The sequence below is a fragment of the Trachypithecus francoisi genome, unplaced genomic scaffold (genome assembly GCF_009764315.1).
Source record: "Trachypithecus francoisi isolate TF-2019V2 unplaced genomic scaffold, Tfra_2.0 Lachesis_group5, whole genome shotgun sequence".
Lineage (NCBI taxonomy): Eukaryota > Metazoa > Chordata > Mammalia > Primates > Cercopithecidae > Trachypithecus > Trachypithecus francoisi.
This window is the reverse complement of record NW_022681470.1, coordinates 64,093,184-64,165,272: the sequence shown is the minus strand read 5'-3', so window position 1 is coordinate 64,165,272 and position 72,089 is coordinate 64,093,184. Positions and strand designations below refer to the sequence as shown.

Sequence of the window (72,089 nt, the reverse complement as noted above, 5' to 3'; positions counted from 1 at the left end):
GGGAAGATTAGGAAACAATTCCCTGGGTGTGGGCAAACCCATCTCCGATCTGGTTGACCACTTGCTCTTTCCTATCTCCTTGGTATCTGGTGACTCCTAGAGGGAAGATTTCCTGTTAGGACTGAATCTAAGTTAAAGCTGTTTCCAACTTGTTTGCTGAAAAGCAAATTAAAACTGCTGACTCCTTTCTCATAGATTCCATCCTCACCAAGTACTACTCCACCATGTGTGCACTGTTCTCGGGCACTCTCACCTGTTCAGTGTTCTCCTATGTGCATTCTTACTTCTGTGACTTTTCTTCTGCCATTTGCTCTACTACAATGCTCTCTACCTTTCCCCACGTGCAGTCCTGGCACACGGTGATCATTCCTGCCTGTGGTTGCCTATGGCTCTCAATAGGAATGATATTTTGAGTTCTTAGCCACTTGCATTTTATATATGTTTATCATATATTTATTCTACAGAAAAGGAAACGCAACCTTAGAGAGGTCAGTTATTCTGCATAAGATCACAGCTACTAAGTGCCAGTACATGAATCAGACTCAGGGATTAAACTCAGGCTTCTATCAGTTCAAAACCCATTGCTCCTTCTTAGAATACTACTATTTTTCTGCTCTCTATAGCAAGCATTGAGTAAGTACTTTATGTGGCAGCTTGGGAGGTTTAAAAGGCTGTAAAATGGAAGTTTTGGCTGAAAAACAATATTCGTGTTATTTGCAAAGTCAAGTAACCCTCTCTCACCAACGAAGTAGGTGACCCAGAACTGGTTAGAAAGCTCTTATCTCCCTCACCTAAATCAAAAACATTGAAATGATAGGAACAGAAGATATTTTAAGGATAATATTTGGGAAGGAATTTTTTTTTGTAGTGAAGCTTTTGTTATCCTGTGAGCCCCGTTCCATCGCTTCCATGAGGAAAATGTGTGGGTGCACTTTTCCTTCACATTAAGAGAGGGACTCTAAGAAGCCCACTGAAAAAGCCTAATATGGCTCCTCTCAGTTTGGACAGGGGGACACAGTGGATTAGTGTTGGACTCCTGCCAGGGAAATCTAAAATGCACAAGATGGGCTGTCCAGTGGCTCTGAGAGTGGGAACAAATGAAAGATCTCTGCTGCTTTGAGATTGACCTATACTCCTGATGTTATTCAGAAAAATGGATGGGTTGAGTACTTCCAGGGAATTAGAAATCAGATGCATGAGAAAGTCATTCATGGTGGAGTTGTCTTCAGGCCTGTCTAAAAGAGCCACGAGGGTGGGCGGAAGACCTCAGTAAAAACAAAATAAAACAAAAACAAAACCTCTAGGAGTCACCAGATATCAAGGAGATAGGAAAGAGCAAGTGGTCAACAAGATCAGAGATGGGTTTGACCACACCCAGGGAATTGTTAACAGATTAGCAGTGACGGCAGAGGACCCCATCCCCACCCCTCCACACACACAAAATACAAGAGAAAGAGCAAGTCTGAAGCACCCAGGAGGCCAAGGATTAGCTCAAGTCAAACATTGTTTCTCTCACCTCTTCTCCCAAAGTTTCAACTCAGGGGAGCTCAGAAAGCATAGCAACAGTCAGTCCAAAGGAAATGTTTGTTTTTGTAGCGAGGAATAGAAATTCACCTGTATATAAGTCCACAGCTTCCCCACAGCCTTTCCTAACCCTCAGATTAAACACCTCCATAGAAATAGAAAACATAGCTTTTAATTTTTATAAATAAATAAATACATATGTAGAGCTCTTTGCTAGGCTTTTTGGGTAATATTAAGGGACATACTTGCAACGTATTTGAAAAGTTAAACCATAGCCATGTAAATAGTCATACCATAGAACCAGTCACCCAAGTGCCAGAAGATTAGGACAGAAAAGGAGTTCTATAGGAGAAGGTGGTGACAGAACAAAGGACTGGATTATCAAGGGAAGACTTCACAGAATAAGGGGAGATACATCCTCAAGGGTGGGTAAAGTTGGGTCACTGAAAAAATGAGAGAGGCAGAATATACTGAGGCAATAGGCAAGTCTGGCATCAGATTGCTGTTGCAAGAGAAGTGGGAGGTAGGATCAGAAAGGGAGGCTCAAGTTGACAAGACATTAAACACCCTTTCAGGGGGTTGGGATCAGAAGTAATGGGAAGATTTGGGGGACCAGAAGAGAAAAGAAAAAATAAGGAGGAACGTGGAGAAATAATTCAAAGACTTGTTGACAGATTGGAGAAAGTCTTCCTCCATTACCTCAGAGTATAAGAAGGGAAATCAGAGGTGGAGTTGGCCTCTTTATCCTGTACTGACACTGTTACCTTAATTAACACCATCCCTCAATAGTTTTCATGCTTCTGATGTGAAGAATTGTCTTCCAAATACAGTTGCTTCCTTAATAAATCATGCTTTCCTCCTCAATGATCAAAAAAGCATGGCTTCCACCCTTTATACAATCTACTAGCTCTCAGAAGAGCACCCAGCTATTATTTTGGGGTCAAGATTTTCCCCCTAAACCATCCAAATCCTCCATTTTTGATGCCATGATAGCTGTTTCAGGGAATATGTTTATAAATACTTTAACATGTTATAAAAATTAGTTCTCTCAAGATAAAAAACAACGTTGGCTAGTGACAGAGAAAACTACAACTTTGCTAAAAGGACATTCTATTTAAATAATATAACAATCATTAATTTCCGTAACAACAGCTCTTCAACCAGTTCTGGCAAGTTCTCGCAATCTCATACATTTCTCATTCATTTGTAAAAACTTCCCTATATTTGAATAACAATGTGTTACCGTTGCGGTAAACTGAGGAACGGAGAGACTTTTAGATGCTGCTTGACTTTGGAGAGTTCCCTATTCCCGCCACAACTCTGAGCTGTAGCGCAGCTCCTATTAGCCGTACGCAGATTGACACTAGTTTTAGTTGGCCCCACACTTTCTTGGAGCACACAGTCCACGCTAAGAGATCTGTGACTCCCCACTTCCAAACTGTTGAGGCTAATTAGGCCCCTCTATTCACACACTTTCAGTTCCCATGTTTGTAATTGCGTGGTGAGCCACTCTCGCTACCTCCAGTTTCCTAGTTGGGGTGGTGAGCCACTCTCGCCACATCCAGTTTCCTAGCCGACTTAGCGAGCCACGCTCTTGTCCTGTGTTGGCAGGGTGTGAGTTTCATCTGAATTGACGAGCCACTCCCATCGCTCCCAGCCCCTCTGGGTCAGACTATTCGGCACAACCCGGGAGGTGATCACGCTCCCCTTCCACCCAAAGGAAAGGTCCTACCTTGGGCCCCCAAAACCTTACCACGGTTCCTGAAGCGTGCTGTTTCAGAAATCGTCCTGTAGCTCCTTTTAGGTTCCGTTGCACTGCTGGGTAGGGGGCGCCAGGTCACCGGAGAGTTGATCTCCCCTCTAGGCTGCAGTTCTCCCAGCGGAGCCTGGGGTCACAGGTTTCCCAAGTCCCAGGCTCCACCCCCAAGAGGCAAAGGAGACAGTAAGCTTGCCGTCTCCAGTCCCTTTGTGGTTGCCAAAAACATTGTGGTAAAGTGAGAAACGGAGAGACCAATACGGAGTACAGGAGGATTTGTTTATTTTTAGGTACGCACCGGCTCAGAGGATTTATATGCAAAAAGCTGAGCATTGAACAAAGATAGAGCGGTGTTTTTATAAGCGGCCTTACCAAAGCAAAACAGAAGCAGTTAATTATGCAGTGACAGGTCACGTAATTTATAGCATAACATAACTTGTGACCTTGCATAGCTGGTGACCTTGTAGCCGCATTGAAAGAAAAATAAAAACTGTCTAAATACAGACATTTGCAAAACATAATGATGCTTAAGAAGCCTGGGAAAAGAGTAACGGTTAAAGAATTTGTCTTTTTTTTTTCCTTTAACCTTGTTCTAAAATGGAGGGGGAGTGTTTGGAGCCTATTCTTTTGGCCTCGGCTATTCAGACAGCATTATCTTATAACTATCCTTAAAATAAGCTGCTAGGCAAAGGAAAACTTTTTTTTTTTAATCCTTGCCTTGCCATATTTTGGGCCTTAGCTTTTACTTTTTTTAAAGTAAATAAATGCAGTACTTATTATTATTGTTATTTAAATTTCTGCCTCATTACATTTGTATAAGGCTTTACAGCTTACAAAGTGCTCTATATTTTACTTCAGCAAATTCACTCAGAATTTGTGATAACAGGCAATATATTGTGCTTTGTGGATGGAAATTTTTTCTGATCAATTAGTAACTGAGATTGTAGATGGTATAACTAACTTAATTGGAAAATAATTGTGTCTTAAGCATTTAGGAACATTTATTTAAATATAAGAAATTGATTTAGGCCAGGCGCAGTGGCTCACGCCTGTAATCCCAGCACTTTGGGAGGCCGAGGCGGGTGGATCACAAGGTCAGGAGATCGAGACCATCCTGGCTAACTCGGTGAAACCCTGTCTCTACTAAAAATACAAAAAATTAGCCAGGCGTGGTGGCGGGCTCCTGTAGTCCCAGCTACTCAGGAGACCGAGGCAGCAGAATGGTGTGAACCCACGTGGCGGAGCTTGCAGTGAGCCAAGATCGCACCACTGCACTCCAGCCTGGGAGACAGAGCGAGACTTCGTCTCAAAAAAAAAAAAAAGAAATTGATTTAGAAATTAAAGGTTATTCCTTTCTAAAGCAGCTCTGCAAAGATTTCTGCATATGAACACTTGTTTTAGACCTAATAACAGCCTCTATCTAAATTAGAACAATTTCCTTGACATTTTGAGATTCTTCATTTTTATTAATAACATAGTCACTTTATTCTCTCAAAAATCTTGTGAACTCCCACCATTTGACGATATTTGATTAATTGTTCATTAGGAATTTTTCTCATACCTTGGAGAAACTGTCCTCTTTTACCCATAACCACTGTACTCACCACACAAGCCAGAAGGGCACCACAGTAGAGTCAAGACCCCAAAGAGGCCTAGTGCTGGGAAAATGCTCTGCAACTTGAGGGACATGGCACAGAGTCTCAGAGGGGCCACAATGGGGCTCGGTCTTCTCTGATACCTTGAATCAAGATGAAGAAAAGTTCTCTAAGTAACAGTTGAAATATGCCTATGCCAAGAAGTTCAGCCTTGGCAAAGTCCCAACAATGGGTCCCTGAAAGGGAGGGGCAAGGAATGTGACTGGTAGACAGGATGCTGAGCACAGTTCTGACAGAGGGGAACTGATATGGCCCTTTCTTGGGGAGAAGATTCTGGGGCACCCTCTGAGATTCTATATGTATCTCCCTAAGACTTTATCACTGTTCAGGCAGAGATAGTGATGAGTCTCTTTCTGGGTATATGCATAATTCTTCTCTGAGGGAACAAGAGGAAAAGGCAAAAGGACTGCAGCTCCTGTCACACAGGGTAGGTGGTGGCTGTCCAGGAAGGAGAGGTCGCAGCATGAGAGAAAGGCCAGGCTGAGAAGCAGTCCTGTCCAGGAAGTGATATCCTCACTGAGGCAGATAAACTGGCCATAGAAGAATGAACATTTTTTTTAAAGTTTGCAAAGTTAAACTTTTCTAAACAGCCCAGCCAGAACAAGTAAAACAAGTCTCTACATTTAAAAATACTCAAGGATCTAGTTCAAAACAATAATTAGTCTTACAAGAAATATATGTGAGTGGGAACTTCTTTTTCCTACTTCCTGGAATTTCTGATGTACCTATGACACCAAAGATTCACTCTGTGAAACTATCTTACTCTGAAAACTATTCTAGTTTGTGTTTGCAGCACAGGAAAAGCTTGCCCTGAAATTTAAATGCTTGAGGATGATAAATTGGGAAGAAAGGAAGATTTATTGTGACTTACAGAATATCTGAATGGTGCTTGTTCAGAGTGAAACCCAGCATTTTGCTGTAAGCAACAAAAGATATGTTTTTGAAGGTCACATTTGTTATTCTTCATGGGAAGATAACCACAGGACAAAATTTCTCTTAGCTATCTGGCATTGCCTAGCTATTCACCCAGACCATTTCCTAAATTTAGTCTCCTAAAGTGAGACAGACAAAACCACCAATGTGAGTTGTATCTTTTGCCCACCAGCTGTGGGTTTCTGTTCCTGTAAGAGACAAAGATTATTGTCTGAACAAGAGAGTAAACTCTGGAATTTGTCCTAAAGTGATCTTCATTACCCGGTTAAGCGGGAATGACTACTACATACCAATAGTAGCCAAACTGCTTCTCTCTCAAAAATAAATACAAAGAATTACCAAATGTAACTGAGTAAATGTCTTTGGAATATTGATGAAAGCACAGTTAAATCTCAACTTTCTAGAGAGAAAAGAAAACAAATCCATTAAGTGGTTGCTTCCTTTAGAAAGAGGAACACAATAAAGTAGTTTAGCTGGGTGCAGTGGCACACACCTGTATCCCAACACTTTGGGAGGCTGAGGCAGGCAGATCACTTGAGGCTAGGAGTTTGACACCAGCCTAGCCAACATGGAAAAACCCAGTCTATACTAAAAATACAAAAATTAGCTCGGCGTGGTGATGAAAGTCTGTAATTCCAGCTACGTGGGAGCCTGCGACATAAGAATTGCTTGAACCTAGGAGGAAGAGGTTACAGTGAGCTGAGATCACACCACTGCACTCCAGCCTGGGCAACATAGCGAAATTCTGTCTCAAAAAAAAAAAAAAAAAAGTAATGTAAATGTTTAACCAGAAGGTTTGTTAACCTGGCTTTAATTTTTGAGCATGAGATGTACCAGAACTTTACATAAATTATCATAATTGATCTCAAACAGCCCTGTGACACGGCTCTAATCTTCCTCATTGCATAGATGAGGAGACAGATTCAGCTAGATTACATAAACTGCCCTAAGACTCTCAGATATTTTAGTGACTAAGCCAAATTCTGCCTAAGAATGATTCCAAAATCCAAGATTTTTCATTATACCAAAATAATTTTCACTCATTGGCCAAAATGACTACCTATGAGTTTACTGACTGGGCCACTTGGGAGTAAATGAACACAGTTGGGTTTTACGCAGTGATATGCTCACCCTCCAGTTGCTGCTCGTGCTGCAGTTAATGGGTTATACCTGTGACATTCTGCAGAGAATGCCTTGCTATAATAGGAGCCATGTAATCCTGAAGTACCAAGGAAGTTATGCCCCACCCCCAAGAAGCAACCAATGTCGTACTGGTATTGGGGTTCAAGAGCCCTGATCCCTTGACTCAAGTCTGGATGACCCTGTGGTGCAATTTGTACTGAAGCCCCTGTTGATTTGGTGTAGGCTATGTGTTTCCTGTGAACATGTTCTTGCTCGGTTCTTTCCCCTCCCTATTTGGCTGCTTCATTTCTTTACAATTTTTTTTTCTTCCTGAAGGGCACAGTCTTAAAAATTCACATGCACCTGAAACTAGGAAACAGACTCTAAGGATGGGATTCTTGAATTGTATCACCCACCAGCCAACTGGCAATCAAGACCCCATCACTTGTAAAAGGTAGAGTACTGATAGCCCCATTTGCTGTAGCAGGGCAACTATTCACATTTTCACCTGGTGAGCTGTCATGGAACACAGATGGGGAAGATGCACTGGCTCGTGCCATGTCTCTGGCATTTGAGAGGTAGGATGGAAATAGCAATAATAGGGATTGTGAAATTGGGTGGCTGAGAAGCACCCCTTAACTGAAAATGAAGGCACAAGGCAACCAATCACAATGCAAATACAAGAGTGAAAGCCAGAAGTCCTCCCTGTTACTATCTAAAGAAACTCTTATCTCAGGTAGCTGAGGGTTAATTATGCTGAGGACCAGGCTCGGGACCTTACCTAAAAAGAACAGCAGGACTTCAACAAAGGATGAATTCTTAGCCCTTCTAAGTCTCCTACTGAAACTCAGGGCCCTTATACACACTACATTATTATTTACTATATTCACCACACTGTGCAATATATTTCAAATGAAAACCTTATTCCTACTATCTAATTGATGGATAATTGGCCCATTTTCCCTTGTTATAAGATAGTGTCCCTTCCCCATGCTTATACACTATGCAGAGGATCAAATTAAGCAGGTGCCATATAAGGCCATAATTGCCCTCCTCATGATCTGTCCCCCACCTCATCACCAGTCACCAGGCCAATAGCTGGGGTCAAATCTCAGTGTGAACTGACTGAGAAAGTGCTGGCCCTGCTAAAAGAAGAGAGAAATTAAACCCAGAAGCCATGGGATCTAGCTAGCATGTGTTGCCAGGAATTGGGAGATTATCCCTGGGCATGGATCCTGAGGAACTGGGAGAGTATGCCTAGGAGTGGATCCTAAAGCTAGATAAGGCAGAGTTTATCAGCATAGGGACAACCTCCCATAACACAGGATTTAACACCTTGGCAAGTGCCCTGGGAGTCAGTTCTAATATGATGCTTAAGAAAAATGATAGTCAATATTAAATGGGATAGAGATGCCAGAACTGCCATGGCAAACTAAGTCAGAAGAAATGACAGGGTCAGAGAAGTAGATATGTTACAACTATCTATTTTATTAAGGCCACAGATCCACCAGCTATTTTCTTCATGAGAACCCTGAGGATGTACCATTTAACAAGCCAACAAGGAATGCACCCGTGACAGGGACCAACATCACTGCAAAACTCAATAGTGACTGGCCCTCTGTAGGCTGCGTCTTATGGTAGAATGGGCTATTATCAAATTTGGCTGCCCAATAGCAATGAGGATAACAGATTCCAGAGTAGCAGGGCTTATAGCAGTTAATCTTCAGAAGCAAAAGGTGGGTGAAAAATCCTGTTTTGGACAGCAGAGTCAGGACTGACATGATTCAAGAAATGTGCCTAGGATGCAAAACTTAAGGAGGCACTTGCTCTCAAGGTTGTGCAAGTACTGACTCTGCACTTGTATGACACTGTGAGTGCCTCCTTAAGAGTGAAGCATTTAGGGCAGCAAGGTGGGATTGCAGCCTGGGAAGGTGAGGATGTCGTGACCTGTAGGAGTCTTTGAAGAAGGCTACAGAATACAGTGTTCCTAAGGGCAAGGGCCAGCCAGCCTGGTGATTGCTTAATGTAAAAAGAGATCAAGAATGAACAATCCAAAGACTGAGGCTGGCCACTCCAGGCTCATGATCTCTTAGAAGAGAAGATTCTAATATCTCTTAGAATACAAAATCACGATCTCTTGTCTTTTACCTTGCTGATTGCCCTTTTTTTCTGACAATTTCCTCAGCAGTAAGTGAGAACAGGTCCATATGAGGAAGCACTGTGCAACTCCACAGTAGGTATATATAGTAGTGATTCTCTAGTCCTTCCACAACGGGACCTTCAGTAATTGATTTAAGTAATTGGTCACTGTGCTTTTTAGAAACTTGTTGGATTTGAGCTACCTGTGGTACCTGGGAACAGAAAGTATGATAGTTAAAGTAGGAGCTACAGGGGCCAGGCAAAAAAGGATTCATAGTTCATGTCCATCTCACAGTGATCCACTGTGTCTAGGGCCCACCTGGTGGTCATTTCCATGGTTCCCAAAAAGTAGAGCAGTTGGTAGGACACTCGCATTAATTCCCTGACCTTTAGAAAAAGAACTATTGAGGTAGGAAACCCCATGCAGAAAATCTACAAATAATATCACTTTATGCTGAAACACAGAATGTTTAAGATTAGGTACAAGGCAAGGATCTCTACTCTTATCATTCTTATTCAGAAATACATTTCTTGGAATATATAGCCCATGCAGTAAAGCAGGAAAATAAATAAAAGACATGCAGTTTGGGAAAGTAGAAACAAAACCTTTTATTTGCAAACAACATGATCATTTATGTAGTAAATCCCAAAGAATTTATAGAAAACCTAATAGTACTTATGAGAAAATTTAATAAGGCCACAGATACATGATCGATATACAAACATCAATTATATTCCTATACACTTGCGATGAACAATTGGAACTTGACATTTAAAAAGCACTACCATCTTAAGGGCAATATGCTGGGTGAAAATAACATTTCAAAAGGTCACATGCTGTGTGATTTCATTTGTAAAACATTGTCAAAGGGACAAAATGATAGAGAGGGAGAAGAGATTACGAATTGCCAGAGTTAGGAATCGTGGGCCAGGGGAGAGGGCCAGATGTGATTTTAAAGTAGTAGCTCAAGGGGGAATCTCTGTGGTGAAGGAATAATTCTGTGCTTTGATTGTTGTGGTGGTTACCTGAGTCTACGCATGCAATAAAATAGCATAGACCCATAGGCACATATTAAACCAATGTCAGTTTTCTAGTTTTGGTATCATATTATAGTTTCATAACATATAACCAAAGTGAGGAAACTGGGTGAAGGGTACATGGGATTTATCTGTATATATATATATGAATGATTTCTCTATATTATTTTTATAACTTTCTATGAATCTATAATTATTTCAAAATAAGAAGCTTTTAAAAGGACATATATTAAAGCTTTATATGGTGCATGGCAGATGAAAACTCCAAAACATTCATGAAAAAAAATCAAAGAAAACAGAGTAATATGCCATGTTCATGGATTGATATACAATATTATTAAGAAGTCACTTCTCCCCAAATTGATCTACAGGTCAAAGCATTCTAATCCAAATCCCAGTAGATATTTATATAGAAACTGACAAGCTATTTCTAAAATGTACATGGATATGCCAAAGACCTAGAAAACCAAAACATTTTGCAAAAAAACAAAAACAAAAACAAAAAAAAACTGAAGAACTCACACTTCTGACTTGAAGGCTTATTATAAAGCCACGATGGTCAAGACATTTTGAAATTGGCATAGGAATGGACATATAGATCAATGGAAAAAATAGACTAGAGAAATACACCAATACATAAAAGGTTACTTGGTTACAGACAAATTGCAATGCTAAGTCCATAAAAAAGGGTAGTCTTTTCAACAAATGATGCCAGAACACTTGGATGTCTATATGAGGGGGAAAAAATAATCCTGACTTACTTTTCACCACATACAAAAATTAATTCAAAATGGCTCATGGACATAAATGTAAAACTAGACAATTCTGGGACCTCTAGTTTAAGTGAGATACTATTCATTCATTGTTCTGTGTATTCCAGGGTCTATCTTAGATATCCATTATACACATGCCTGGATCTCAACAGCTGAATGTTTTGCAAAAATATAAATGCTGACAGATGCTTTACTATATCATCTCAGTTTTATAGGGGATTGATATATTTAGCTTTTTGAAGAACTTATCAACCAAAGTTAAAGGCATTATGAATCATGTTATTCATTGTCCCTTGTAAAATAACTCATGCAAGAAAATTGCTTTCTATTTTCATAACAAGAAAAAATGTTTCTACTGTAAGTTGAAGTGATATGTTTATTTTTGCCAAACAAAGTGAATATGTGATACATTATATTTCCCACTTTAATTTGACTCAAAATAAACTCAATTATGATTACTGTATAAATTTAAATTTAGGGAAATTCATCTCTCTTACATAGACTTTGATTTTCCATTTTTATTTTAGCATATTTAGTTTATACATATTGTTACAAACTAATATATTCTAACCTTTTTGAAATTATTAAGCTTCTACTGGGTACTGAGGTAGACATAAAAAATAGAAAAATAAAATTTGGAAAATTTTTTTCAGTATAAATATCCATTATTGGTTATGTATTAATATTCACAATGAGGAACAATTTATCATATCTTTTAACTTAAAATTATCAGTGTCTAGAAAATTGATAATTTGGTAAAAGTCATGTGAACACAGGACTGGTAGCTATTCACAGGGCTATTTCTGGATTGGAAAGCTTTATCCTTTTTCTGAACCTTAATTTCCCATGTTACAAAATGGCAGTTCAACCCATAGTCACCATTCACATATAATTTTTCATCTGAAAGTCTCTAGTTAAGCAGCTTCCTTTTTCCTAGGCTCTTTTTTTAAGCCTGGAGAGAGACTGAATCACATACTTATAGTTTGTTTCCCTATAGTCAGAGAAGAATATTTGGCAGCAGAAATTTGTAATTGACTTTCTGCTGGACTGTATTGGTACCAAGTTAGTATTTCATATAATTTCATGTACTGTTTGCCCATGATATAATTATTGAGCACATCCTGTATACACGCCTCTGAAGCAAATACAAAGATAAACTAGTCATAATAGAAGGAAAAACAGGTCACCCAAAACCAACTGATGAATGCAATGACTCTGCCTTCTAGAAATAGGAACAATTGTTTCAAGAAAGAATGTAAATACTTTCAAGATGACAATATAAAAGTAATGTTGTAGCAGAAACAGCATGATAGGTGGAGGAAGAAGCAGAGTTCCACAAGAAAATAGAAGCAGTAATCTTTGTTGCACGGTAGAAATTCAAGTTAATAAATAAGCAGGCAGGAGACTGGAGAATCATTCTCTAGAGAAACTGGACAGCAACAGAAGAGATACGAGTAAACACTGATATTTGGGTATCCCTCTGAATTTGTTAGGGCACAGGCTAAGCTGCTATAACAAACACACCTCAAACACAATGGCTAACCAGGCAGAAGTTTATCTCCTTTTCATACGACAGTCCAGAAAAGGAAATGCATTCAGAACAGTCACAAGCTCTGACCCAGGTTGAGAAGGTCATCCAAGGGACAAATGCTTTCCTTTTCGTTACTCTAGCATCCCCAGGAACTGTCTTCAGAATGGCAGAGGCTGACTCACCATCACTTTTGGCAGCACTTCAGCCCACAGCAGGGGGAAGGAGGAAGTGCAAAGCAAGTGACTTCTTTCCTAAGAAAATGACTAGGAAATTGTGCACATTGGGAGGTTACTCCAAGGAAGCATCTAACAGCAGCAGGTGCCCTGCTGATATTTAAAGGGGTGAGGGTAGTTGTATTACCTAAACAAGTAGGAAAAATGGATACTGGGAAACAATCAGCAGTGTCTGCTACAACTGCCAATAAGAAAAAAATAGTTCACTGCCCAATCTCACAATATACATAGAACTTAAATAATCAGTGATATGGGTCTCACTCTTTAAAACGAATACATAACCTAGAACCATCATCAACAGAAATTTGCAGAGAGCAGAATAGAACTTCCATAGGAACTATTATGAATATCCTCTGAGAAATATAGGTAGGCACTGTATCCATAAAAAACAGAATGAAGGGAATGCTTTTGAAAATGGTTAAAATACAAAATTAAGAAAAGATCCCCAAAGAATGTGGGGAGGGGATGAGACAGAGATGATGTATGGGAAAAAGAGAGAAAATTTAAGAAAATTACTAGATTGACAAAAAGGATCAATATCTGACCAGTAAGGTTTATCTAAAAATAAGAGAAAAATATAAAGAAGACAAAAAAAAAAATACCAACAACATTTCTCAGAATAAAATATGTTTCCTTACAGAAAAACAAGGATAAAAACATCCTATATGATCAAGAATTAAAATGGTTTCTGGCTTTTCAACTATAATATTGGAAACTGTAATACAAAAATGATACTGTTTAAAAGTTCTAAAAGAAAATTGTTTTTAACCCAATTTTCTACACTCAGCCAAATTATCAATCAAGTGTGAGAATAAAGACAGCTCCAAATATGTTGGAGCTCAAAATTTTACTTCCTGTGCATCATTTCTTAGGTGGCTCCTAGAGGGTGTGTTCCAGTGCAATGAATGAATAAGTCAAGAAAAAGGAGAACTTGAATGCAAGAAGCAAAGACAGGGCAAGGAGGTGAGCCTACAGACTTGGGAACATCCATTGTATATTACAGGGTGTAGCAGACCCTGTAAGTGTCCTGTTAATATCATTAGGGCCCTGCCACTTCAGCACACTCTAGACAACTTCCAAATTCCCCAAATCTGCTGCATTTAGACCAGGCTCTTATCAGAACCATTGACAGTTACTCTGCCTTCTTACAGAGAAGGCCAGAAATGCTAAGATATTAACACCTCCCAGAAGCAGACCTCAAATTCTGAGTGATGAAAGCTATTATATCGATTCATTTTTACAATTGTATTGGGTCAATGAAAAACATGTTTCAGGGATCTAGCAAAGGGAAGTGAGAGATATGAGTAGGGAGAGAGTGGAAGACTAGAACAACCTGTCAACAGATAGGACCACACAGAAAAGGCAACTGTAGAAGAGACTATCTTTTCCCTGCCTTTGTGCCTTTGGCCTACTCTGGAGGTTGCTATAGACAGCCCATTAGGAGCCACTGGCTACCCGTGTCTCTCTACCTAACCATGATCCCGTCCTCTGAGCGTGCTCAACCAACCAACAGTGTGGATCCCTCATGTCTGGGAGCCACTGCTACTAGAGCAAGACTTCACCAGTGAGGGAATAGAATAGGTAGATATACAGCCAGGTCTTCATCCTGAGGAGAACAACTCAGATTGAGTGTGCCACCGGCTCTCAGCAGACTCTCAGCATGCTTGAGCCCCTCTTAGCAGTACAAGAACCTCCTCAACAATGTCTTCTCTTTTGCTTTCCTTCCTTTCCCATCTTACTGCCCATCAGTACTTTCTGAGACCCCCTTCCAAGGAAACCAGTTGCTCACAAATCCTTGTCTCAGGAGAACCCAAAATAAATGTCAACAAAAAAAATTCCTAGCAGATGGAGCAGGCAATAGCTTTTAAGACAATAAACAGATAGCTTCAATGTTAAGTGGGCTGCTCTAACAGTTCAAGCCCCTCTGTTATAGCTAAGGTTCAATGAAAGCCTGCCATACGCCATTGCCTCCGTAGAGTGTGTTTGCAGAAATTAAGTCAAAGAGGCCAGTACTCCCCATAGAGTTCTATGTACAGAGAAGGGAGAGACAGCCAGAGAAGCTGAGATAAGAATGAGAAAGGGACTTCACAGGAAGCAAGAGTCAGAAAAAGTGATGACTTGAAGGAATAGCCACCAGAGTACCCAGAGACATGAGGACTGATATAGGGTTTCTCCTCATGTGTATGACAGTTGCTCAAGCCATTTTAATATTAAGGAAAACAGTGAGTAAATCAGACGTAAGGATGGGAATATGCTCAGGACTGACATGTGGGCTTCATCTTTGTGGAGTCCTGAGAAGATAGGTTAGCAACAATGAGGAGGGGGCCCTAGGGTGGGGAAGAACAATTGTTCTGAGAAATTCTAGCCGCAAACAACCCTCTGGCACAACATCCTATTCCCAAATACCTCATTCCACACATAGCCCCTCCAGCACGACCCTATAAAACTTCTCTCCAGCCCCTGTCTCTTGGCAGACAGCCTTCTCTCAGCTGCACTGCCCGTTGTTTTCTCTCTCTTTTTTTTTTCACATATATATTATTTATATCCAGTGGTGTGCTACAGTCAGCATATACCAGCTCACAGAAAGCCAATTTTCAAATGTTTAGGAATCCTGCAAACTTACTGACATCACATACATTAAACTCAGCCATTCTCTAGTATAGATACAAAACAATTTGCTTATCCATTCACCTGTTGATGCATATTTAGTTTTTTGTTTTTGCTTATTATTATTATTATACTTTAAGTTCTAGGGTACATGTGCACAATGTGCAGGTTTGATACATAGGTATACATGTGCCATAAAAAAGGATGTGTTCATGTCCTTTGCAGGGACATGGATGAAACTGGAAACCATCATTCTGAGCAAACTGTCACAAGGACAGAAAACCAAACACTGCATGTTCTCACTCATAGGTGGGAATGAACAATGAGATCACTTGGACACAGGGTGGGGAACATCACACACCAGGGCCTATTGGGGGGTGGGAGGCTAGGGGAAGGATAGCATTAGAAGAAATACCTAATGTAATTGATAAGTTGATGGGTGCAGTGAACCAACATGGCACATGCTCAGAGCCTGTTATTGGTCTATTCAGAGATTCAGCTTCTTCCTGATTTAGTCTTGGGAGGGTGTATGTGTCCAGAAATTTATCCATTTCTTCTAGATTTTCTAGTTTATTTGCGTAGAAGTGTTTATATTATTCTCTGATGGTAGTTTGTATTTCTGTGGGATTGGTGGTGGTATCCCCTTTATCATTTTTTATTGTGTCTATTTGATTCTTCTCTCCTTTCTTCTTTATTAGTCTTGCTAGCAGCATATCAATTTTGTTGATCGTTTCAAAAAACCAACTCATAGATTCATTGATTTTTTTGAAGGGTTTTTGTTTCTCTATCTCCTTCAGTTCTGCTCTGATCTTAGTTATTTCTTGCCTTCTGCTACCTTCTGAATGTGTTTGCTCTTGTGTCTCCAGTTCTTTTAACTATGATGTTAGGGTGTCAATTTTAGATCTTTCCTGCTTTCTCTTGTGGGCATTTAGTGCTATAAATTTCCCTCTACACACTGCTTTAAATGTGTCCCAGAGATTCTGGTATGTTGTGTCTTTGTTCTCATTGGTTTCAAAGAACATCTTTATTTCTGCCTTCATTTTGTTATTCACCCAATAGTCATTCAGGAGCAGGTTGTTCAGTTTCCATGTAGTTGTGAGGTTTTGAGTGAGTTTCTTAATCCTGAGTTCTAGTTTGATTACACTGTGGTCTGAGAGACAGTTTGTTGTGATTTATGTTCTTTTACATTTGCTGAGGAGTGCTTTATTTCCAATTATGTGGTGAATTTTAGAATAAGTGTGATGTGGTGCTGAGAAGAATGTATATGCTGTTGCTTTGGGGTGGAGAGTTCTGTAGATGTCTATTAGGTCTGCTTGTTGCAGACCTGAGTTCAAATCCTGGATATCCTTGTTAACCTTCTGTCTCATTGTTTTGTCTAATATTGACAGTGGGGTGTTAAAGTCTGCCATTATTATTGTGTGGGAGTCTAAGTCTCTTTGTAGGTTTCTAAGGACTTGCTTTATGAATCTCAGTTCTCCTGTCTTGGGTGCATATATATTTAGGATAGTTAGCTCTTCTTGTTGAATTGATCCCTTTACCATTTACCATTATGTAATGGCCTTCTTTGCCTCTTTTGATCTTTGTTGGTTTGAAGTCTGTTTTATCAGAGACTAGAATTGCACCCCCTGCTTTTTTTTTTTTTTTTTGCTTTCCATTTGCTTGGTAGATCTTCCTCCATCCCTTTATTTTGAGCCAATGTGCATCTTTGCACATGAGATGGGTCTCCTGAACACAGCACACCAATGGGTCTTGACTCTTTATCGAATTTGCCAGTCTGTGTCTTTTAATTGGAGCATTTAGCCCATTTTCATTTAATGTTAATATTGTTATGTGTGAATTTGATCCTGTCATTATGATGTTAGCTGGTTATTTTGCCTGTTAATCAATGCAGTTTCTTCATAGCATCAATGGTCTTTACCATTTGTCATATTTTTGCAGTGGCTAGTACTGGTTGTTTCTTTCCATGTTTAGTGGTTCCCTCAGGAGCTCTTGTAAGGCAGGCCTGGTGGTGACAAAATCTCTCAGCATTTGCTTGTCTGTAAGGAATTTTATTTCTCCTTCACTTATGAAGCTTAGTTTGGCTGGATATGAAATTCTGGGTTGAATATTCTTTTCTTTAAGAATGTTGAATATCACCTCCCACTCTCTTCTGGCTTGTAGGGTTTCTGCCGACAGATCCACTGTTAGTCTGATGGGCTTCTGGCTGCCGTTAACACTTTTTCCTTCATTTCAACCTTGGTGAATCTGATAATTATGTGTCTTGGGGTTCCTTGGAGTATCTTTCTGGTGTTCTCTGTATTTCTTGAATTTGAATGTTGGCCTGCCTTACTGGGTTGGTGAAGTTCTCCTGGGTAATATTTTGAAGAGTGTTTTCCAATTTGGTTCCATTCTCCCCATCACTTTCAGGTACATGAATTAAACGTAGATTTGGTCTTTTCACATAGTCCCATATTTCTTGGAGGCTTTGTTTATTTCCTTTTACTCTTTTTTTCTCTAACCTTGTCTTCTCACTTTATTTCATTAATTTGATGTTTAATCACTGATACCCTTTCTTCCACTTGATTGAATCAGCTGTGGAAGCTTGTGCAGGTGTCACGAAGTTCTTGTGCCATGGTTTTCAGCTCCATCAGGTCATTTACACTGCCATTTACATCAGGTCAGTCTACACTGTTTATTCTAGTTAACCATTCATCTAATCTTTTTTCAAGGTTTTTAGCTTCCTTGCAATGGGTTTGAACATCCTCCTTTAGCTTGGAGAAGTTTGTTATTACCAATCTTCTAAAGCGTACTTCTGTTAACTCATCAAAGTCATTATCCATCCAGCTTTGTTCCTTTGCTGGCTAGGAGTTGCAATCCTTTGGAGGAGAAGAGACGCTCTGATTTTTAGAATTTTCAGCTTTTCTGCTCTGGTTTCTCCCCATCTTTGTGGTTTTATCTACTTTTGGTCTTTGATATTGATAACCTACAGGTGGGGTTTTGGTGTAGATGACCTTTTTGTTGATGCTATTCCTTTCTGTTTGTTAGTTTTCCTTCTAATAGTCAGGCCCCTCAGCTGCACGTCTGTTGGAGTTTGTTGGAGGTCCACTCCAGACCCTGTTTGCTTGGGTATCACCAGCAGAGGCTGCAGAACAGCAAATATTAAAGAGCAGCAAATATTACAGAACAGCAACTATTGCTGCCTGATCCTTCCTCTGGAAGGTTCGTCCCAGAGGGGCAGTCACCTATATGAAGTGTCTATCAGCCCCTGCTGGGAGGTGTCTCCCAGTTAGGCTACATGGAGGTCAGGGACCCACCTAAGGAGGCAGTCTGTCTGTTCTCAGAGCTTAAACACTATGCTGGGAGAACCACTGCTCTCTTCAGAGCTGTCAGACAGGACGTTTAAGTTTGCAGAAGTTGTCTGCTGCCTTTTATTCAGCTATGTCCTGCCCACAGAGGTGGAGTCTAGAGGCAGTGGGCCTTGTTGAGCTGCAGTGGGCTCCACCTAGTTCAAGCTTCCTGGTCACTTTGTTTACCTACTCAAGCCTCAGTAATGTCAGACGCCCCTCCCCTGCTGCCTAGCAGTTCGATCTCAGACTTCTGCGCTAGCGGTGAGCAAGGCTACGTGGGTATGTGACCCACCAAGCCAGGCGTGGGAGAGAACCTCCTTGTCTACCGGTTGCTAAGACCTTGGCAAAAGTGCAATATTTTGGCGGAAGCATCCAGTTTTTCCAGGTAGTCTGTCATGGCTTCCCTTGGCTAGGAAAGGGAAATCCCCTGACCCCTTGTGTTTCCTGGGTGAGGTGACACCCCACCCTGCTTCAGCTCACCCTCCATGGGCTGCACCCACTCTCCAACCAGTCCCAATGAGATGAACCAGGTACCTCAGTTAGAAATGCAGAAATCATCTGTCTTCTGCATCAATCACGCTGGGAGCTGCAGACCGGAGCTGTTCCTATTCAGCCATCTTTGCCTGTTGCTCTTTTGCAACGTATCTTCATATCTTCATATTTTTTGTAATAAACCTGCCTTTCTTCACTTAAGACTGTCTTGGTAAGTTCGTTTACCACCGACAAGGCTGGCCCCAGCCGGTTGCAACCCACGACAATCTTCATCCCTATTTCAGAGTTCCTTCTCTGGAGTTGAAATGAGGTCAGACAAAAATGAAAATCCACTTCATGGAAGGCAGCAGTTGAGATGCGGCATGAATGAAAGAGGCAACACACGTAGGAGTTCAGGGTAAGGTGTGCCTCCTTCAAATAGAAAGATTGGAAGAGGTTTGGAGGGTGTGTTGATGTTTAGTCTGAACATGGAGGACCTGAGCGGTGAGCACACATGGAACTGTGGAGTAAAAGCAGTCCACAGACACATATTGGTGGAAATCCAAGTATGCACTTCTAAGGTCTACACAGTAAAATAAAAGTATTAACTTATGAAATGGGTTTTTTAGGACTCTTATTTGCTGGGCTCTTAAATGATCACAAAGACAAAGTAGTTCTGATATGTGAATATTAATCACCATGAAATTGGAGCTAAAGGTATGGTAGAGATGCAAAACAGAAGTGATCCATATGAAAGTAACAAGGCCACAAGACGTCTTTTTTTCCTTCTTTTGGGAAAAATTATAGTATTTTTCCAGAATGGATCATCTTCCCTTGTATCTCTAGTTCCAGTAGGTCAATCTCTGGAGACAGCTTATACACCTTCAGTGCCGTTTTCACATTGCCTGGGTTTGGGAGACACTGCGTGAGTTTTCTGCCTGGGAGCACTTGCTCAGGGACTCCTAAATGAAACATAGGTGCTGTATGTCCTTTGTAGTTTTTGCATTGGGTATCATCTCCATATATTAATTATTTAAAATAAATCAAATCAAATGTTTTTGTGCTGCCTCTAGCAGAGAAGAAACTTTGCTCTCAGTGCTCTAATGATAGTTCCACCCACTTAGTCATGGACTGAAAAAGGGAGCTGGAGTTACTTTTACATTGAGGGGCTGGAGATGACCAGCAGGAAGAACGGCAGGTGAGTTTCACCTGTCCGATCACAGTGTAGCCTTCATCATATTTATATACAGTCTCATTTTTGAAAAAGTTGTATAAATTACAAAAAAAGGAAAGAAAGAAAAGAAAAGAAAGTTTTTATTGAAGGAAGAAGAAGAGACAAACTTGTTTAGGATGCCCATGGGCAAAACTAGGGGGAAAACTGCAATTTGATGGTGAGATACAAACGTGACAGAGTACAAGCTTATAGAATGTACAAAATAGCACATTCCAGAATGCATGTTATTTGTAGGAGGCTTTATTCTGTCCTTCCATCCTCTCTGCCCATAAAATTACTTGGCTAAACCTTCATACTTGTGTTGCCATCCTGTCAGCCTCAGGCTGAGGAACTGTAGAAAGGCTCAAGCTATGGACCTTACATTTTCCATCTTACTAACAAGCTCACTCAACTTGACATTGTTTAGGAACCATTTTGGCATGAAGGCTAGATTCAGCCTGAAGTCACATTATACTCATGCTACCCTTGGTCCCTTGCAAGCTAAGTGCAGAGATGTGCATCTGTGAGAAACTGTGAGAAAGTTACATCATCCACAATCCCTGAGTCATTGCTCCCCAGTCAAAACTGTCCATTCGGGTTATTATTAAAAAGTCGAAAAATAACAGATGCTGGTGAGGTTGCAGAGAAAAGGGAACACTTATATTGCTAGTGGGAATGTAAATTAGTTCAGCCACTGTGAAAGCAGCTTGATGATTTCCAAAAGTACTTAAAACAAAACTATCATTTGACCCAGCAATCCCATTATTGGGTATATACCCAAAGGAATATAAATTGTTCTACCCTAAAGACACATGCATGCGTAGGTTCACTGTGGCATTATTCACAATAGCAAAGACATGAAATCAACCTCAATGCCCGTCAACAGTACACTGGATAAAGAAAATATGGTACATGTACACCATGAAATACTATGCAGGCATAAAAAGAATGAGATCACGTCCTTTGCAGCAACATGAACGGAGATGGAGGCCACGTCATAAGTGAACTAGTGCACGAATGGAAAACCAAATACTGCATGTTCTCACTTATGAATGGAAGCTAAACATTGAGTACACATGGACACAAAGAAGGAAACAATGGACACCAGATCCTACTTGAGGGTGAAGGGTGGGAGGAGGAGAAGATAAACACACTGCCTATCAGGTCCTATGCTTATTACCTGGGCAATAAAATAATCTGTCCACCAAACTCCCATGAGATGCAATTTACCTATATGACAAACCTGCACATGTACCCCTGAAACTAAAATAAAAATTAGAAAAAATTGTTTATTCATCCTCACCAAGAATATACTTACTGCATTTTAAGATATTTCAGAAAATGACTCAGGAATAATAAAAATGGCAACTTGCAATTGAAATAAATAGAACATGGCACAGAACACTTCATTGAAAAGAAACACCGTCAGAGTCCACAGACACTGCATGAGGAAGTTGAACAGAATAGAGCAGCAGGAATGTCAGACAAAGTACCATGCCAAGGTAAGAATTTTATGTTAGGGCTGAAACCAAGTAATAATGCCTTCAGAATTGTTATTTACTCGAAATAAAAATTTAAAACATTTATCTACATATGGGCATTTAGAAAACCCTCTCCTGGCCTTTGTCATAGATCCTTCAACCTTAATCATCACTATTTTTTAATTTGTCCTCTTTATAGAGTAATTCACCTAGCCATTGGTCCCCAAATACATCATACACATTTTCACAGGGGTACCTGTGCTCATATCATCTCTCCTACCTAGAATGCCAGCCACCCTTTCTTTTCTGCTTGCTGCTCTAGTGCCAGTTGCTCTGTGTGAAGGCTTCTCTTTACTTCTCCAGCAAACAGTTATCATTTATTTCTCTAAGCTCCTACAGCCGTTATTAGGAAGAGATTATATATCATATCCAGCTGCTTACTGAGATCTTACTATAATCTATACTACACTGCATATATCACACATATATAAATGTATAGTATGTATATGACTTATCTTTCATATATACATGTATAGTATGAATACTTTGTATTCCATGACACTGTATATGTCCTACATAGTATATGTATGCTACATATAGCATATATACTATGATACTACAGACATAATATATTCATAATTGAAGCACTTTATATATATTATATCATCCAATGATCACAGTACCCCTAACAGATACTCATTATCATCTTCCCTACCTTTCAAAGAAGAAAACATCTCCATGGGGAAGAACCTTGCTCTATGTTAAGCAGCTACTGAGTGACAGAAGCAGAGTTGGAACTGAGATCTATTTTGCTCAAAAGTTCACATCCTGTATGGCTTCAGTCTATACTGTCTATCTGCTATTTTACAGCTGAGTTATACTCTCCTTATTAATAATTTTTTTCTGTTTTGACAGCAGAGAACATGTTTCAAGTATCTTTGTGTCTTTTTGACATAATAGGTTCAAAATAAATGTTCACCCACCGGGCGCGGTGGCTCAAGCCTGTAATCCCAGCACTTTGGGAGGCCGAAACGGGCGGATCACGAGGTGAGGAAATAAAGACCATCCTGGCTAACACGGTGAAACCCCGTCTCTACTAAAAAATACAAAAAACTAGCGGGGCGTGATGGCGGGTGTCTGTAGTCCCAGCTACTCGGGAGGCTGAGGCAGGAGAATGGCGTAAACCCGGGAGGCGGAGCTTGCAGTGAGCTGAGATCCGGCCACTGCACTCCAGCCTGGGCGACAGAGCAAGACTCTGTCTCAAAAAATAAATAGATAAATAAATAAATAAATACATAAATAAATAAATGTTCACCTATGTACAAGTCTACGGCTCACAAATGAAATGTCCTAAGCCTCAGATCAAACACATTATTAGGAAAAGTCTTTTTATGAATGAGTCCAGCAAACACTTATGTGAATTCACCCCATAAGACTGTTCAGCAGACATCAAGGCACATCCTTGGATACTGTAAGGAAAATAAGTCATAACCACATGAATAGCAAAACAATAATACCAGTCAGCTTACAGGAATATCCAAAGACAAGGGAAGCAAACAAGAAGGGTATAATAAGAAAGAAGGAACGAAAGAGAACCAATACGGAAAAGGATAAGATAACATTTCTTGGAGGAGATTGGAAATATCTATTTTGAAGTTTAGATTAAAATCTGCTTAAATGGGTGAGATGTGGATAGGCATTTCATGTTAGAGTAACGGTTTAGGCAAAGGCCTAAAAGCAGCAGAAAGTTTTCATTGAAGGAAGAAAAAGAGGCAAACTTAGAAACCAGATTGTGAAAGATTTGGGCATAAGTTACACTGCAGGCAAAGTAGGATTTTGAGGGACTGCAAGAAGAGGGGATAAATATGGAGAAACCTGGAGGAACAATTTTCTGTGACCTGTTAGACATAGTCTACCCTCACTGCCTCAGAAACAAGAGGAGACCTGGAAGGTAACGGTGATGGTGCTCAGGGAAAACAGTAAGAGGGTTGGAATGGAGTAGGGCTTTGGAAGAATCATAAATTTAGCCATTTCACTTTCCAGGAGAGAAGAATAACCCAGGATAAAGGAATTCATTTAACCTTAGAGTTTCCCTTAAAATATCCATTATTTTGATGTTAAAAAAAAAAAAAAAGACCTCTTCCAAAGTAAAATATTTTAAAATTCTCCTTAGAAGAAACTCAGAAGTTGTGATATTAAGAAAGTTCAAAGGATGAACAACATGGGATCATTCTGGAGCACTAGAAATTAATCTTGACATAAAAGACTACACATTGGGTACAGTGTACACTGCTCGTGTGATGGGTGCACCAAAATCTCAGAAATCACCACTAAAGAACTTATCCGTGTAACCAAAAGCCTGTTCCCCAAAAACCTATTGAAATTTAAAAAAGAAAAAGAAAAAGAGAAATTAATCTCGACAAATTATCTCAATGCTTTTGCCAGGATGACAGGATGGCATGGTGGGACACCACATTCTATCTGATCAGCATAAAATCTTTCTATCTTCAGAACTGGAAAAATCCCTGATAGCACATGAATATGAAACATGGTCACCATAGAGATGGACATAGCTATTGGTGAAATATTTTCCTCTCTGTTGAGTGATTTTGAATTTCTATGCAAATGCTCTACTTTAAGTGTTCTGATAGATGGCCTAAGGGATGTGTGTATAAATATTTTTTAATACTTTTAGGAAGGTTTTCTCTTAAAAAAGAAATCATATCAGAAGAAGAAAAATTACTTTTTATTAGCATTCTTAATTTATAAATTAAAACAATTACGTCTGCATGTATAACCAGCACTAGGCTAGTGGTACCTACAAGCTCTCATAGACTCTTTCAGCACTCTTGGTAAGGTATAATTATTCTGTAAATTATAATATAATACCTTACACCTTATATAATGTTTTCAGTTTACTCAATGCTTTATAATTTTAATTTAGTAAATGCACTCATTATTTGTAACAACATAAAATTTTCCTTTCTAAATGACAAAAATCTTCTACTCAATTATTAATGCAATAGAAAAAAATCAGCCCTTTAGAAGAGCTAATTTTAAATTATTTAACAGTATCCATTTAAACATAATTTTATGTAACATACATTAATATAAAAACTAAACGTTTTTTGTTAAATCAGTTTCTCAAAGATTTATATAATATTTTGCCTTCCAAATAATTAAAGATTTTATCAAAAGAACTAAAACTATTTAAATAAATTTCTTAATAATGTACTTCATTGTATTTCTCCAAAAGTTTGCCGAATTATTGCCATTTGATCATACTGCACTAATTTTTAACCAGGAATTCTTCACCATATCTTGATTTAAACTACCCCTCTTGTTCTCTTCTTCCCCATAACCTCAGTAGTCACCACACAGGACAGCTGGACACCACAGAAGAGACAGAACCCTGGGGAGGCAGTGCTGGGAAGATTCCCTGCAACTTGGGAGGCACTGTGCAGAATCTCAGACACAGTACTGGGCTCAGCGTTCTCAGACACCCTAAATCAGATAAAAGCTGGTGCTCCAAATCTCTAGTAAACTGATGCCTGAACCAAGAAACTAAGTCTTGGCAAGGCCACAGCTTTGAGTCACTGAAGGGCAGGGGCAGAGTTGAGTAGTTCAGGTTCAAGACAAGACCCAACAGGGGGCAATCCATCAAAGCTCCAGATCTTGGGGAAACAATATGAGCTGAACATGAGAGTTTTGGGATTCAGTGGATATTTATATTCATTACCACAAGACTTTCTCACTGTCTTTTTTTCCCTTGTTATCAGGGGCACTTGATTGCTTGTTGTCTACGTATATACATCATTTATTTCCAAGTAATTAAGGTACAGTTTAGACGTGTGTCATGTTTTCAGGTATCAGGGTGAGATACTGAGACATGTTTTACACAATCTCCCAGAGGTGTCAGATCTTCAGTCACTACTGTGATCTCCCAATAGGCAGGTAAAAATTTTTTAAAATCTATAGTTAAATGTACTTTCTAAACACTCCACAGCCTAAATGGAATAGAGAATGCATGTAAGTTTATAATTGTAAAAAAAAAAATCCAAAAATATAGTTCAAACAATTATTCCCTCAATATTTATGTTTTCTTGATGTATCTATGATACCAAATTATTCATCCACACTAGTTGAAAGTACTGCACAGCATTCAGAGTGCTCTGTACAGCACAGATAAAGCGTGTGTGGAAAATTAAATGGTAGAGGATGAAGCATTATAAATATAGAAAGGATCATGATAACTTTAAGAACTTTTCAGTGGTGCTGGATCCAAGTACAGGTCCTTCTCTTCCAGTATTATATCTCTGACAAAAGCACAAAAAGATAAATTGTAAAAGGTTAACAATAAGTTGAGTTTGTTAAACCTAGGATTTAGTTTATTAGTAACTATCTGGGTTAAGACTGGTCCATTAATAACTTCCTAAGTCATATGCCTGGATTATTTCTTTTAGTCTCCATGAAGTGAAAAGGTGAAGATAACAGCTTGGATTTCATATTTTGCCCCTTGGAGAAGCTATGGATATTTGTTACTTGAGTATACACAAATATTCATCCAGAGAAGACAATAAACACTGAAAAAATATCCAAAAATGACTTTCAACACCAAGCTGAGCGGTAATGAGTGTAATAGGCACATAACAACCAAAATGCTTAACTCTCAAAAATAAAGAGGAACATTTCCCAGAAATAAATGGGTGGAGTCCTCTGTAATATTGCTGACAGCACAACTGAATTCCAACCTTCCTAGAAAGAAAGGAAAGCGAATAAACCCATCATGTGGTTTGGTTCATTTGATAAACAGGAACTAAAATAAAATCTGACTATGTAGATAAAAGAGGTCATTTAAATAGTTAAGTAGAATATTGTTTCTAAGAAACAGCTTCTGTTTGTTAAACATGTTCCAAACTTTTACATAAATTATTGCATTTAATTTCTTAAAGCAAACCTATAACATGGATATTAGTAGACATATTTTATAGAGGAAACTTATTCAGAAAGACTGGGTATACTTTTCTAAATCTTTCTCATCAGTGGCAAAATCAGATTCTGAACCCAAGTCTGATTCAAATCCCAAGCTCTTTTCACTATGTCAAACTAATTGCATTTAATGAATCAGACCAAGCTTTTTTGTATGGGACTCTGTGCCTATCACTTACAAGAGTATGCCTAAGGATTTTCTGCTTTTACTATGGTGGAAAAGACTCTGAACTGCCCATTTTATCAGGAGACCAAATCCTCACGTAACCTACCAAGAATCATGTGGCTTAGTCATGAGACTGACCCAGGCCTTCATCTCCACATATGTTTAAAGAAGAGTTTGGAATTGGAATGGTTTTTATGATATTTCCAGTACAGAAATTTAAAGCTCGTGCAGTAATAGCAAAAAATAAAGTGCAAAAAAACAGGAATTTATTGTCTTAAATAAAGGACAAGAAAAGCAGAAATTGGGTTGACAATGATGAGGTATAAAACCTTACTCCTGTAGCTCAACTAACCATGAAATAATCACATTAACACCTGTATCAGTCCATTTTCATGGTGCTGATAAATATATACCAGAGACTGGATAACTTACAAAGAAAAAGAGATTTAATGGACTCCCAGTTCCATGTGGCTGGGGAGGCCTCACAATCATGGCAGAAGGTGAAAGGCATGTCTTACATGGTGGAAGGCAAGAGAGAAATGAAAATCAAACAAAAGGGGTTTCCCCTTATAAAAGTATCAGCTCTCGTGAGACTTATTTACTGCCATGAGAACAGTATGGGGGAAACCACTCCTATGATTCAATTATCTCCCACCAGGTCCCTCCCACAACACATGGGAACTATGGGAGCTACAATTCAAGATGAGATTTGGGTGGGGACACAGCCAAACCATATCAACCCCTATTGAATGAACAAAATATGTAAATGCAAAAGAATTTGCCTCAGCCTGCCAAGATGCAGTCCTTGAGAAGAACTTTATGAAATTTATGAGATCCTAGAATACACCATTAAAGGAATAAGGGTGTAAAAATGAGAGAGAAGAAAATAAATACGTTTACATTGGTGAGGAAGTTACCTTTGTGGGGAACTGAAGCTAAACCCCTTAAGGAACCTTAGGTAGAGTGTAGAACATGCCTCAGAGATTGCCTACCTGTGGATTAAGAAAGCTGGCATTTGTATCTACCAACATCCATCTTGGTACCATATTAGAGGGAGGTCAGCCAATCATTTGAGTTCTCATCATGGAGGGTACAGTGATTTGCCTCTGCTGCAGTAGATTATTGAATGGATTTGGATTTATCATCCCTGTGGCAAGGCTTCTTGCAGCCATACCATTTGTGGACTTACTAAATGCTTTATTCCCTGTTATAGGAGGACATACATTATTGCTTCTGATCAAGGAATTCACTTGATGATGAAATAATATAAGTCAATGAAATGATGCTCCTGAGATTTACTCGTCCTATGTGGTATTCCGTCACAGAAGCAGCTGACATTATGAAAGAGGGCAATGGTCTATTGAATGCCCAAGAAGTTAAGAAAGAATGCCTTATGAACTTGGAGTATAGACCTATAGGATATGGTATATTTTCTTTTCTTTTCAGACAGAGTCTTGCTCTGTCACCTAGGCTAGAATGCAGTGGCACAATCTCAGCTCACTGCAACTTCTACCTCCCAAGTTCAAGCAAGTCTCATGCCTCAGCCTCCCGAGTAGCTAGGATTACAGGCATGCACCACCATCCCTAGCTAATTTTTATATTTGTAGTAGATATGGGGTTTCACCATGTTGGCCAGGTTCGTCTTGAACTCCTGGCCTCAAGTGATCCACCCACCTTAGCCTCCCAAAGTGCTGGGATTACAGGCATGGGATACTATACCCAGCCAGGATACTATATATTTCCTAAAATCATAGTTGATAGTTGGAGCTATTCTGAAGTGGCCAGACTAGTAAACCAAAGGGCAGACATAAGGAGATGTCTGAGGAGTCCCAGCTGTTTTAGCCCTCAGCTTGTTAAGTCTTCCCAGCTCAGATAGCAAACATGTGAGTAAGCAAATCTTTAGATGGTTCCAGCTCCCAGTCTGTGAGACACCTCTACTGATGCTGAGTAGAGCAAAGTCATCCTCCACAAAGTTCTGCCCAGACTGCAGATTTATGAACAAAGTAAATGTTACCATTTTAAGCCATTAAGTAAGTTTTGGGGTAGTTTATTATGCAGCAACAAATAGCATTATAGCATCCTCTACATTAACAGAAAAAATATTTTTGATAACTTCACTAGATGCAGAAAATGTACTTGATAAAATTCAACAACAATTTATAATAAAAATGGAAACCTCTTAGAAAATTAGGAATGAAAAGAAACTTTCTCAATCAGACAAGACCGAGCATGTTCAGGGCGGTATGGCCATAGACATACTACATAATAGTGAGCCATTAAAAGTTTTTCTCTTGAGACCAATAAGAAGATGTGAACAATTGCTTCCATAGTACATTGACTTGCAGGTCCCATTCATGGGAATAGAATGTTAGTTGAGTAAATAGATAGGCAGGCAGGCAGATAGAGAGATAGATAGATAGAAGGATAGATAGATAGATAGATAGATAGATAGATAGATAGATAGATAAATGGTAGGAGTTGGAAGGAAGGCAAACTGTTATTTCTCACAGGTGACATATTTAGGAACTTTAAAAAGCCAAAGACATATATTAAAAATTAATTAGAATTAGCTAATTATCAAATAAAATATCAACAATTAAAAACAATTATCTACTATCCAAAAATTATATAAAAAGATATTTTTATAAATATACAATTTAAAATGCCAGAGGGAAGTTCAATGAGAGATATATGAGAGCTCTTCACTGAAAGCTAGAGATAAATAAGAGATATAAATAAATGTAGGAAAATACCATGTTTATGGATTAGAAGGCACAATGTTGTATAGATATAAATTCCTCCCAAATTCATACATAGATAAAATGCATTCTAATAAAAATTTCAAAAGAATTTTGGTGAAAATTGACAAGCTGATTTTAAAATTCGTTTAAGTGCAAAGGAGCAGAATTGTCAATGTAACCTAAAGAGGGGATGGAGGAGGAATAGGAGAAGGACCCACATTGCCAGATATCAAGGCTCATTATGAAGTTGTAGTAAAGAAGACATTGTGGTGTTGGTGTGAGATAGTCACATAGACCAGGGGTTAACAACTGTGAGTCAAGAACAAACGCCAAATATGCATAGCTAATTGGCTTATGACAAAGTGACACTACAGAGCAGTGGGAGAAAGGATGGGTTTTTTAAAATAAAGTACACCAGATTAATTGTATATCCATATGGAAAAAAATGAATCTTGGTCCTTTACCTTACACCATAGCAGTTATGGGTGGATCATAGTTCTAAGTGTGAAAGTAAAATTTAAAATATCTTAAAAGAAAACATGGGCAAAGATTTGAGGGTAGGCATAGATTTCTTAAATGGGATACAAAATGCTAATCAAAAGGGAAGCACTTGATATACTGTACTACATTAAAATTAGGAATTTATGTTTATAAAACACACTTTAGGAAAACTTTATGAAAGTAAAAAAAGGCAGGCCATAGATCAGGAAAAAGATATTTGCAATACATATCTCACAAAGGACTTTTGTCCAGAGTATATTAAAAACTCCTACAACTAAATTAGAACTAGGTAAATCATCCAATAGAAAAATGAGTAAATGACTTGAACTAGCACTTTGCAGTAAAGGAATATCTAAATGGTCAACAAACATATGAAAAGTAATTCAACCTCACTAATCACTGGGGAACAACAAATTTAAAGCACAATGTGATACCCAACAGAATTTCTCAAAAAAAAAAAAAAAAAGAACCATTAACAATAGCAAGTAGGGCCGGGCGCGATGGCTCAAGCCTGTAATCCCAGCACTTTGGGAGGCCGAGATGGGTGGATCACAAGGTCAGGAGATCGAGACCATCCTGGTCTACGCGGTGAAACCCCGTCTCTACTAAAAAAAATATTAAAAAAACTAGCCGGGCGAGATGGCGGGCGCCTGTAGTCCCAGCTACTCGGGAGGCTGAGGCAGGAGAATGGCGTAAACCCGGGAGGCGGAGCTTGCAGTGAGCTGAGATCCGGCAACTGCACTCCAGCCTGGGCTACAGAGCAAGACTCCGTCTCAAAAAAAAAAAAAAAAAAAAAAACAATAGCAAGTATTCCATGTTCTGCAGGAGTGTGGTTTGGTATAACAGCTTTGGAAAACTGAACAAACACATACACACACCTTATAAGCCAGCAATCCCATCCTCAGGTATATGCAGAGAAAAAAAATGTGAATGTTCAGCAAAAGACATTTACAAAATTATTCGTAGCAGCACTATTCATGATAGCCAGAAAACTAAACATAACCCAAGTGTTCATCAAGATAAGTTAATTGTGATATATTCATACACTGGTGGAATACTAAATAGAAATGAAAATAAATGAACCTCAACTATGTATAACATGGATGAATCTCACAAATACAATATTTAAAGGAAAAAAATAACATATGTGAAAGAATGCATAATGGATGATTCCATTTCTATAAAGTTGAGCAACATGCAAGCCCAATCTGTTTAAAGTGCTATTAAAAGTGAGAAGAGTGGAATTCTGTGCAGGGGTAAAGCGATGAGTTACTAATGGACAGGGGCCATCAAACAGACAATGGTTTTGTCTGTAATGTTGCAGAAAATCCTCTGAGTTTTGTATCCTTCTCTATAGGTAAAGGGTAGGCACATGCGGGATTCAGAGTAAAGGCATTCGGGTAAAGATTACAGTATGAACATGGTTTCAATTCCCTGGCTTCTATTCTTTCTGAGGTACAAAAAAAGTGAGGCAAAGTTAATTACACAAACTTTAGGCAGTGGATTTGTGTACAGGAATGTGTCATATTTATGCGACATATTGACCAAGATGACAACACAAACTGATATTTGATAAATAATCATTTAATTAACCAGCACTTCAAGTCCAGGAAAGTAGACATTTGAGCTACAAAAGGCTAGATTACCGATATTACACATTTTCTCTAGCAGAAGTAAGAAAGCTCTCCAGCCCAGACACTTATTAGAGTGATGTTGCTTAAGGAAGAGTAGAGTTGATGAATGAAGATTCTGTATGTTGATTTGAAGGGAAAAATAAGTCCTTCATTTCCTCTTTTTCAGAAAATTTCTGATGGGTGTTCATCAATTTGTCTCTCTCTTTTTCAAGTTGTTTAATCTCCAGAAACAGCTTATACACCTCCAGGGCCACTTTCACATCCTCTGGGCTTGGGAGACACTGCATGAGTTTTCTGCCTGTGAGCACTTGCTCACAACCTTCAGGTGCCTCCTAAAAGTGATTTAAAGAAATGAGTAGGGGATGGGAGTACATTTTGAGAGTCATTACTGGCAAAACGGAGATTGACCTGAAGAGCAAAGAGGAAATCAGGAGAGACAGTGCATCCTAGCAAGTGTTCACATGCAAGCCAAGCCCAGATCTGTCCCTGAGCAGCAACCAAGCAGGTTGAAGCTAAAAAGATGCTGGGCTCCAAAGCAGATGCAAAGCACATCCACAAGGACAACTGAGGCATAGTTCTAAGGACCAACCAGAAATGAAACAAATGCACAACCTTTATTGTAGATAATGTAGAGCGAGGGGCCAGGACATCTGGATCAATAGACTCTCATGTCTAGAGATTTCGGCTCTAGACACACAGCAGGAAAATGTGTCTCTCTTGGCTTATCGCCATGCAAGTTTGGAAGTGCTAATTGTAGTAAGTTACTTATGCTTCCCGACAAAAGTCAGATCTCCCCATTGCTAACTGGGACGGAACCTTGGGAGAGGCCACTATTTTTGGGGATTGGTAGCACAGAACTTCCTTGAATTATGCCACTTACCCACTCACACCTGGGCACTTCTGGGTACCAGGTTCTCATCTCTGAGCAAGTGATGCTTTTGGAACCGATCACACCATAGCCAGAATCACATTCGATAGTGACATTTTCAGGCTCAACGTACTGATCCTTATCCACAGACAGTCTTCCATTCACTATTTCTGGTTTCAGACACAGAGCTGTAATGGAAACATATTTTTGAGCATACTGTTTCTAAAAAAAGTCATCATATCAGTATTGGATAATAAAATGGATAAGACATTGTATTCATAATTATATTCTGGTCCTGCAGGTTGTTCTGTGCTTTTATTTTAATGATAATTATAACAGTAATTATTAGCATTTATTGAACAAGTACTATATGTCAGTCTATGTGCTAAATTTTTTACTTATCTCATTTAATCCTCACTACCAATCTATGAGTTAGATACTATTATTATCACAATTTTACCAACAAGGAAACTGAAAAGTTAAATATTTCCTCAGTATCACATAGCTTGTAAGTGGTAAGAATTGGTGCTCTCAATTGCTCCATCCCACAGCCTTGATTTGTGTGATTCCTGATGTTTTATTTCCATTGTTCTTGCTTCATAATCTTTCTGGGTTAAATGGAGCCAGTGGTAATTATTAGCAGAATGATGAAAGCTCCAAGCACAATCAAGAGATAGAGCCTTACTTGATTCGCCTTGTTTCAGCGCCACCATCAGGTCATCAAAAGTGGAAATGTAAAGATCATGGGGAAATGGTAACCATCATGAAGTTTTTGTGGAAATTTCCAACACGTCATAATTTGGGAATTAACACTTGAGATTCCTCTTTCTTGAGTAGTTGAAATTAACTCAGGATTCTCATGAAAACTAGAGTCACAAAGGTATTCTCAGGTAAAAGATATTGTCTCAACATATTCTGGAAAGATACATAAGAACCTTGTAGTAGTGGTTCTCTCTGAACATAGGGCAAGCTATGATTTTGGAAGACTGGAATAGGAAGAAAAGTTCATTTTCAATGTATCTGTCAATTACTTTTTAAAATATATCAGGCATAATTTAAATAGTATGAATAAATAAATAAAGACAAAATTTATGCTGCCTTTGATTAATAGGAAACATTGCTATTAATATTTTCTAATTCTGTCTTCAATGGATTATGAGTTGAGTTGGAGTTACCTTTACATTGAGGAAGTGCATGTTGCCACTGAAAAGACTTGCAGTAGATTGTAGCAAATCCAGCCAAAACATATCCTTCATCACATTCGTATGTAGCCTCAGGATAAGGAGTTATTAAAATAACTTCCTTGTAGTGTCCATGGGCAATACTGGGAGGGTAACTGCAAACTTGGATGATGAGAGAGACAGAAAAGCATGAACTCATAGTTTCAAATTAATCACCCCAAATCTGAGTGATCTGTAGGAGATTCAAATGTTCCCATCCAAATCCTTTTTCCATAAGGTAACTTGACACAACTCAACATTTATACTGCTTTCCACCTGAGAACCTACAGAAAAGCTTGATGTGAATGAAAGCAACTCTTGAGTTGAGAGAATCCTCCATTTTATAGAACTTTTCTTGGTTTTTGTTTACATGATCACTAAAATATTTCACTGCTTAGGGAAGTTAAATGAGCTTTGGTATGAAAGCATAAATTCAACCACAGAGAGTCATATTAAATGAAAATCAATCTCAATAGAAGTCAGACTAAGTAAAGGAAATATGTATCTGTGAATAGTTGTAAAGGCTCTGAATAACTGCAGGATCCCCAAACAATCTTATCCATAACTACAACACCATCAGAACATAATTAGCATATTTTACAATTTAAACAATGATTTCAGTGTTGACATAAGTAATATGAAATGCTGGGGTAGTCACGCTAGAAGGGAACGTTCAAGTTTCAGGAACTCTTGTATGAAAAATTGCAACAAATTTAGAGCCCTGAGAATGTCAAAGGAAGTCCTGTGTTGAAGGATGATTGCCTCCTAAGATTAAAACTAAGTGTCGGAGATTTTAAAATGCTCTATTTTCTAAAAATAAAATAATCAGCACTTTTAACAAACCATGGACATTTGAAAAAATAAGAATACCTCTATTGGCCTTTCTTTTTCATGGATCCTTCAAATTCATCTAGCACTTTTCGTTTTTCTTTTCAGATGGAGTCTTACTCTGCCACCCAGGCTGGAGTGAAGTGGCGTGGTCTCAGCTCACTGCAACCTCTACCTCCTGAGTTAAAGCGGTTCTCGTGCCTCAGCCTCCCAAGTAGCTGGGATTACCAGTGTGCACCACCACACCCAGCTAATTTTTGTATTTTTAGTAGAAATGGGGTTTCACCACGTTGGCCAAGCTGGTCTCGAATCCCTGACCTCAGGTGATCCGCACACCTCAGCTTCCCAAAGTGCCAGGATTACAGGCATGAGCATCCACACTCGGCCCTATCTAGCACTATTTCTGTTTAACCAAACTAGTCAACTCCTCCTTCCCTAAACTTGTCATGTACATTTCCACTTCTATATATTAACATTTCCTTCTGGGACTCCTCCTTATCAGAATTTGCTTACCTTCTCTAATTGTTATCTCAAGTCCTACTTCTCCATGAAACTTTCTTTGCTTATTTCAATACACAATGTCTGTTCTTTCCTTATATAACACTTGTTAGCTGTAGATTACTTAAGATTAATAGAGTTTAATTAATGGGACATAAACAAATCGAGTGGTTCGAAGGATATGTGGTAACAAATGTTTTGTACCCATGCCATGTCCCTTTGGATTTCTGACTACAGTTGCAGATGAAATATATAGTTTTACACAAGCTCAGACTTATGCTGATGATGTTCTACAGAAAGAATTCAACGTGAATCTGTCAGTCTTACTTTGGAGACTCTTTTGCAGCTGAAAGAGCATAGTTGCAATTGAGGCTCAGTTACTGACTAAATTACTGAAGCAGTTACTGCCCTTTCAACCCTAAACCAATGAGCAACAGAAAGTATTGGATAAATGTCCCAGTCTCCCATCCTTCAGACAGATAATTATGAAAGGCATTCCTTACATTTCTCTGTGGTCCCAAAGAATTGAGTCCCTACTGCTTATAATAGTCACCTTTGCTTATTCCCCTTGTCTCTCTCCCAACCCTCACTCCTACCTCCTAGAATCACCTCCAAAATAAACTACTGGCTCCCAAGTCATTTTTCTCAAGTTTTGCTTTTAGGGAAACCCAAACTATAGTACCAAGTAATCACCATCGTGTTGATGTGAAGAGTCTTTCATAATGAAGATACTTCCGTAATAATGACATTTTCAATGTCTTATCCTGATTAGAGACAGATGTTTATCACCTAGATGCTTATTTCTTCTCCTTGGTATTTCAACAGAGAGGTGGTTCAGTAGGTCTGAGTCAAAGCAAGGAAAGAAAAGGCTGACACTGTCAGCCACTAGGCTTCAAGGCTCTCCCTAACAGATCACTTCTTCAACCTGGAGCTTCCATTGTTATACAATATGTAAATCATGTTTTCTGCCTTGACTTATAAATATGGAGCTTTGTGAGGTAGTGTCCCTCTTTACTAAAACATCAGCATATATGCAGGAAAAATGACAAAGTGAAACTGAAAGACTTCATCAATTCTACTTTTTTCTCTTACGAGAAAATTTCTCCTGTAGGTTTGTCTTCCAACATATTTTGTTCTATAGCTGCCTTGCGTGATGCTAGTGGTGTGTATCTGTGATCTTCTTTGCACAATGCTTCTTGGAGGAACAACCTCAAATTCAGTTAGTTTTAAGTACTTTGACCTTTTGTGGAACCAAGTGGAATCATTTGGGGAAACTAGGAAATAATTATGACAAGTTCTCTCAATATTCTTACCTGGCTCACATGCTGGCATTTTAGGCTTCCATGTGCCATCTGTATGGCATGAACTCTCCCCATCAACGGAAACAGGATAATAGCCTTCATCACACATATATGAAATATAGTCTCCATAGGCATAGACACATCTACCAGTGAAATACCTCCTTTCATTTATGATTCTGATATTCTCCAGATCTGGTGTTGGGCAACATACCCCTGATGAATTAAAAAATGTTCAACATTACATGTCTGTATCAAAATATCTCAGGTACCCCATAAATATATACACCTACTATGTACCCACAAACATTTAAAAAAATTTTTTTTAAATGATGTTCACGTTTAGTAAATCAATCAGGAGGACACACCTTTGGCTGAAGACCTGATTCCACTTTATAGATGTTAATATCTGAAGACAAACTCATAGAAGCGGAGAGTAGAACAGTGGGTGCAAGAGGCTGGAGAAGGGAGGGGAAATAACTCTCCACTTGTTTAACAGGTGTAAAGTTTCAGTTGTGCAAGATTAATAAGTTCTAGAAATCTGCACTACAAATAGTGCCTATAATTAACAGTACTATATTGTACACTGAAAAACTTGTTGAAAGGGTAGATCTCATGTTAAGTGCTTTTGCCATAATTTAAAGAGAAAAAGAGAAAGAAAGAAACAAAGAAGTTGAGAGAAGAGTTAGACCAAATATCTTCTCCGAATTCTGCCATTGTTTGGTTGAAATGCTATTACTTCATTTCCCTCCAACTGTGTTTCTTCATTAGAAGTCCTTAAAATTAGTGTTGATTTTGGCAGTGATAAGCTAAGCAATTTAGATTCACCTCCTCTTTGATAACAAGTAGAATAACACAGTGGGAAGGGTGCGGTTAATCCGTGAAGAATTCAGGTGCTAAGACCTTAATTGTCTTAGTTCTTTAAATGAGAAAGAAAGATACCCAACGAGGTATGCCAGGAATGTAGATATATATATATACACACAAACACTATATATATATAATATCCCTTGGTATTTCAACAGAAATACCAATATATAATATTATATCTATATTTCTCTGTTGAAATATATATAATATTATATATATAATACTATATAAATATACACAATAATTCTCCTCCCCACAAAATACAACTGAGTGGCTAAGAAGCTGATCAGAACTCAATGTGTGTGACTGCTGGTGACCCGCAGCTCTTGGGAATCTTTAGAACTATACCTTGAAGTAAGAACAAACCAAAAATAGACCAACTATCTGTAATAAGTACTGAAACCCAGGCTTGTATCATTACATTCCCTGATTGGATTCGGGTCATTCAAAGCCCTTAATGCCTCTTACTACCTGCCACAAGCAAACAGGAGACCAGACAAGGTTATTAAAAGCCAAAGAAAGCAAGAGACAATGCTAACAGATATGAGAGGATCCAGAAAATGAAGTTCTAAACATTGATTTAAAAGCCACTTTGTTTTGTTATGTAGAAGGAAATAAAATACAACATTGAGAATTTTGGTAGAAAAATCAATATCAATACTACAAATCCACTACAAGTGGGAACCTTGAAACTGAAAAAATAATAAAGTTAAGAATTCAATTAATAATTAATATCAGATAATACATCAATGAAGAAAGAATTAGTGAACATAATTTATATTCATAATAAAATACTGAGAAACAAAAAGTAAAAACACCAATAAGAGCACAGGAAATATAGAAGATTCAGTATAAAAGCTTAACATAAATGTAGCCAAAGTGTCAGTAGAAAATTGAAAATAGGGCTGAAATTGTACTCTAAGAAAATACTTATTTGTAATATTGAAGTATTTGAAGTTGAAAATTTTTCCAGAATCAATGAAAGGCATCAAACCTCATATTCTAGAAATATTCTAAATCTCAAGCAAGCTAAACATAAAGAAACCAACCCAGGCATATCTGACAAAAACTGCTAAAAAGTAAAGACAAGAACATCTTAAAAGCAATCAGAAAAAATAGATAACCTTCACATGATCAACAGTACGACTAATAGCAAAATTCTTGACAGAAACAATTAAAGGCAGAAGACAATGGAATGAAATCTTTCACATGACCACGGAAAATAATTGCCAATCTAGAATTTTATATCCAGTAAATATATTTTCAAATATTAAGGTGAAATAACGGCACATTGAGGAAAAACAAAAAGAGAAATTTATCATCAACAGGTTCTCACTAAAGGAAACTAAAGAGTATTTATGAGGCAAAAGAAAGGGACAATAGATATGACTGAAGAATCAGAAGAGAATAAAATAGTAATTATGTGAACAAATCTAAACTAATTGGATTTACTAAAATAATAATAGCAATAGTAATAATGATAATAATGCAGAGTTTAAGACACATTTATAATTGAAATACACAAAAATAAAATCATATTAAGTCAGGCAGGATAAATCAAGTTAAAGGTTTCTAAGGCTTTTCATTGCCTGGGAAGAGGCAGAAGTAGTAAATTATGTGTGAACATCATAAAAAGAGCTAAAAGTAAATAAATACCAAGTAAATACCAGGTAAAAAATGGAAAAAAAATTTTAAATCAATTCTAAAGAATGGAAAAAAAGAATGTAAAACAAAAAAGTATGTAGCAGATAGATACTAGGTATAAATTCAAATATATTAATAATTACACTAACTGTAAACTGACGAGTGCTCTAATTAAATAATGAAAATTGTCAAGTAGGATTAAAATATCCAACTCTATCTTGCTTCCAAGATACACTTAAAAAATATATGATTATAGAAATTTTGAAAACAAAAAACTAAAAGAAGATAAACCATGTAAACACTAACTCGAAGTTGTCAGAATTACATTAATGTAAAAGTAGAATTTTAAAGATAAAATAGTTGTAGTAATAGAGTCATTTTACAATGATAAAAGGTGAAATTTATCAGGAAAATATATCATTCTAAATGTGTATGCATCTAGCAATGTAGTCTCAAAATACACAAAGCAAAAAATGATTTGAAAAAACAAAAAAGATGGCCAGATGTGGTGGCTCACACCAGTAATCTCAGCACTTTGGGAGGCTGAGGTGAGTGAATTTCTTGAGGCCAGGAGTTTGAGAGCAGTCTGGACAACACGGGAAAGTCTCATCTTTACAAAAAATACAAAAATGAGCCAGGTGTGGTGGTGTACACTTATAGACCCAGTTACTGAGTCAGGAGGATGGCTTAAGCCCGGAAAGTTAAGGCTGCATCGAGCCGAGATCATGCCACTGCATTCCAGCCTGGGTGACAGAGCAAGACCCTGTCTCAGAAAAAGCAAGCAAGTAAATAAACAAATAAAAACTCTGAAAAGACAAAAGACAAACAAAACTTTCTTAGTAACAGAGAGAACAAGCAGATAAGAAATAAATATAGATACGGGAATAGATTTGAACAAAACCATTAAAATTAGATCTTATTGATGTATATATAACATTGCACCCAAAAACTGCAAAATATGCATCTTTTCAAGTGCACACAGAACAGTTATAAAAATTAGCTATATGCTATGGAGTGAAGCAAGTCTCAGCAAATTTCAAGGATTGTGCTCAACATTTTCAATAGCAAAGAAGATACACACACATACACACCACACAAAGTTCAAGTCTATTTACTCTCACACTCGTTGGAAGATGTCCATGTCAAATTTTCCTGACAAGTCACAGTCAGAGGCTCATCTAAAACAGCTCTATAGCCAGGTTTGCATAGATATTTCAACTCAGTTCCAATTTCAAATATTTCGTGATCACTTAGGTTATAGTCATTTCTCTCCCAGGAAGCATAGGCAATGTCCGGTAGGTCGGTACAAGCATCCACTCATAAAGAAAGCACAAGGGTGAAAGAAACGTGTTACTGGGAATGGCAGAGTGACTCAGGAGCCTGTCACAAAATAGTGATATCACATACTCATTCAGCAAAAAATGAGACGGTAAAGATTAAATGGGAATTCCAGAAAAAGACTCGGCAGCACCATTGCCCAGTAGACTAGCGTCTATAAAGTGCGTGTGTCTACTAAATGCATGTGCCACTGGAGAGGTTGTACTGAGAAGCACGCCATGGTGCAGGAAGGGGACAGTTTCTAGGTCCTGGGCCAACTCTGTAGGAGCTTAGTTTTCCTTTCTCGTCACTGCACTTTAGAATGGTTGGTCTTCAGAGGAAGCATTAGGATCACTAGAAAGACACAGCAAAAATTTGCTCCAGGATGAGACTGACTTTCTAATCTCGTTGCCTAATGGGGAATTAAAATAAGAGGGATTCTTCTCGACATCATGACCCTATCATCTGCAACTTCATGCTTTGGCTTCAAACCAAGCCCCATGTAACTTTTGCAGCTGGGCCTTTCGTCTTGTATTTTTTTTTTCTATTCAACAATATGCTAAAGGTCCATGTGAATCAAGGAGAGGATATGTGTCTGTCAAACTGTATATTTATTGAATTTCATCACTACACATTTTGAATGGCACCTAAGTTCATGTGATAGCAGAAGAGACTAGATAAACCACAATGTAGTGGTGGCTTCCACCTCCAATTAACTATGTTAGCTAGTGCCAGTTGCTTAATCTTTCTTTTTCAGTTTTCTCATCATTAAAATTGGATTAAAAATAGCAGCTTCTTAGAATAGTTGTAAATATTGAATGAGTTAATTGATGTAAAGCACTTAGAACAGTGTTTATCACATAGAAAATGCTCAATAAATGTTAGCAATAAATCATTAATGTTATAAATGATCTGTATGTATTTACAACATCAAGGTCTCAAGACCAATATTGGCCCATAGAGCATTTCTATGCAAATTATGAAAAAGAACTGCCTTAAAGGAATCTTACTTCCATTGTTCAAAAAATTATCTTAATATGTTGATTTTGTTAGACTGAAACACTTTACTATTGTCTCCTGGAAAATTTTTACAGCAAATATGTAAGTCTACAATATCTATGAAGTCATTTGTCTCATGACTATATGATATATATGAAATTTTTCCAATAGCACTAAGATAATCATTAACAAAAAAAAATCTTCCTTCTAACAAGAAAAGTATTAATGTATCTTAAAATGATTATTGGGAGTCAAGTTGGCTTGTGCCTATGAGCATGCCACACCTATATGTCAGGATAATTTTAGATCCAAATATTGGAACTCCATCGTAGTCCATACTCACTGGATACACAAGAGGGAACAGAAGGATACCACTCATTATTCGCTTCACAATAGATTAAACTGCTGCCTCTGAGGCTATAACCTTCCTCACAGTTAACCACAATAGAGTCTTTGTAAGTGTAGAGGGGTCCAAATCCAGAAACAAAGATTGCCTTTGGAATCTGTGGTCGATGACAGACAATTTCTAAAGAAGCATATAAAAAGACATCTGAGTTATCAGAGAGAAATGGCAGTAAAGAGGTGACTGTAATTGTTGGCATTGCTTCAAGGAGGGCCTAATACAAGTATATATTTAATAGATACTGAACAAAGAAAACATTTTGGAGATTTGTATACTTCAAGTTGCCAGAAACCTCAGCAAAACGAGGTCCCATCATGTTGGTCATGTAAAGTCCTCCAGCTTTCTCATCAATAACAATGAGCAATATCTAAACCCTGAAGTCCAAATCTCAGTGTCTCAAAATCCTTCCATTAAATGGCCTAATTTCCTGGATGATTTTGGTTGGGCGTCAGTGACCCATGGTAATGATATGGTGTCATGCAGAGGCAGCCAGGGCATCAGAAAATCTGTGCTGTGCCTCCATAAGCAGAGAACAAGCTGTCTTCACCCCACATGTTAGTCATCACATCCTGTCAATCCTGCCACCTTAATTCCTCTATACTTCCTCAACTTCCCTCCAGGCTCACTGCTATGGCTACAGTTGAAGCCACCTTCATTTCCTGGCTGAAAGGTTGCAACAGGTGCCTATCAGTTATGTTTTGTCTCACTTCACATTGTCCTTTTAATGTCTTCCCTTTTCCTTCATTCCAAACTCCTGAAAGTGACACACAAGGCTTTCGTAACCTGGCCCCTACTAACTTATTCAGCCTCAGCTCCTGCCTTTTCCACTTCTTGCAGTCTTTTCACTATTATGTTCTCTCTTGCCCCGGCACTGGCTGTGTCCTGTACTGAGTCAAAACAATATGTGATACTATGGTTTTAGGCACTTTAATTGCAGTAAAGAATAATGTCCTAAACCAGCAAGCTGAATCATTACTGATATTGACGAAACATCTCTTCTGGCTTCCATAGAGAGGCCAAGGGAAAGTACTTTCTTTCATTGTCTTGTATTACCTTTATTACCTGCTGGTGTTGGTATTGTTTTGTTTGCACGTTAGGCATGCGTGGTTGACATTATTAGTGTCCACCCATATTTCCAGTTATTGTAAGATAAACAAAAGACAGTGTTTCCCAGTTACTCTGCATTATGCAGAAACAAGGAACTAGTTCTGGCCAAAAAGCTGTAATGACAAGTGATATGTGTCACTTGCAGGTCAAAGAACTGAAGAGCCAGGGACTGACTTTCCTTTTTCTCTTCTCCCGCTGAACTAATTGTGGAAGTTTTGACTTGGAGGTGTCAAAGATCTAAACAATCTGGATTACCATATAAGTGACAGCTGCCCTAGGGAGTGTCCCAGGCTAGCAGTGCACTAAGAAGAAACTTGAAAAAAACATTTACTATATAAAGGCCTTGAGATTTAGGTGTTGATTACTACTGCAGCACACCCTATGCTATTCTGACTGATACAGCATGCAACAAGATTAGTTGAACAAATGAATGACTCCATCATTGTAATGATTAGTTTCTCTTTTAACCATTCCATCTTCCCTAATAAATACGCCTTCCTTTTGCTTTTAAACAAATAAAAGAGATCAAAGCAGAACTTAATCATTCTGACTTACAGATCGGAGGGTGTGGGCTCCAGACACCTATTGTTTTATTCTCCACCGTGCAGGAGATGGAGGCGTTGCCTATGAGTGAGAAGTAGGGGTTGCAGGTGTAAGTGACAGAAGAGGCATATGGGTAGAATTCTCGATCTCCACCACTGTGTTTCCCATTCCTGATGTCTGGAGGGGGCTCGCACTTGGCAACTGAGGTGAGTGAGTGAAGAGAAAGAAATACTCAGGGTAGGCATTGTGTTAAATCCAAAATTCATGCAAATTCTAATGGAGGATAAAAGAAGAAGTGAAATTTCACAGTAGTGTTATTACCTAAAGTAGTTTAGGTTTGTAGTCAGGTCAGAAAAAAAAAGTTTTACTTACTTACACATTCTGGGGAGAGGATCACTCCAGTCAACTCCTTTACCTTGGATCTGACAACGACTGGTGGTTGAGCCAATTAAGAAAAACCTAAATAAGGTAGGTCAAAGATTTTAGTGGAATTCATTTACTCTAGACATAAATTATCTATGAGGTTTTGGACAAATCAGAAAAAAATAAATATTGAGTACTATGCTTAGTACATGTGTGATGTAATAATCTGCACGCCAAATCCCCACGACATGAATTTGCCTATATAACAAACCTGTATATGTACCCCTGAACCTTTAAAATTTAAATAAAAATTGTAAAAATATATATTTTTGCAAACTTTCTTATATCCTGTTTGTTCTCCTGAAAATGTATTTATCTTTCTAAAAAGTCATTTGCTTCCCATAAGTGCCTTTCTCCCATCACCTACTAAAATGGTATATAAGCCCCAAATTCAAATCACGCCCTTTGAGTTACTCATCACCAAGCTCTCCCACATGTATGTTGCATCAATAAATACTGTAATTTCCTCCTGTTAAAGAAAAAAAGAAACAAATTTTTATTAAATATTTTGAAATGAAAAAATAATGCTTTCTTGATTTCTAATGACCATTTAGGCCAGCTTGCAGTTACATTTTCTCATATCAAGCAAAGGCTTTATTTGTTCAATTTTAAAATGCTCTAGCTTGTCTAAGCAACTTAAGTTTTTTCTTTGTATCACATGGTACCCATCCGCAATGAATAAAAATAGAACAGAACAAGTTTTACACCTAAAATCTGAGGACTTGGCTTAAATCTTACACTCTCCCTAACAAGCTCTAAATCAGGCAGCTCAAAACAAGTAAGTGGTTCACTCAAGTTTGTTATGTAGTTTCCTTTAAATAAAGGAGCAAGACACATTACTGATGTGTACTAGTACTCTGACCTCTAATTTGAATCTTTCTTCTGGCTTCTAGAGCTTGGTTTACTCTCATAAACCTGAGAGTTCCTTAGGAACTCTTAAGTTCCTAACTTCCTGATTATCACCTCATTGTTCTTGCTCTTGACAAGTCCCAGTCTTTCTTCTAGGACTTTTTGCCTTTAAAAAAAAAAATTTACCCTGAATATCAATAATAAGCTCCTGAATAAAATATTATCAAACAGAGTCCAGGAACACTTTAAAAGAAAATTATACAATGACCAAATAGGACAGTTTTATTTTAAGAATAAAAGGATTCTTCAAAATTAGGGGAATATATTAATACAGAATACTTTGTTATAGACTGAATGTACCTACTCAAAATTTGTATGTGGAAGCCCTAATCCCCTTGTGTGGCTATCTTTGCATAAGGAAGTAATTAATGTTCAGAAGGGTGGGGCCCTGATCCAATAAGATTAAAGTCCTTATAAGAAAAAACACCACAGCCTGTAATCCCAGCACTTTGGGAGGCCGAGGCGGGCGGATCACGAGGTCAGGAGATCGAGACCCTCCTGGCTAACACGGTGAAACCCCGTCTTTACTAAAAATACAAAAAACTGGCCGGGCGCGGTGGCGGGCGCCTGTAGTCCCAGCTACTCGGAGGCTGAGGCGGGAGAATGGCGGGAATCTGGGAGGCGGAGCTTGCAGTGAGCCGAGATCGCGCCACTGCACTCCAGCCTGGGCGACACAGCGAGACTCCGTCTCAAAAAAAAAAAAAAAAAAAAAGAAAAAACACCACAAAGATCTCCCACTTGCAGTCCCCGCGCCCTCATGCTGACACCAGGGAAAGGTCATGTGTGGACACAGTGAGAAGACAATCAGTCATCTGCAATCCAGGCGGGGAGCCCTCAACAGGAACCAAACCCTGCGGGACCTTGTTCTGAGACTTCTAGACTCCAGAACTGTCCCAATCCATGGGATTTTGGTATTTTGTTATGACAGCCTGAGCAGACTAATATATACATGATATTAACAAATCTATTAAGAAAAATCATCTTGATAGTCACTAAAATGGCATTTGAAAAATAATCAACAATTAGTTTTGGCCAAAAATGTTCAGTATAATGGGAATCAGTGGAGATACAGCTCCACTAAATTTAGGAAGAAAATGCTTACTAGTCATTTCTGCTAGAGTCAAGAATAAGAGAACAATAGCTGGTATCAATTTTTTATTTGAGGTAATTGCTAGCATAAGTACACAAGAAAAAGGAATTAGAAATACAAAAATTGGAAAAGAGAAAATAGCAGAATCATTATTTTCAGATTACATAATTACATATCTGGAAATCCCAAGAAAATCTAACTGTATTAGTCCGTTTTCACACTGCTGATAAAGACATACCTGAGCCTGGGTAGTTTATAAAGAAAAAGAGGTTTAATGGACAAACAATTCCACATGGCTGAGGAAGCCTCAAAATCTTGGTGGAAGGGAAAAGGCATGTCTTACATGGCAGCAGGCAAGAAAGAATGAGTGCTAAGTGAAAAGGGAAACACCTTATAAAATAATCAGATTTCGTGAGACTTAATCATCACCATGAGAACAATATGGGGGAAACCGCCCCCACTCCATGATTCAGTTATCTCCCATAGGGTCCCTTCCACCACATGTGGGAATTGTGGGAGCTACAATTCAAAATGAGATTTGGGTGGGGACAAAGCCAAGTCATATCATCAACTGATAGACTATTATAAGTAATAAGGAAATTCAAGGTATTAGCTGAGATAGGAGATTAATATATAGAAATAAGTAGTTTCCATATATATGAATAAAAATTGTTAGGAGATATAATGGAATAAAAGACACCATTTGCAATCTCAAAAATAAGACAAAAATAAAATAAGATAGCAAAGACTAAACTTAAGAATTGAAAAATGTAAATGGGGAAAACTTTAAAACAGTCCTGAAACACACACATACAGCCACACACACATAGACGACTAGGACAAATGGGAAGTCTTGGCTGGCAAGATACAACATCATAAAATGTCTATTCTCTTAAAGTTCATTTAAAAGCTTAATACAATCGATTAAAAGTAAAACTCAACCAATTTAAAAGTTCATATAGAAATATAAACAAGCAAACATAGGAAAACTATAAAAACAGAACAGTCAGGCAGATACCTCTAAGTGATATTGCACACTAAAAATTCAAGAGAAAGGACCTGGTTGTGTGAATATACAGAAAGACTAAAAGCATTGAATAGAACATCTAAAAAAGACTAATACACACTGAAGAATTAAATACGTATTTTTAAAAGATGTTCTCTCAGATGGATTAGGTGTAGATCTATTAATAAATGATGCCAAGACAATGTAAAGGCCATCTAGAGAAAGATATGGATTCTTTCTGTATATTTTTTTAACATTTGCATGTGAACCTATACTTATCTCAAAATAAAAAGCTTTTCATCCCTGAGAGGTCTGAAAAAATAAAAAACTTAAAAAATACTATACAGAGATTTTTTCTCTCTTTAATAGGCAAAAATTCAAAAGTTTGATAAAATAGTGAATCATGGAGGTATAGACATAGGCATTTGTTTATATTACAAAATATTACAGTTTATAAAGAGCAATTTGGCAATATTTAGCAAAATTTCAAAGCGTCTTCTCTTTAATCCAACAATCCCACTTCTGGGAATTTGTCCTACAAACATCTCTCTATATTAATACATATACCACAACATATATACAAAGTATGCATCAGGACATTGTATGTAACAGGAAAAGATTGGAAACACACAAAAGTCCATCAGTAGGAATCATTAAATAAACTATGATAAGCTACGATACATGCGTTAGAAAACTATACAGCTGTAAACATACATATACACACAGACAGAGAGAATGAGGAAACACTTGGTGCATGAATGTCAAAGATCTCTAGTACATATTTGTCTTAGATGTTTCTGGTTGCTTTAACAAAATACCATAGACTGGATGGCTTAAACAACAGGAGTGTATTTCTCACAGTGCTGGAAGCTAGGAAGTCTGAGATCAGGGTACCAACATAGTTAGGTTCTGGTGAGGGCCCACTTCCTGGTTTGCAGATGGTTTGACTTTCTGCTGTGTCCTCACATGGCAGAGAAAGAGACAGAGAGAGAGAGAGAGAGAGAGAGCTCACGTCTTTTTATGAGGACACTAATCCCCACATGAGGACTCCGCTCCCAAGACCTAATCATCTCCCAAAGGCCCCATCTCCAAATACCATCACACTGGGGATTCAGATATGAATTTTAAGGGAATACCAAAAAAATTCAGTCCATAGCAATGTTGTAAGTGAAAAAAACAAAAGCAAGGTTCAAAACATTGTATGCAGTCAGATATCTTCTGTTATAATAAAGGGGGGGAAATGTTGATAAAAATACTTGTACTCACTTGTATTTATAGAAGTAAACACTAAAGGGATAAATCTGAAATTAATCAGTGTCATTTTCTGTCAGAGGGTAGAGAGAAATGGGATGAATGAGGGTGGGGTGGAAGTGAGAATTACTGATGTATGTCTTTTTTTGCCACTTTTATTTTTGAAACATATAAATGCATTAACTCCTTATAAAAATTAAATGAAAAGGAAATTATTGCTTCTAGGTTGCCTTATACTCACCCCTCTGAGCAGCTGAATTCTATGGTTGAACCAAGGAGAAGATCTTTCTTAACTTCCACTATCCCATTGATTAATTCTGGATTTCTGCATCGTTTCTCTAGGAGGAAAATTAAAATAATGACTCATGATTCCAATTACTCACAAAATAGAACATTAGGGAAAAAAAAGTCTGGTTCACTAACTTTAACTCCTGCTTCCAGATAGACCTAGAGATATTTTTCAATGCTTATTTCTTATTCTGACTCATTTTTTCTCTTTCTATGGAAAGAGGGCGCTTTATGGAGTGGGCCCTATTTCTCTTATCCTTTAGTACAGGGAGAAATATAGAGTAGATAGAAACCGGCCTGGATTGCTCCGGTAGGAACTCAAATCACGGAGGGAGGGCTTTAATCGTTGAACAAAGGAACCCATGATAGCTGCTGCACCATTAGGATGTCCTGATCCAACATCGAGGTCGTAAATCCTATTGTCGATATGGACTCTAAATAGGATTGAACTGTTATCCCTAGGGTAACTTGTTCCGTTGGTCAAGTTATTGGATAAATTGTGGGCATTGATTCGCTTTGGCTGGTGTAGCCTTAGCATAGATTGTTCGGAGGCTGAGTTATGCTCCAAGGTCACCCCAACCAAAATTTTTAATGCAGGTGTAGTAAGTTAAAGTCCACAGATTTGTATGGTTTAGATTGCATTAGTAAATTAAAGCTCCATAGGGCCTTCTTATCTTATTATCTTATGTCCGCCTCTTCACGGGCAGGTCAATTTCACTGGTTAAAAGTAAGAGACAGTTGAACCCTCGTGGTGTCATTCATGCAAGTCCCTATTTAAGGAACAAGTGATTATGCTACCTTTGCACGGTCAGGGTACCGCGGCCGTTAAACATGTGTCACTTGGCAGGCGGTGCCTCTAATACTGGTAATGCTAGAGGTGATGTTTTTGGTAAACAGGCGGGGTTAACTTTTTTTGACCTTTCCTTGGAAGCATGCCTGTGTTGGGTTAACAGTGTGAGTAGTATTAGTTTTGTTTGTGTTTGTAAATATTGGACTGTTAAGTATCGGTGAAATTTTTCAGTCTGATGTAGGCTTATGCAGTGGAGAAAATTTTCATGTTACTTACACTAACATTGTTGCTTCTATGAAATAATAGATTAATCCAATGTGATGTGAGGAGTTCAGTAGTATGTTTGGGATTTTTTAGGTGTTTGATGTTGAGCTTGAACACTTTCTTAATTGATGGCTGCTTTTGGGCCAACTATGGAAATTGGATTTTTTACTCTGTATACAAGGTTTTTTCCTAGTGTCTAAAGAGCTGTCCCTCTTTAGACTAACAGTTAAGTTTACAAGGGGATTAAGTGATTCTGTAGGTAAACTTAAGGTTGAACTAAGATTCTATCTTGGATAACCAGTTATCACCAGGTTTGGTAGGCTTGTCACCTCTAACCAGAAATCTTCCCACTATTTTGCCACATAGACGGGTGTGCTCTTTTAGCTGTTTTTGGGTAGCTCGTCTGGTTTCGAGGAACTTGGCTCTAGTTCTCTTTGTGAAGTTGTCTCTGGTTAATTCGTTATGCAGAAGGTATAGGGGTGTGTCCTTGCTGTTTTGTGCTTGGTTGGTCTTTTTTCATCTTTCCCTTATGGCACTGTGTCTATAGCGCCAGGATAAAATTTCTATCGCCTATACTTTTGTATGAGTGAATGGTCTAGTAGAAGTTATTTGGTATTAGTATTGATTGGGTTTGGGGCTAGCATTAGCTCAAGGCAATCAAATTATATTGAGGTCTTCAGGGTGTAAGCCAGATGCTTTATATTAAGCTATGCCTTGGTTTATCCAAGTGCACTTTCCAGTACACTTACCGTGTTATGACTAATCTCCTCTATATAGATATGAGGGGTGTTTAGTTAAGTTGATCCTTAAATATACTTGAGGAGGGTGACGGGCGGTGTGTGCGTGCTTTATGGCCTTATTCAATTAAGCACTCTGCTCTTAATTTACTGTTAAATCCTCCTTGGGCTCTTAGATTTCATAAGAGCTATCGTGGGGTTTTCTGGGGTAAAAAATGTAGCCCATTTCTTACCACCTCATAAGCTACACCTTGACCTAACGTTTTTGCCGGGGCACTTATGCTTAATTTATAACCTTTATTAGGGTTTGCTGAGGATGACGGTATATAGACTAGGGGAGAGGTGGTGAGGTGAATCGGAGTTTATCGATTATAGAACAGGCTCCTCTAGAGGGATGTGAAGCACCGCCAAGTCCTTTGAGTTTCAAGCTGTTGTTTGTAGTATTCTGGCGGGTAGTTTTGTTGTTCTAACTATTGAGTTTTAGGGCTAAGCATAGTGGGGTATCTAATCCCAGTTTGGATCGTAACTATTGTGTATTCAGAAGCTTTAAAGCCACTTTCGTAGTTTATTTTACATCAGCTGGTGTTTTTTACAACTTAGATGGAGTTTAGCTTTATTAAAATAGATCTAAAACACTCTTTACGCCGGTTTCTATTAGGTTGGGTTAATCGTATGGCTGCAGTGGCTGGCACAAAATTAACCAACCCTGGGTGTAGCACAGCTTAGTTAAACTTTCGTTTATTGCTAAAGGTTTGTCACTGCTGTTTCCCGTGGGGGTGTGGCTGAGCAAAGTGTTTTGAGCTCCGTTGTGCATGCTTGATACTTACTCCTTTTGATCGTGATGATTTAGAGGGTGTTTTCACTGGGGCAGGGATACTTGCATGTGTAATCTTGCTAAGAGTTAATAGAAAGGCCAGGACCAAACCTGTCTGTTTATGGGATGTATGAATCCGTCTAGGCATTTTCAGTGTCTTGCTTTAGGTTGATTAAGCTACATAAATGGGTTTTGTTAAATTTGGGGGGATTATATATGGTTGTGAGGTTCTGTCTTTGGGGACTGTGATAATGAGGGTGTGGGTCTGGTAGCCAATAGGTATGTAGGTGGGGTAAAATAGAGAGGGAGTTAAAGTTGAAAGTAGTAGGATGAGATGGAGATTGTGTTAGTTGAGGGCTAGCAGTTAAAATTGTGCATAGCTAAAAGATGAGAACGCAGGCTCTGGCTCGGTGAATTGAGGCTTTTGTTTTTGGGGTTTGGCAAAGGTATATTTATAGGAGAAAGGCCAGAGATGGGGGACGGAGGGTTTGAGAAAAAAAGTAAAAATTTATTGTGGTTTTATAGTTTAGGATGAATATACTAAACTAACCAACTATATTAAGATTGGTTATTGTTATGTCCAACAAGCATGAATTAAATAACACCTTATCGGTAGTTATGCGAGGCTGGAATATTGAACGTAGGTGTGATCAGTAATAGTATGTACTAGGAATCGAAGACAGATCCTGCGACATACGGTGTGGCGGGGTCAGCTTTCTTCGATGGGGTCGCGTGCACATCCGAGATAAAAGATACCAAATGCATGGAGAGCTCCCGTGACTGGTTAATAGGGTGACAGACCCGTGATCCATCGAGATGTCTTATTTAAGGGGAAAGTGTGGGCGATCTTAGTCTTATGGCCCTGAGATAAGAACCAGATGCCAGATACAGCTCACTATAGCTACCCCCACGTGTTGTGGGTCCGGAGCGAGGAGAGTAGCACTCTTGTGCAGGAGATTGATTTCACGGAGGATGGTGAACAAGAAACCACTAACTGAGGGGGGTATCCGTGGTGACGAGAATATATTTGACTTATATGTGCTATGTTCGATGAACGGTGTAATGTACTGTGTACGATAACTGAGTTTTGGTATTAGTTGGTATCCTTGGGGGAAAACTTGATCTTTGGTAGTTGATGTTATGTTCTACAGTTGGTTAAGTCATGAGGATTCTTGCTTGTAAGCATATTTACAAGGACAGTTTGTAAGTGTGCATAAATATGTACGAAGTACAGTTAAGCATTTGTAGTACTATGTAATATTCGTGTTGGCTAGCAGTAATGCACGAATTACATAGGAGGTTGTAAAATAAGTTAGTACTTAAGTCATACTTAAAACGTGCACCCCATAGAATACAGAGAGTAGTTTAAATTAGAATATTAGCTTTGGGTGCTGATGGTGAAGTTAAGTGCTTTCTCTCTGAGTTGTCCTGGGGAGAATTCTCCATATCCGGTTTACAAGACCGGCGTATTAGCTTGTATTACAAGGGCAGGTTCATTTGAGTAGATTGTTTTCGGTTAAGGAGACAAGTGGTATAAGGGTTGTGATAAAGTATATTAGGGATGCTATTTGTCCGATAATAATGAAGGGGTGGTTTACTGGTTGGCCTCCAATTCAAGTAAGGGTCAGTAGAATTGTGATTAGGAATCAATATAGGAATTGGCTGAGTAAGCAGAATGTTATGCTTTGTTGTTTGGATTTGTGAAGTATGGGGATAAATGCAAAGATGAGGATTGATAGTAGAAGTACTAATACACCTCCTAGTTTGTTAGGGATGGACGTAGAATTGCGTATGCAAATAGGAAGTATCATTCTGGTTTGATGTCGGGGGTGGTGTTTAGGTGATTAGCTGGAGTATAGTTGTCTGGGTCACTTAGTAGGCCGGGTGAAAATAGTACTAATATTATTAGGGCGAGGAGGAGGAGGATTAAGCCGAGGATATCTTTGATTGTATAATAAGGGTGAAAGGTAATTTTGTCAGAGAGGAAATCCCGGAGGGATTGTTGGATCCTGTTTCGTGAAGGAATAGTAGATGTAAGGTTGTAAGGGCTGTAATAATGAAGGGTAAGATAAAATGAAGGGTAAAGAATCGTGTGAGGGTGGGATTATCAATTGAATATCCGAATCAGACCCATTGGACAAGGTCAGTTCCAATGTATGGGATGGCTGACAGGAGGTTTGTGATTACTGTGGCACCTCAGAATGCTATTTGGCACCATGGGAGTATGTAGCCTATGACGGCTGTTGCTATAGTTATAAGTAGGAGTATAATGCCGATATTTCAGATTTCTGGGAGGAGGAATGAGCCGTAGTATAGGCCTCAACCGATATGTAGGAAGAGGCAGATAAAGAATATAGAGGCACTGTTAGCGTGGAGATAACGGAAGGTTCAGCCATAGTTTACCTCTCGGGTAATGTGTGCAACTGAGGAGAAGGCGGAGGAGCTGTCTGGCGAGTAGTATATTGCTAGGAATAAGCCTGTGATTATTTGTAGGATTAGACAGGTAGCAAGGAGTGAGCCGAAGTTTCATCATGCGGAAATATTGGACGGAGTGGGTAGGTCAACGAGGGAATTATTAATTATTTTTATAAGTGGGTTTGATTTGCGTGTTGTGGTCATTAGTGTTTTTATAGTTGAAATACAACGATGGTTTTTCATATCATTAGTCATGGTTAGAGTCCATGTGGAAGCAATGACACACACACACACACATATATATATATATGTGTGTGTGTGTGTGTATTTTTTTTTTTTTTTTTTTTTTTTGGAGATAGAGTCTCTCTCTGTTGCCCGGGCTGGAGTGCAGTGACCGGATCTCAGCTCACTGCAAGCTCCGAATGACATGTATTTTATTCTTGTCGAGTGTACTGTTGGTTATAGGGTTTGTAGGATTTTCTTCTAAGCCTTCTCCTATTTATGGGGGCTTGGCGTTAATTATTAGTGGTGTGGTTGGCTGTGTTATTATCCTGAATTATGGGGGGACTTATATGGGCTTAATAGTGTTTTTGATTTATTTGGGGGATATAATGGTTGTTTTTGGCTACACTAGGGCTATTGAAGAATATCCTGAGGCATGGGGTTCAGGGTTTGAGGTTTTAGGGAGTGTTTTAGTAGGGTTGGCGATGGAGTTGGGGTTGGTTTTATGAGTTTTAGATTTTGATGGGTTGGTGGTGGTAATTAATTTAATAATATAGGGTGTTGAGTGGTTTTTGAGGGAGAAGGGCCGGAGTTAATTCGGGAGGATTCTATTGGTGCAGGTGCTTTATATGACTATGGGTGCTGATTGGTAGTAGTTACTGGTTGAACACTGTTTGTTGGTGTATATATTGTAATTGAGATTGCTCGGGGTAATAGACTATGTGATTAAAAATAAGGTTAGGGTAAGGGGAATGAGGAAAGAGAGATAATAGGATTTGATCATATCCTTTTGAGTGGCGGCGAGGATTGAAATAGTAATATGGATATGTGAGATGGTTTTGGGTATAGATTTTTCTAATCAGACTGAATCTAGTAAGAGGAAGGCTAGGTTTTGACTTATAAGTAGGTTTTGGTAGGGAACTGTGCGGTGAATTGTAATGGGGTAGAATCTTAATATATTGGAGAATTTGAATGTGTGAAGTGGAATATTTATTTTAAGCTTATTGGTTATAAGAGTAAGGTCTAGGGCTACTAGGAATCCTAGAGCAGTTACATATAGGGCTGAGAGTTTTAGGTTGGGTGATATTGTTATTTGAGGGAGTGAAGTGGGAGAGATGCTGTTGGTGATGAGGAATCCTGCGAGTAGGCTGCCGGTTGTGAGGCGTTTGATTGGGTTTAGTAGGGTGGGAATGTTTTCGTTGATACTAATTAGGGTCGAGAAGCGGGGTTGTCCTGTTAGGGTGAGGAGCATGGTTCGAGTGCTGTAGGCGCTTGTTAGGGAGGTGGCGATCAGAGTGATAGATAGGGCTCAGGCGTTGGTATGTGACGTGTTTGCGGTTTCGATAATAAGGTCTTTGGAGTACAAGACTGTAAGAAAAGGCATGCCTGTGAGTGCCAGACTACTGATGGTTAGGGAAGTTGAGGTAAGGGGTATTATTTTAAATAATCCTCCTATTTTCCGATTGTCTTGTTCATTATTAAGGTTGTGGATGATAGATCCAGAGCATATAAATAATATGGCTTTAAAGAAGGCATGGGTGCAAATATGCAGGAATGCTAGGTGTGGTTGATTAATGCCGATAGTGACTATGCTTTGAGAAAAAAATAAATGTAAACGTATATCTCATTTTTCTGACACATTTTAAGAAGAGAAAAAAAAAACTTCACTTAGTTTCATTTGCTCAGTTAGACCACTGTGATAATACTAGATATGTTTATTGATCAGTTGTCCATAAAAATGTATGCTCTCGAAAATATATGACCTTCACCACAGGGAAACAGAAGGAAAAGAGAAGCAGATGCTATATATATATATATATTTTTTTTTTTTTTTTTTTTTGAGACGAAGTCTCGCTCTGTCACCCAAGCTGGAGTGCACTGGCCAGATCTCAGCTCACTGCAAGCTCCGCCTCCCGGGTTCACCCCATTCTCCTGCCTCAGCCTCCCGAGTAGCTGGGACTACAGGCGCCCGCCACCTCGCCCGGCTAGTTTTTTTTTTTGTATTTTTTAGTAGAGACGGGGTTTCACCGTGTTAGCCAGGATGGTCTCCATCTCCCGACCTTGTGATCCGCCCGCCTCGGCCTCCCAAAGTGCTGGGATTACAGGCTTGAGCCACCGCGCCAGACCAGATGCTATATTTTAACTGTTAGAAAAATATGCCCAAGTGTATTCCCAACTGACTCCTTCCAAATACTATAGGTGATGTTAATTTTGAACTCTTTTGATCAAAGATTTTCATATGAATTAAGTAATTCATTAAGTTCCTAAAAGAACTTTCTGGGAAAAAAAGTAAAGGTGAGAAAAATAAATGTTGATACTTACTTGTACAAAAGATACTATAGTTCCATGAGCCTTTGGCATCACAAATCAGTTGACTTGAATTGATTTTACCATACCCAGGGTGGCAGGTGTATTTCAGAGTAGTTCCAGTTTTGAATTCAGTATCATACAACGGATTTATTGGAGAAGCAAATGGTAACTTGGGTGGAGGACCACAGTCACCTGCACACACACAAAAAATGGCAAGGAACATCAACAGCTATATCTTGGGACACAATATCTCAGTATCCGAGTACTAAGCTTTCTAGAACAGAGACCATGATTTTCTCTTTCATCGTAACTCCTATTATGTCATTGTTCAATGAGTGCAGTAAGTGATCAATAATACACGCTTATTGAGTAATGATAATGAAAACGATAATGAGTAAAGGCAGAAAAATTTCATCCGTCTTTGACTGTATAAGTGCTAATTTATTAGAAAGTGAATGAATAGACTTGATTTTCATCATTCTATCAGATTGCCCACATCTGTCTGCTCAGAATATAGACAGCTATGCTATGCCATGTGATTCTACCTCCTGCCTTAGCAGAAACATATTTTCTACTAATAATAGCATTACACAAGATTAGTTGCCTCAGTCAAGGATGAGGAGGCATTTCATGTGTGTCCTTTTGGACCTTTTAGTTTAGAATAAATGGTCTGTTAAAAAACAAAAATATTTTTCAAAAGCATCACAAGGTGGAGAATCATTAAACCCTTGAAAAATAAAATCTTAATTCTACTTCCCTGGCAAGAATTAAACAAAGTACTGAGTGACCTTCCAAATGCCCCAGAAGAATTATACCAACCTCTCCTACATTCTAAATAACCACACAGGCAGTGAGAGTTCATGGCCAGGCTGGCAGATGATACGAATTTATTACAAGTCATGATTGCTTCAATGTTAAGTTATTCAGAGTTTCCTGGAGAGAAAAATTCTAAAAGGGAGCATCAGGAGCATCTATAAAACAAGATTTTCTTTTTTTAGTTTATAGTATGTTTCCCAAATTCCAGGTGGTCAAATATATCCCATAATGTTAAAGATCTCTTAGACACCTCTTAAAATAGGGTGTGTGATGAACTCAGTTGTAGACTGGTTGTCTGGCCTGTCTCTCCACTACTTACCAAGAACAGTAGCCAACAAAACAGTGACCAGCATCATTTGGAACAGAGTTGAATTGGAGACTTTCCACAGCCTAGAGAAGAGCAAAGCTGCCATTTCTCCTTTTCTATCGAAGGTGGAGCCCTCGAGGAGTGCAAGTGGAGCTTTCTGGGAGTGCATGATCTGGTGCCTCTTCAGTGTTTTTCTGCTGAAAGAACTCAACTTAATAAACAGTCCTTAAATTCTTACCTGTCATAAAGTACTATGAAGAATAAAATAGGAACTGTTTTCAAGGAGATTATAATCAAATGTAGAAGAAAAGGCATTAAATGTCTGTAATAAAAGATAGCTTGTATTTTCTGACAGGAACATATTCAGGAGACCAGTAAATTCCAGAGATCTGGGGTGGACTGTACAGAGGTAATAGATATTGCTGTGAAATTTGGAGTGTTAAATGTGGGATATTTTATGGCAATAGTAAAAATTGAGTAAAAGCACAGCATTGAGAAGGTAAAGGTTATTTCTTGAAAATAGTAATTAGTACTTCAGTTTGTTTAGAAGATAAGAAATTCCTGATAGGAGATGATAGTTAAAGATAGAGAGGCAGGTTAGAAGTGGGTTTGATCAGGTTTTCAATACCAAAATTGGGAGCTTGAAACTAGGAAATATATATACACTTTGTTTAAGTAACATGATTACTCTGTTTTTGAAAGACAATTATGGCAGATGTATACAACGGAGATTGAAAGAGGCAGAGAGAAGAGACAGGGAGATTGATTAAGAAGACTGTAGCAATTGGCCAAGTGAGCCAAGGAAATTATCTGAACAAGGAAATGGCAGAAGAGTTATAGAAGAAAGAGCAAGCTTAAGAAAAGCAAGAAAATGATGACAGAGGAAAAGAGTTGGAGATGTCTCTATCTATTAATCATTTATCTATCTATCCATCCATCTATATGATTTTCTTATGGCAATTATCAACAAAAACAAAAATCCATTGGGTCATTTAGAATTTTTTAAGTATGGTTTTTACCAACAACCACCAACAATAAGTAGTGTTACTGTTATGTTTCTTGGTTCCAGTCATTCATTAATCAGAGACTTCTTCAAAGCAAGATCTCTATGAAGTCATTCTTACCCCCAAATGAGAAAAACCCTCACATATCCTAAGTTTACTTCAGAAACAAGTCACTTAAGAAGTATTACCCAAAGTGATATATAAAATTAATTTTCAGTGAAATAAAGGATTTCACCTTTTGTTCTGAAACCGTAGGTAGGTTGAGATGGTTTCATATTACTATCTGTCCTTAATTATATGAATTGCCAACTCATGTCCATTTAACTCAATAGGCCAATGTTGTGGGGCATTTCCCCTATGTTTCCTTCTAGTAGTTTTGTAGTTTGGGGTTTCATAGGTAAGTCTCTAATCCGTTTTGAGTTGATTTTGTGTATGCGAGAGGTAGGGATCTAGTCTCATTCTTCTGTATGCGAATATCCAATTTTCCCAGCACCATTTATTGAAGACTGTCTTTTCTCCAATATGTATTCTCATCTGTGTCAAAAACCAATTGGCTTTTGGTGAGTAAGTTTATTTCCAGGTTCTCTCTTCCATTCCATTGGTCCATTTGTATATGAAGATTTTCCCCATTCAGTATGATGTTAGCTATGAGTGTTTTATATATGGCCTTTATTGTCTTGAGGTGCACATCTTCTATACTAATTTGTTGAGAGTTTTTGTCATGAAGGAATGTGAAATTTTGTCACATTCTTTTTCTGCACCTATTGAAATGATTATATCATATTTCTCTTTCTTTCTTTCTGTTAATGTAGTGTGGACACATTTATTAACCTGAGTCTGATAAACCGTCCGTGGATCCCTGGGCTGAATTCCACTCATTATAATGAATCATCTTTTTAATGTGCTCTTGGATTTGGTTTGCTGGTATCTTGTTATGAATCTTTGCATCAATGCTCATCAGGGATGTCAGCTTATAGTTTTCTTTTTTCATTGTGTATTTGTCTAGTTTTAGAATCAAAGTAATGCTAGCCTTGCAAAATGAGTTTGTAAGTATTCCCTCCTCTTCAATTTTTCTGGAACAGTTTGAGAGGAATTGGTATTAGTTCTTTATTAAATGTTTGGTAGAGTTCAGCAAAGAAGACATAAGGTCCTAGGCTTTTATTTGATGGAAAACTTTGGATTGCTGATTCAATTTTCTCTTCAATTCAACTTTTGATTGGTCTTTCAGATGTTCTATTTCTTCATAACTTGATCTTGGTAGGTTGTATGCATCCAGGAATTTATCCATTTCTTCTATCTTATCAAATTTGTTGGCATATAGTTGTTTATAATAGTGTCTTATAATACTTTCTATTTCTGTGGTATTAGTAGTAATGTCTCCTTAAAATAAAAAATCTCTGTTTTATTTATTTTAGTATTCTCTCTTTTTTTCTTAGTCTAGCTAAATGTTTGTCATTTTTGTTTATATTTTCAAAAACCCAACTTCTTTTTATTGTTTTTTTTTTTTTTTTTTGAGATGGAGTCTCACTCTGTCACCCAGGCTAGAGTGCAGTGGTGCGATCTCAGATCACGGCAAGCTCTGCCTCCTGGGTTCACGCCATTCTCCTGCCTCAGCCTCCCTAGTAGCTGAGACTACAGGTGCCCACCACCACACCCAGCTACTTTTTTGTATTTTTAGTAGAGACAGGGTTCCACCGTGTTAGCCAGAATGGTCTCGATCTCCTGACCTCCTGATCTGCATGACTCAGCCTCCCTAAGTGCTGGGATCACAGGCATGAGCCACTGTGCCCAGCCTCTTTTTAATTTTTTTCATATCTTTTTCATTTATTTCTGCTCTGAACTTTATTATTTTCTTCCTTATACCAATTTTAGGTTTAGTTAGGTCTTGTTCGTCTAGTTCCTTGGGGTGATTATTAGAAATTTCTTTTCTTTTTTATGTAGGTATTTATTACTATAAACTTCCCAGTTAGAACTCATTTTGCTGTGTCCTATAGGTTTGGGTATAATGTGTGGTCATTCTCATTTGTCTCAAAAATTCTTTTAGTTTTCGTTTTAATTTCCTTTTGACCAATTGGTCGTTTAGGGACATGTTGTTTAACTTTCATATATCTGTAAAGTTTCCAAAGTTTTCCTTGTTGTTAATTTCAAGTTTCACATTATTGTGATCAGAAAAGTTATTTGATATGATTTCTACCTTCCTAAATTTTTCAAGACTTGTTCTGTGGCCTAACATCTGATCTATCCTGGAGAGTGCTCCATGTGCAGTTGAAAATGTGTATTCTGTAGATGTTGTGTGGAATATTCTGTAAAGATCAGTTAGACCCATTTGGTCTATGGGGCACTTTAAGCGTGATGTTTCTGAGTTGATTTTTTTTTTCTAAATAATGTGTCCATTGCTGAAAGTGAGATGTTGATGTTCCCTAGTATTATTGTATTGTAGTCCGTCTCTCTTTAGGTCTAACAATATTTGCTTTATATATATGGGTGCTCTAGGATTGGGCGCATATGTATTTGTAATTATTATTTATTCTTGTTAATTGATCTTTTTATCATTATATAATGACTTTTTACAGTGTTTTTTGTTTTTTGTTTTTTGTTTTTTTTTAGCTTCAAGTCTATCATATATAAGCATGGCTACTCCTGTTTGCTTTAGGTTTTTGTTTGCTTGGAATATTTTTTTCCATCCCTTCAATTTCAGTCTATATTTGACTTTACCAAGAAATGAGTCTCTTATAGGTAGCACATCATTGTAGTTTTATTCATTTAGCCACTATGTATCTTTCAATTTAAAAAATTAACTTATTTACATTCAAGGTTACTTTTGATAGGTAAGGACTGACTCTTGCCATTTTATTAATTGCTTTGGTTGTTATATAGATTTTCTGTTTCTTTCTTAATTTTTTGTTGCTTCCTCTCTGTTAGTAGTTTTCTGTGGTGTTTAACTTTGTTCCTTTTTTCTTATCTGTGTGTCTGCTGTAATTTCTTTATTTGTAGTTCACCATGCAGCAAATATACAGTCCCAAAGTTGTATTGACTATTTTTAGCTAAATATCAACTTAACTTTGGTCACATAAAAATACTCTAGACTTTTTCTGCTTTTCTCCCAATTTATATTTTTCTTGCCCTAATTTACTTCTTTATCTATTCTGTGTTCCTTAGCCACTAATTGTAGCTGTTGTCATTTTGACTATTTTGACTTTAAACATTTATACTAGAGGATTGAGAGATTTACATAGCACCATAACATCACTGGAGTATTCTAAGTGTGATTTGTAAATTTACCTCTACTCATGAGTTTAATGCTTTCATGAAAACACATGTAGACTTTCTTCGTTCTTTTTTACTATTATTTCTTTATTTTCCCCTTGACAGGATTATTTCAAAAGATTTAAATTGTATTTTACTTGTCATATAGCTTTTAAGCAGCATAGCCAGGATATAAACCTTGATTTTGGAAATTTGTCTATGAAAGTTGAATACATACATTATACAACCAGCATGTACTGCACACCAAAAGACATGTGTTGGAATATTCATAGTTATGTAATAGCCAAAGAACTAAAACCATCTAAATTGTATCCTTAATAAAGTGGATAAATAAATTATAATACAGCCATAGAATGGTATAATACATAGCAATGAAAATGAATAAATGACAACTAGACTCAACATAAATAAACCTCAGAAATGTAAGCAAAAGAAATCAGACAAAATATAATACATACTTCATGCTCTCATATATAAAAAGAAGTAACAAATACTCAGCTAGAGTATTTAGGGATGCATGCTTATTTTATAAAACTATAAATAACAGAAAAAAGATGATTGCTACAAATCAAAAGAATAATGGCATTAGAAAAGGAGGAATAGGGCAAGATGAGGTGAGACATGAGGAAACAGGTTCTCTAAGAAGAAGTGGTGACAGACTGAGAGGACTGGCATGTTAAGTAAAATCTTTCTGGATTAAATTAGGGATGTGTCTTGGAGGAAGATAGAAACTGAGTAGCTGGATAAAATAGGAAATACTGTACAGTATTGGACCATAGTTTTCTACATGCTGGATCATAACATGTCTATTCATACTGTTTTCGTGTTCAAACACTGTGGAAAGATTTGGATTCAGAAGTGGGACTTGATTAAAACTAAGCACATACCTATTATCAGACCCTCTCACAGTTTCACAATTGAGAAGTGAGGGTAGTTAAACATTTGCTGATAACATTTTTCAGTATTTTCTTTTCAACTAAAAAACAAACTTGGGAAGTAGGGGTAAGAATCCCCAGTCTGCTTTGATTCTCATTTTGTCCCTGTTCCATCTTCTGGTGCTTCCTCCTCATAGAACTAACTCTGGAAAATCCTTGAGGATTTGCTTTTAACTATTGATTTTCTGTTTTTAAATAAGTCCATTGGGAGCACTAAATGTCCATAAAGAGTCTTATACTTTTTGGTTGTAAAGTCTTTTGTTTTTGTTTTGTTTTTTGTTTTTTTGGAGAGACAGAGTCTGGCTCTGTTGCCCAGGCCGGAGTGCAGTGGTGATCTCAACTCACTGCAAGCTCCGCCTCCCAGGTTCAAGTGATTCTCCTGCCTCAGCCTCCCGAGTAGCTGGGACTACAGCTGCATGCCACCATGCCCGGCTAATTTTCTGTATTTTAGTAGAGACAGGATTTCTCTGTGTTGCCCAGGCTAGTCTTGAACTTCTGAGCTCAGGCAATCCATCTGCCTCAGCCTCCCAATGGACATAATGTTTATAAGCATTAGAGTGAGGGTGGAAATAATTAAATGGGACAATATTTAATCTGAATACAATTTTTAAAATCTTCAATATATCAAACACTATTAAGTAAATGAAACGATAATAAAATGTTAAGGCCAGTTACAGTGGCTCATGCCTGTAATGAGCCACTTTGGGAAGCCCAGGAGGGTGAATCACGTGAGCCCAGGAGTTCGAGACCAGCCTGGGCAACACAGGGAGACCCTGACCCTGTCTCTCCAAAATTGAAAATAAAAAATATTAGCTGGGCATGGTTGTGCATGCCTGTGGTCTCAGCTACTCAGAAGGCTAAGACAGGAAGATCCCTTGGGCCCAGGAGGTCGTGGCTGCATGATAACACCACCACACTCCAGCCTGGAAGACAGAGCAAGACCCTGTCTCAAAATAAATAAATAAATAAATAAATAAAGCAGATATAACAATTAAAATTTCATGTCTTAAACATAAAATCCTTCTTTACAAATCATTCAAAAATAAAATTGTCAGGCCAGGCGCGGTGGCTAAAGCCTGTAATCCCAGCACTTTGGGTGGCCGAGACGGGCGGATCACGAGGTCAGGAGATCGAGACCATCCTGGCTAACATGGTGAAACCCCGTCTCTACTCAAAAGAATACAAAAAACTAGCCGGGCGAGGTGGCGGGCACCTGTAGTCCCAGCTACTCGGGAGGCTGAGGCAGGAGAATGGTGTAAACCCGGAGGCGGAGCTTGCAGTGAGCTGAGATCCGGTCACTGCACTCCAGGCTGGGCGACAGAGCGGTACTCCGTCTCAAAATAAAATAAAATAAAATAAATAAATAAATAAAAATTGTCAAATAAACACATGAAGAAAGAACACAAACAAGTAAATCAGTAAAGAAGAAATACAAATATCCATGCAGAGTGGCTTATTGAGGAGTTTTCACAGGAACATTGTCTGTAAAAGAAGAATGAGAGGGAAGACAGAAAAGCAAAACTTTGAAGCAGTTGCATCAGAGACTTCAGAGCATCCTCTAAAGCTGGACTGGCCCTTCAAAGGTGTACAGGATTAAGTAAAGCTGGGCTTTTGTACCACTGCATCAACCAATCAATAAATGTGGGCTGTTCCAGAGAAAGATTGCCACCTTGAGTGAGGCAGCTCCCCAAAACATCCATGCTTGCTAAAATGCAGATTCCCAATCCCCTAATCAAATATATCTAATGAGGCTTCAATGTCTGAATTATTTTTTAAATGCCTCAAGTGATTCTCATCTGCAGCAAATGCAGGAATCACTAATCTAACAGAGACGAAATCCATTCATTTTTCTATATATTCCAGGTTCTATCTTTGATTCAAAACAGAGCTTTAGTAGCTGTACCTGGATATCAGTAGCTTGCTTAACTTCTTGTAAAAGTATCAGTCTTAATTTACGTTTTAATAGATCAACTCAATTCTCATAAAAGGCTAGTATATTTGGCTATTTGAAAAACTTTGCAATTGTCCATGTTAATGGCATTGTCCTAACTATGTTATTCACTGTTTCTTATTAAATAGCCCATGAGATAAATGTTAATTTTCTATTTTGTTTTTCTATTTTAATTAGTGAAAATAAGTTCCTCTTTCAAAACTCTTTCTTTTTATCAACTACTAGGAAATACATAATCATTTTTCCTTGACTGAAAATAAACTCAACAAAATTACTTATAAGTCTAAATTTTAGTGAAATTGCTGCTACTCTTCCAGTACTTCCTCCTCCACAGGTGGCACTGTAAGCAATCCTTGAGTGGTTTGACTTTGCATTTTTATTTTATCATCATTAAGTTATACGTGTCGTGCCAGTTATCAATGCATTTCCTCTCCGATGCAAACTCACCATTTACTACAGCTCTGTGATAATGGATGAAATTCCCTTAAGTATTAATCCTTTACAGCGAGAAAGATGTTTAATATTCTCATTAGAGGATGCTCGAGGGACGTTGCAGGAAGCAAAGATTCTCCTGCTGTTTCCTGCTGCTACATGATGGGTTAGTAAGATATACGTGGGTGGTCTGCCCCAGGCCCTCTTCCCAGAATGCACTATCCCCTGGCAATCTTGTGGTCCTGGACCAGACTGGCTCTCGCCTTCCCGTGGTTCTTCTGACGGATACTTCTCCAAGACTCTTAACCACAACAGCACATCTACTCCCTCTTCATGCCTGCACACCTGGCCACCCACTTGCTTGTGTGCTTTCTCTGCCTTGAAGGCTTGCTACCGGGGTCACTTTTCCTTCTGCACACCTGCCCATCTGGCCACTATCTGTGGGCCCCCTCACAGATAGCTCGTGTTCCAGGGACCCTAGCCCTATCTGCAGGCCTATGCATGTAGCCACCAGGTGGAGCACACCTATAGTCTGCCTCTATTCTAGATATTTGGTTTCTACTTGCCCAATGACCGCAGACCAGCTTTTGTCCAGGCAACTAGTGAACTTCTCTGGCATCCAGTGGATTGCAACAATACCTTTTTAATGAAGTCTAAACCCCAGCCTCGGGAAAGGGCACCTCATTGCAGTTTGTCTCCCTGAGTGCCTTGCCTCAGCCCTAGAATACCATAGAGAGTTTTCTTAAATTTTATAATTAGCTTTTTTATCAGAGTTTAGTAATTCTATGTATTAAATTTCCTCTATTTAAATCACTGTATGGTTTCTGTCTCCTGATTGGACCCAGGCTGACACTCAGACATTTTGGGATAATCTAAAACTTGTAATAAGCTTCTACTTGGTATTGAAATAAATAGATGGCATAAAAGTTTCTGAGGGAAAATAATTTTGTGGAAATAATTTTAAATTACATAATCTATTCAATGTATTTACATTTTGAATAAAGAGTATTATTTTTTAAATAAAGGAGAATTCACTATATCCCTAAATATGCAAATAGACTTGGTATCAGAAGGTCACTTATTGGGTAAAATTGGCAGAAACAGTACTAAGAAGGGTTGTTCCTGAATTCAGAGAAATATTAGAAAATAGCATCCCTCTTTTTTAGTGCCCATAAATATAAAATGGTAATGTAATCAAAATAGTTTCTCTTTAGTTATAACTTTTTTAGGGCAGAGCCTCTAGCTTACCAATTGCTTTCTCCCCACAGTTATTAAACCTGGACTAGAAAGAATTCACTTCATTTTAATTTATTTTCTTGTGGTCAAAGAAGGATATTTGGCAGCAGGGGTTTCATAGTTTACTTTTCTCAGGCTCAACTAAACTTTAGCATGAGATTCACGTCCCAAATAATCTATACATGTTTTATTCCTGGTATAACTATTCAGCACCACTGTGAGTGAACTTCTGAAGGAAATAGATGAACTAGTTAGTCACAGTGTAAAGAAAAACATTTAACTTAAAGCAAGCAGACAAATGCAACTGCTGTGCCTTTTAGGGACAGGAGCAATCATTTCAGGAAAGTTCTCTCAATGTTGATAGTGCAAAAGTATTGTGGTGATGGAAATAGCCTGAGGAATAGAGGGAGAAACAGAATTTTTAAAAGTACAGAAAAACAAGAAATGGGGAAAGGATTCCCTATTTAATAAATGGTGCTGGGAAAATTGGCTAGCCATAAGTAGAAAGCTGAAACTGGATCCTTTCCTTACTCCTTATACGAAAATTAATTCAAGATGGATTAGAGACTTAAATGTTAGACCTAATACCATAAAAACCCTAGAAGAAAACCTAGGTAATAGCATTTGGGACACAGGCATGGGCAAGGACTTCATGTCTAAAACACCAAAAGCAACAGCAACAAAAGCCAAAATTGACAAATGGGATCTAATTAAACTAAAGAGCTTCTGCACAGCAAAAGAAACTACTATCAGAGTGAACAGGCAACCTACAGAATGGGAGAAAATTTTTGCAATCTACTCATCTGACAAAGGGCTAATATCCAGAACCTACAAAGAACTCAAACAAATTTACAAGAAAAAAACAAACAACCCCATCAAAAAGTGGGCAAAGGATATGAACAGACATTTCTCAAAAGAAGACATTCATACAGCCAACAGACACATGAAAAAATGCTCGTCATCGCTGGCCATCAGAGAAATGCAAATCAAAACCACAATGAGATACCATCTCACACCAGTTAGAATGGCAATCATTAAAAAGTCAGGAACAACAGGTGCTGGAGAGGATGTGGAGAAATGGGAACACTTTTACACTGTTGGTGGGATTGTAAACTAGTTCAACCATTATGGAAAAGAGTATAGCAATTCCTCAAGGATCTAGAACTAGATGTACCATATGACCCAGCCATCCCACTACTGGGTATATACCCAAAGGATTACAAATCATGCTGCTATAAAGACACATGCACACGTATGTTCATTGCGGCACTATTCACAACAGCAAAGACTTGGAATCAACCCAAATGTCCATCAGTGACAGACTGCATTAAGAAAATGGGGCACATATACACCATGGAATACTATGCAGCCATAAAAAAAGATGGGTTTGTGTCCTTTGTAGGGACATGGATGCAGCTGGAAACCATCATTCTCAGCAAACTATCGCAAGAACAGAAAACCAAACACCACGTCTTCTCACTCATAGGTGGGAACTGAACAATGAGATCACTTGGACTCGGGAAGGGGAACATCACACACCGGGGCCTATTATGGGGAGGGGGGAGCGGGGAGAGATTGCATTGGGAGTTATACCTGATGTAAATGACGAGTTGATGGGTGCTGATGAGTTGATGGGTGCAGCACACCAACATGGCACATGTATACATATGTAACAAACCTGCACATTATGCACATGTACCCTAGAACTTAAAGTATAAAAAAAAAGTACAGAAGCAGTAATTGCCTCATCTTGCATGGGAGAAATTTAAATTGTAAATTCAAGTTGTAAATAGGTAAAAAAACAGAAGTTCCTTCTCTGGAGCAACTGGGCAGCAACAGAGAAGACACCTATAAACATCAGTATTTGGGTATTCATTGCCCTATACTTGTCATTAGATAGGACAACCAAAAACTCAGTGGCTCAGAGCAGATAAAACTTTATTTTTCTTTCAAAAACAGTTCATAGGCAAAATCCCATTCAGGATGGAAGCCAGTACTGCTCCACATGGTCAACTAGGGACTAGGGCCTTTTCTCCTTGTTGCTTTAATATCCCCTAGGATGCTGTCCTTCTCAACAAGGCAGAAGCTAGCTCTCAGGCACCCTATCAGCATTTCAGCCCTCAAGAGTATGAAAGAGGAAGGGGAGAGAAAGAAGTTTCCTTTTTAAGAAGGTGACAGGCAAGTTGCATTTATTGGGAGGTTGCTCCAAGGGAGGGACTAGTTGAGCAACCCTGTGCCCTGCTGATACTTAAAATGGTAGAAGTGGTTCTATTACTTAAAGTAAAAATAGAGGTTAACACAGGCAAACAATTACACTCTCTGTTATAGCCACAAGCTAATTTAAAATGCCTCACTGTCCCATCATGCTGCAAGTTAGCCTGCTGCCAGTAAAATTTGTTCACATACACAGAACTTTAAATGAGATTATTTAGGCCTTGCTCTTAAAGAACAACTGCTGACCAATGATCATTAACAGAGGTTTGCAGGGAGCAAAATCATACTTCCCTATTCCAAAATAGCTCCACAGAGACAATAATGAATCTAGATGGAAAGAACAGGATTGCTATTTTTAAAAAAACAGAAAACAATTTTTAAAAATTCTTTGGAAAATGTTAGAAAGTGTTCTTAAAAGAAATTGAAAAAGTCAGCAAAAAAACAATGAAATCAAGGAAATCTCCAAAAAAGTGTTTGGAGAATCGAAGGTAAGAATGAAGACAGAATATAACTAAATTCAATAATTAACAAGGAGATCCAATACCAAATGATTTTGGTTTCCATGAAAAGAGACAACAGTGAAGAAATGTTACTGAAAACATTTTATAAGAAAATTTCTCAGAATAAAAGAATATGAGTTTACAGAGTGAAAGAGCCCATCAAGAATTAGCATAATAAATGAAAATAAATCATACAGTAAAGTATACCAACGTGGTATTGTAGAACACCATGAGTAAAGATTGTATCCTAAAAGCTTCCAGAGTTGAGGAAAAATCAAGTCATAAATCAGGATGTCTTCCGACTTCTCAATAGCTGTATGGAATATATTAAAACAGTAGATAAATTCCTTTAAAATGAGAGGAAAAATAACACTTTACCCAGCCTGCTATGCCCAGCCAAACTATCAATCAAGTGTGAAAATAGTTTCAATCAAGTGTGAAAATAGTATCAATCAAGTGTGAAAATAGACGGTTTTAAGAATACAGGAGTTCACTCAATAGTTTACTTTCTATACATCATTTCTTAGGCAGTTCCTGGAGGATGTGCTCCAACAAAATGAGGAAATAAGAAAGAGAATATGAGTCAACCAAGTAAAGACAGGGCAGGAAAGTGAGTCTACAGATTTGAGAGCATCCATTGCTTGTTGTAGTGGGTAGCAGCCCCTGTCAATGTCCTGTCAGTATCACGAGGGCCCTGCCACTTTAGCACACTCTGAACAACTTCCAACTGCCTTTTATCTGTTTCCTTTTACACAGGCTTTTTCCACAACCATCGAAGGTTACTCTGATTTGCAATTAGCAGGATAAACTGAAGATAACACCTTACAGAAGCAGACCTCAATTAACAACTGATGGAAGTATGTATAAATATCCCAGCTCCCTACCCTTAGCTATGATTACTCTGAGGTACGAGTTCACCATCTTTACCAGTTCCCTTGGGATGAGACTTCAGTCATCCTAACTAGCTTGCTAACATATCCTTTTTGGTTGCCTTTGTTTTCATATCTCACTGCCTTTCTCTCCTGGTGTTTCCTGCACCTCCTAAACAAATTACCTACGCTTTAATTCTTGTTTCAAGGTCTGTTTCTAGGGCTTTGGGAGAAAGGTACATGAGAATAAGAAAGGAATTGATAAAGCATATGATATCTCAAGATTTGGAACACATTTGGTAGACTGAAAAATCTCTTGCAGCATTTTGGAGAAAATGTAAATAGAAACATAGAAAACAAAACAAGCAAGCAAACAGACATTACTGGAAAAGGACATTATAGACAGCATGTTAAAACAAAAGAAAGGAAACATGCTCACAAAATGCTATTTGGTGTACTGCAGAGTCATAACCTGTAAAAGTTATTATTGATGTAACCAAAATTATTCAATAATTATATTGAAAGAAAAAGGAAAAGCAGGTGGTATATTAGAAGATGATTAAATATCTGTAATCAATAGCAGCTAAAATGAATAATTTAAGAAAAACAGAAAAAACATATTATCTTAAAATATGAAGGTAAATATCAGAAAAAAATGTTGCAAGATATGACAGTGGTTCTCTGGGAGTAGGGAAAGGGAATTGTGTGCACCAGATAATATGCTAATTTGTTAAACATGAATATATCTTCATTTTAAAAATAAATAAAGTTGATAGGTCAAGAAATAGATGCATTTCTAACATGGTTTATAATTTATAGAATTATGCACAAAGTTAAAATCTTAAATGTGAAATTTAAATTTAAAATGGAAAGAGAAAAATGGATAATATAATGGAAGTAAGCTCTCTATACTTACCTTTATTGTTTTAATATTTGTTAGAATATATATATGTATTTATTTTAAATAATTTTTAAAGGGATTTAAATGAAAGGATAGATTAAAGAATAGAAGGATAATTTAAACCTGTGTGAAAATAAGTCAACACTACTCCTTTATATTAGTAAAGAATGGTAAGAAAGGAAAAATAAAGGGCAAAGGGCTAGTATTTAAAAACCTCAACTGTTTCTTCTATACTCTTAAAGACTGAGACTTGGGGTGGATAACTCTTGTTTAAGCACGTTAATAACATGAAAATATAAGCATACATAATTACCCATCTTATCCACTCATAAAATGGTGTGGAAGGTGACTTTCTGGAGAGTGGAAATTTTAATTTTATTTATGAAATTAGTTCATTTATAGTTGGTGGAAAAGAAGATCCTCAGTACCACTCCTCCCCACAAAAGTACTACTTGCAACTATTCAAAGACAAGAACACCATCTTGAATTCACCAGAATCTGAGAGAGAAGAGGAGAAAGCTCCTACAACAAAACCACAACTGGTAAAATGGCCATTTTAGACTGTGCCACCCTCTCCCCTAAGCTGGCATAACCACCACTCACGGAGGACTTCCCTGGACCCACAGTTTCCAAGGTGGGAGGAGGGAACTGGAAGTGGACATTCTACCTTCCCACTGGTCTGGGAATTTTCATGGGAAGCCCACTGCAGTCCTGTCCCACAGGAAGCACTGGGAATGCCAGGAGGGCTGAACCACCTGGGGTGAATTGAAGACAAGTGGGGGGAAGGGGTGCTTATCACAGGAACTAGCATGTGGATCTTGGTGGCTACTCTGCATATAAATCAGCTGGGCATCACACGAAGGAGACTGGACAGTGCCATAGTGCTTCATGGGATACAATCCATGGCAAAGCCTGAGTCCCTGGTCAGATTTCCCACACAGCCCAGATGCTTACATGGAACTTTCCCCTGACCTGGAAGCAACTGAAAAGTCAGTGATGAAATTCTGGTGCTCTCTTAAGTCTTCCCCAGACTTGGAAACCACAGCAGGTCTGTGTTTAAGTTCCTGTGCAAGCTGTAAGTTCTGGTACTCACAATAAGTCTTCCCCAGACTGGCAAACAATGAAAGGGTAGTGATTTAGTTCCAGGGAAGTGTTTAAGTTCTGGTACTCAATATAAATCCTTCCCAGAATGGGAAGCAACTACAGGCCAGCAAATAAAGTTCTAATGTTAAGTAATAAAAGTCTAACACCACCAAAGAACACCTGCAAAAGTTGGAAGAGGTGGCCATTTCTTCGAATGCACAGGCATCAATGTAAAGACACAGGATTGAAAAAAAATCAGGGAAAAAAACCAACAAAGCTCTGGCAATAGACCCTGAAGAATTAAAGATCTGTGAACTGTCTGACAAATAATTAATAATAACCCTCTTTTAAAAGTTCAGGGAATCACAAAAAAAGAATAGAAAATTAAATAAAATTTATAAAACAATCCAGAAACAAAATAAGAAATCTGACAAAGAAATAAGAACAATTTTTATTTGATGTCTGTTTTTTAGAGATGGGGGTCTCACTTTTTCATCCAACTTGGAGGGCAGTAGTATGATCATAGCTCAATGCCATCTCGAATTTCTGGTCTCAAGTGATCCTTCAGCCTCAGTCTCCCAAGTGACTGCTACAGGCAAATGCCAGAATGCCTGGCTAATTCTTAAA

The 72,089-nt window shown here is 38.1% G+C and overlaps 1 protein-coding gene and 1 long non-coding RNA gene across 2 annotated transcripts; one reads left to right on the top strand and one right to left on the bottom strand.

The window, feature by feature from the left end:
• Nucleotides 1-31,771: 31,771 nt before the first annotated feature.
• On the bottom strand, nucleotides 31,772-71,341 carry LOC117075550 (zona pellucida sperm-binding protein 3 receptor-like). Its single transcript, XM_033197994.1, is given in 11 exon segments — nucleotides 31,772-32,165; nucleotides 32,714-32,889; nucleotides 33,877-34,044; nucleotides 36,561-36,761; nucleotides 40,175-40,375; nucleotides 41,719-41,901; nucleotides 43,423-43,629; nucleotides 48,416-48,445; nucleotides 55,960-56,139; nucleotides 57,083-57,264; nucleotides 71,047-71,341. Coding segments are annotated over 11 exon segments (1,803 nt in total). The 5' UTR covers nucleotides 71,073-71,341; the 3' UTR covers nucleotides 31,772-31,916.
• LOC117075551 lies at nucleotides 69,137-71,759 on the top strand. Its single transcript, XR_004434049.1, has 3 exons — nucleotides 69,137-69,219; nucleotides 69,366-69,466; nucleotides 70,771-71,759. It is a non-coding gene; the product is annotated as an uncharacterized LOC117075551 (long non-coding RNA).
• The last annotated feature ends 330 nt before the right edge of the window (nucleotides 71,760-72,089 follow it).